General features: G+C 51.1%; 2 long non-coding RNA genes across 4 annotated transcripts; both read right to left on the bottom strand.

Moving 5' to 3' along the window:
• Positions 1–18109: 18109 nt before the first annotated feature.
• LOC147575821 (uncharacterized) lies at positions 18110–23809 on the bottom strand. Of its 2 annotated transcripts, XR_015241975.1 has the most exons (5): positions 23292–23809; positions 22949–23083; positions 22601–22786; positions 19184–19275; positions 18110–18888 (listed from the first exon to the last, which is right to left on the bottom strand). It is a non-coding gene; the product is annotated as an uncharacterized LOC147575821 (long non-coding RNA). The 2 variants fall into 2 exon arrangements; XR_015241974.1 differs by lacking the exon at positions 23292–23809 and having other exon boundaries at positions 22949–23127.
• Positions 23810–34296: 10487 nt separating this feature from the next.
• LOC147575820 (uncharacterized) lies at positions 34297–53133 on the bottom strand. 2 transcript variants are annotated; one of them, XR_015241594.1, is made up of 4 exons: positions 52947–53133; positions 51357–51516; positions 35599–35892; positions 34297–34798 (listed from the first exon to the last, which is right to left on the bottom strand). It is a non-coding gene; the product is annotated as an uncharacterized LOC147575820 (long non-coding RNA). The 2 variants fall into 2 exon arrangements; XR_015241595.1 differs by lacking the exons at positions 51357–51516; positions 52947–53133 and adding an exon at positions 42774–43085.
• Positions 53134–53360: the final 227 nt, after the last annotated feature.

Genomic DNA, 53360 nt, shown 5'->3' with positions numbered 1-53360 from the left:
GACTGATCCAGAGGTTGACACTGCCCAAATGGGACAAGTCAGACTGTCCTGAGAACTTGAAATGAGCAGTCCAGGAGTCATTACCCCTGGATTGTTAAGGGCAGTTTTCTGGATGGACCACTGCATGAGCCCTGGCTGTTGACCTCCCCACAGCGGCCCTGACTTCTCTCTTCCCCAACTTTGCCTTTTGATCCTTGAGACACCCCCCCAGGAACCTTCTAATGCATTTCACTTTTGTGGAAGTGGCCAGGGGTGGTTTGGGATGGTTGCGACCCAAAGAATGGTAACAAATATATTAATAACCTGGGGGGAAATGACAATGTGCAGTTGTATGAAAAATGCAGAACGCAAGCTGTCTCAGCCTTGGCTGCGTGATTAAACACCCCAAAACTTAGTGGTTTAACATTACAAAAAGATTGCTGGTTTCTCACAACTCTGTGGGCTAGCCAGGCAGTTCTGGTTTCGCCTTGCTGGTCTAGACTCACCGTACAGTGGCCTTTAGCCGGAGGGAGAGTTGAGCTCATGAGGGCCTCACATGCCTGCTGGTGGGGCTGGCTGTGCACTGGCCTCGTTTGGTCCCCTCCCTGTGGCCTCATCCTCAGGAGGCTAGACTGGCTTTTCCACTCGCCCCGGTCTTCTGAGAGGGTAATGGCAAGCTGGAAGGCCTGGGAAGGTCATATACATCTCTTCTCCTGCATCTAATACTCAAATAAACCACAAGTCCAGCCCAGATTCAGAGAGAAATAAACTTCACCCCTGCAGGAAAAGGACAGCAGCTAACTTCCCTGAGTGCTTTGTGGTCCTACTTTACAAGGTAATGTACTGGGTTTTTTTGTTTTTTGTTGTTTGTATAGCTGAAAAATAGAACTAGGAATGATTTGTTTTATTTTTTTTTAAGTGTATTATCTGAGAGTGAGAGCACGCCCAAGTGAGGGAGAGGCAGAGAGAGAGGGAGAGAGAGAGTCCTATGCCTTGTCAGCATGCAGCCCAACGCACGGGGTCTGATCACATGGTTCGTGAAATCGAGAGCTGGACGCTTAACTGAGCCACACAGTTGCCCCGATTTGTTTTGCTTTTACCTGTTGTGCACACTTAAGCGTGCTACTTTGATTCTAATTTTTTAAAGTGTTATTATTCATCAGGGCTCGTCCACTTGGAGGTGATAAAAACCAATTCAGCCGGCTTAAACAGAAAGGACATTTATTTACTGACTCTGGCCGAGCTAAACCCAGAGTCCCAGTTGATTTCACTGGGATTCTATTTCTTTCTGTCTTTGAGCTCTGCTTTCCTCCTGGGGCTGGCCTTCCCCCCCCCACCCCCCCCCCCAATGTAAATGGACTTCTTCCACATAGCTGAGGAAGAACCCCTTGTAGCCTTATGTTGTCTTAGCTGAGGACCACCAGCATAAGAGAACAAAGATTCTCTGGTCACATGCTTAGCCGTTGGCAGGTGTAGGAAGTGACATGATCGGCCAAGCCTGGGAAACGTGCCCATCTCTGTCGATGGGGATAGGGTGGCAGGCTGAGATTGACAGCCCAGGGAATAAGGATGGAGTGACTCCTCAGAAGGAGGAGTGATAGGCACACAAAATTGTGTGTGCCCACGTGGAGGTTTGTCTTTGTGTCTAAGAAGAACAAGATGAGAATGTTCTAATTTGACAGCACGTGTAAGAGGATAAAAACGTGGGATATAGTTGATCTTAAGTATGTTGATCTTAAGCTGTTAAGAATTTGAATACAATCGGGGCGCCTGGGTGGCTCAGTCGGTTGAGCATCTGACCTCGGCTCAGGTCACGATCTCACAGTTTGTGAGTTCGAGCCCCGCGTCGGGCTCTGTGCTGATGGCTTGGAGCCTGGAGCCTGCTTCAGATTCTGTCTCCCTCTCTCTCTCTCTCTCTCTCCCTCCACCACTCACACTCTGTCTCTCTCTCTCAAAAATAAACATTAAACAAATTAAAAAAAAAAAAAAAAGAATAGTCTGTTCATACAGCACGGAAAGCTGCCGATGTGGATGAGAGTGTCCGTCGTATTTGCAGGTGGGGTTAGGACCCGTAAACAGTGGTTACAAGATACAACTGTGGCAAACTTGTGGACTTGGAGCTGCTTTTTGTTTTTTTAATACTTATGTATCGTTGAGAGAGAGACACAGTGCGCAAGCAGGGGAGGGGCAGAGAGAGAGGGAGCCGCAGAATCCGAAGCAGGCTCCAGGCTCTGAGCTGGCAGAGAGCCCGATGCGGGGCTTGAACTCGTGAGCCATGAGATCGTGACCTGAGCCGAAGTTGGACGCATAACCGCCTGAGCCACCCAGGTGCCCCTGGGAACTGGTTTCTTAAGCAAGAGGGAAATTTTAGGAATGGCCTAAGAAGCTCACAGAAGACACAGAGAAGGTGGAAAACAGGCAGGCCTCAAGGAGACCTCTGAGGCCAGGCTGCAGGGGCCTGGATGGACAAGAGGGGGAAGATCTGCCCCCTTGACTTTGGCAGAGGGAGGCTTCAGTGAGAGGCAGCCCTGGGAGAGCCTCTCCACCAGGGTGACTGGGGAGCCAATAGAAAGCAATGCTGATTCCTGGGAGACTATAGGAAAATAATAGCTATTTGCTACATAGGCGTACAGATTCGTTATTAAGACCTGCTAGTCCGACTTCAACTCAGGTCACGATCTCGCGGTCCGTGAGTTCGAGCCCCGCGTCGGGCTCTGGGCTGATGGCTCGGAGCCTGGAGCCTGTTTCCGATTCTGTGTCTCCCTCTCTCTCTGCCCCTCCCCCGTTCATGCTCTGTCTCTCTCTGTCTCAAAAATAAATAAACGTTAAAAAAAAAAAAAAAGAAGACCTGCTAGTGACTCAGTCTGGTCACAAAAATGCATGGCTGATTCTCTGGGCTCCCTGCTTCCCAGAGCCCTCCCCTCCGCCCCCTCTCCAAGCACGAACATACTCAGAAGTCGCCCGTCCACCCTGCCCTTTTTATAACTCCACCTCCCAATGGAGAAGCTACAAACGCTAGATATTCTCCCAGACCCTCTCCTGCGGCTGGAGTGCAGTTATGAGACCCTAAACTCTGTTCGTCAGATACTCCTGTCCCGAGGCTTGCCATCAGGGTTTCCTGTTGCATCGGAAGCAGGGACCAGGAGGCTCTCTGGCCGCGGTGTCAGTTTCAAGGCTGAGTTCCTGGGGCAGCAGTGGCCACAGCGCTCGGAGAAACCCCAGGGACCAGAGCCAGCCGAGTCAGGGATGGGGGCCGCACACCCAGGGCTCCAGGGCAGTGGCGGTCTCCGTGGCTATTCTTCCTCTGAGAGCTCCACACCTGTGTTTTCCAGCCTGTCCAGAGCTTCTGGAAGCCACCCAGGCAAAGTTTTTAAATATATGTCTGCTCTTCTAAAATGAGCAGAGCGGATTTGTCTGCCGAGCAATTAGGCGCTTTGTTCAACACACCGGAGGGTCCTGACTCCTCCTCTCGGATGGGTTTCCCAGTTTCCTTGCCAGCTTCCTATTTCTCCGTCTCCTTTTTTAAGCCACGGATTCCCCCCATTCTTTCCCCTCCGCTCTCCTCATGCCCCCCCCCCTCCCGCCACACAAGGGATCGCATAGCAGCGGTGACCCCTCTGCATCACGGCATCAATGCCCCGGTGCCCCGCCCCCACTCCGGGGGCCACACCGCCTTCCAGGTCACCGTCCGTCTTCCCCTCGCGCCCAGCTGGCTACCACTTCGAGCTCAGGGTTCGTCTTATCTACCACCGTCCTCGCCCCGCCCATCCCTTCTTCTGGAGTCCCAGTTCCTGCTAACGGCATGTCCGTTCTCCCAGTCCCGGTCAAAATGTCATCTTTGTGACCGGGCGCCCCACGCGCAATCACTCGCTGGTGTGATCACGTCTGTCAGGCCGTATTTCCTGTGCCCGTCCTCTCCCCCCCCACCTTATCAGCCCAGTTGGGGGCACGCTCACAAGCACCAACTCCCCTTGGCAGCCCTGCAGAGAGCAAGGACCTGATCAGATCCCGGGTCTATACGGTCAGGGGCAGGCCTAGCTGAGCTGCTACACCCACAAGGCCTCCCCCGATCCTCAGCTGAAGGGGAAGCTGGGCCCGTGGCGTGGGAAAGAGCTGTCAGAGCTGTGGGCTCATCCAGACTCTAAATAAGAGAGTCTAGAAAAATAACATCAAAAAAAAAAAAAAATCCCCCAGGACACCTCAGGACTGTTTAGCTGCCTTCCTTCCCTCCTTGTCTACAACGAACGTAGCCAGGAATTGTCATACACAAAAGCACACACAGAGAATTCCTTTCACAGGAACAAGATCTAGGCCAAGCATTTGTTTGCCTGGATTGTTCCTGGTCGGCATAACCTTCTCTCTCAAGGCCCTACCAGCCACGGGAAGAATGAAAAGATGAAACACAGTGTGTAGCTTGAATTCCTACCGAGAAGCCTGCAGCCCCGTTAACAGGCAGAGGGTGGCCGTGCAGAGAACGCCAGCCATTTGCACGATCTCTCTGCAGAAGAGAAGTTAGACTCCTTCCTGGCCAGCGGCTTCGGGAGTCCCACGAAGGGGATGGGAAACCACCCAGAGTCCTTCACTTACCGAGAACAGGCCTAGAGCTTCTGCTCCAGGACCCACTGACCACAGACCCTGAGCTTGACCACTAGTTGAGCTCCTCTGAGCAGCTCCTCAGCCCTGGGGCGGGCTGTCAGGTGAGAGACCCCTGTCTCCAGGGCTGAGGTGATTCCAGCCCCGAATCACCTCCCAATACCAACTGGAAGGGCGGGAAGTAAGGAGCATAAGTGGGCAGGGGGGTGGGGGGCATTGGTTTCAACATACAAATTTGAGAGGGACACAAACATTCATGCCGTGGCCACCCCTATGTCCTCTGCCCTTCCTCCACCTCTGCTGCCTTTCACCGACTGTTCTAGTTCGTTCGCTGAACAGCCCTACAAGCTCTTCCTCCCTCTTCTCCCTCCCTCTCCCCGCCTCCTTCTCTCTCTCTTTGCTTGACTTCTAGCACAGAGCCTCTGGCCCCCTCCGGAGCAATCCCCTGTCCCTGATCTTCCTACGCTTGGTCCCATCTAGCAAAGAAACAAAAATACCCCCAATTACCTTGACTACTAGATAATAAGCCATCAAATCCAGAAACACAGTGTGATTACCATGGCAATTTGTCAGAACACAGTCTCATCTGGCTGCACTGGTAACGCCTGCTTTGAAAGAGTGCTCCACGATGTTGAACGCTGAGCCCCAGGTTGCCTATTTGTGTGTGTTTCTGAAGAAATCTTGGCCCTACCTGCATATACTCTGTCAGCCCACCCCCGTGTAGACCAGGATGCCTTTTTTTTTTCCCCCTGCGGCTTCATAATGTTCATGGAAGGATGGACATTCTACTGTCCACTTAGGTAAGCAGCATAGAAAATCTATATTCCAGGTCCCCCACCCCGCCCCAGAGAATAGAGCCCCCAACTCTATTAGGCTTGGGAACAAGAACGTATTTTTCATGGAGGATTGCCTAATGGGTATGCACTCACTTCATCGCTCTAAGTGATTATTTCCCCCCTCTAAATCTTTTCCTTGTTTTCTAGCCAACCCATGGGACAAGTGTGCTTCAAGAGCATTTCTCTGGTGTCTCACAGAGGCGTTATATGCGGTGTTAGAGCACTGGCTTCGCGGGTGGATTCTCCAAGAAACAGCCAGATGCGGCTTTCTTTTAAATCCATGCAAGGGAGTCGAAATGCCCTGTCTGCCCCTTTACCCATGATCCCCTTGTGAAATCTCACAGGAGAAATCTGTCTGGGTCCTCTGTTGACACATTGACTTATTTTTCACCATTTGGGCACTGAAACTTCTGTGGTTTTGCTTGGCTTCGAGTGTGTCAAGTTCAGAGACAGGGGCAAACGTGTGGCCCACTCTCGTGCACCAACCTCCCATCACTTTGTTCTGTTTTAATTTCCTTTGGGTCGCCTCTTTTACTGATCTTATCCTATCGCGTGGTGTATTTTGGATGCTCACTTAAACCCATTATGAATCCTTTCTTCATGTATGAGTCCTTTTTGGTTTGAAAATCATTAATTCTTCCGAACTGATGTAACATGTAAACTTTTTTTTTTTTAATTCAGTGAGACTCGCAGGGGTATGTAACATAAACCTCACAGATCTTACGTAGGAAGGCAAGATATATTAAATATCTCAATGGGAAACCGATACCTAAATACACTTGAGCCCTTTTTGAATTGAGGGTGGGCATCACAATCCCCAAGTAGATGGATAAAAATAAGAATGAATAGCTTGTGTTTCCACTCTTTACATGGCAGCCGTTATTATGTCACGGTGTTTGAGTGAGGGAAGGGCGAAGAGGGCCAATACAGACTTGCCGTGCACACAGCCACCCCTCCACCCAGGTGGCACTCCGCCAACCGTAGATGTCACAGCGTGATGTGATGTCACTAGAGTCCTTTTCCAATGCAACATTTGGAATAGTCCGCTTTGGATTATTGTTGTTGGACAAAAGAAGCGATTTGGGAAATCTTTTCACAGTGGGCATCTTTGTATGGAAGAAAACGGGTTGGCAACACGAGGGACCCCACCATCCGAGGCCTTGACATCCACTGCCGAACTGCAGTCGAATTCGGTTTCATGCATGTCATGGAGAGCCTGCTGTGTGTCCAGCACTGTGCTTGGGGGAGGAAACCTAAAAGACCCAGGTCTGGAAATGTGAAAGACTCAGGACTCAACTTCCAGGCCCACTAGCATTCAGTGGTTTCCAGTTGGGGGGGGGGGGTCGCATACTCTTCTGGGAATATAAATAAAGCTATAGGCTCTTTCCCCAGAAAAAAATAGATGTACACACAAGACATTTGCCTGCCTGTCATCCTGTCCCCGTGCCAGCTAATGGATCCCAGGGAAAGAAGCCCCATCTCGTATTCGTGAGGCAAACTATACGCTCAGGTATCTAACAAATGCCTACTAATACCAGGCTTTCTGCTCACATTATCGCAATTAATTCTCAAAACAACTCTGTCAACTAGACTTATTACATCCACTTTAGAGATGGTAAAACTGAGGACTAGCCCTAATAAAAAAAACTTGACCAACATTACGTGGGTAGTAAGTAGCCGATGAAACTAGAACCCAAGCACGCCCCCAACTCCAGAGTTAACGTGCATGTTACTAGAAGGGATGATTAAGACAAAAGGAATTTGGCTGAGGAGCAGTTGGCCAGGTACCCTGAGGCAGAGAATAAAGAGGGTGGGGACAATGTGGTACGGAGAGTAAGTGTACCGGGCACTGGGGCCAGATTGCCTGAGTTTGAATCTTGGCTTCGCCCCTATGTGACCTTGGTCAAGTACCTTAACCTCCTTGTGCTTCAGTGTCCATAGGCACAAAATAGATGCGGTAGCAAGGTCTTGTGAGGATTGGATACAATTACAGTGTGTGAAGTAATGGAATTGGCATGTGCATTTAATAAGCAACCAGGAGACGGGAGCTCTTTTTTATCAGAAAGCAGCAGCCCAGGATGACCGTGTGCCTAGTAACTTAGGATAGTGACGGCTGGAAAAAAAAAAAAAAAAAAAATCAGACTGGCAAGAGTTGAATGAGCTTCAGAAATGAAGTTTCAATGAGGAGATGAGATAAAAGCCAAATCTTAGAATTGTCAAGTCACTTTTGTGCATCTGAAACTAATATAACATTGTATGTCACCTATACTTAAATAATATATATATATATATATATATTTTTTTTTTTTTTTTTAATAAATAGTGTGTGGGGTGCCTGGGTGGCTCAGTCAGTGAAGCGTCGAACTCTTGATTTCAGCTCACGTCACGATCTCACGGTTTGTGAGTTCGAGCCCCACGTCAGGCTCCAAGCTGACGGCGTGGAGCCTGCTTGGGATTCTCTGTCTCAAAATAAATAAATAACCTTAAAAAATAAATAAATAGTATGTGAGTCGTGAGGCAATGAGTGTAGCCCATGTAAGCTGCTCATTTTCAAAGCCTGAGAGAGAACAGCCTTCACCATCGTGCAGATCTCTCCCCTGAGAGTTTAAATGAACCCCTGAAACACGTTCTTTCTGAATTTGTAAGAGAGTCACATTGACCGCTTTGGGGGAATTCTGTCTGAGTCGGCTCAGGGGGGGGTTAGGGCTTCAACATAAGAATTTGGAGGGAACACGGTTCAGTCCACAGCATAGACTTGGCCGGTTCTGGAGATCCACTGTGATGGCAAAGTCCACTCAACTTTCAGAGCCGATTAAACTTTATTGCCCAAAAACGTGACTCAGGAGACTCAGAGAGTTGCCCATTTTCTGAGCCTGGAGAGGAGAAAGCGCGTATGTGAAAGGGACTTGAGTGAACTACAAGTCAACTACTGATTGTGTGGCTGCTGACATCGCAACACATCTCGTCATGCCTTCTTTTCAGAACCCTGGGAGTTGGCAACCATGACGAAAATGGCTGGTCAGAAGCCAGGCTAAAGCTTCAGCCCTATGTGGTGAAGGGGCGATAACACCTCCATTGCCTCATCTAGCCTGGGCTGCTGGGGCACATAAACATGTCTGCCGATAGATGAGACAGGGCTCAGAAGGGCAGGGTAAACTTTGTGGACAATTAGCACAGGATTTTCCAAGCACCATGGTGGATGTTCAAAATGCATTTGCTTTTTGATGATGCAGTGGACTCTGTTGAGTCTCAGACAGGAAACGAGATATTCTAGGGCCACCTGGATGGCTCAGGGGGTTAAGCGTCTGACTCTTAGTTTCGGCTCAGCTCATGATCTCACAGTTTGTGAGTTCGGACCCCACGCCAGGTGCCAAGCTGACAGTGAGGAGCCTGCTTGAGATTCTCAATCTCTCTCTCTCTCTCTCTCTTTCTCTCTGCCCCAATCCGCCTCAAAATAAATAAATAAACTTAAAAAAAAAAAGTCAAGATAGTTTGTAAACATTGGCCTTCACAAACTTCTCTAAAAGAAAACTTTCCCACAGGCATAGTAAGGACTTAACCTGGCCCAGAAGGAGGCCTGGCCTTCGCTCTCAGCCGCTGGTGGGTAATCTCCAAGCTCTTGGAATGTCCTGACCGCTGAGTGTCTTTGTTTGCTTGGGCGTCTTGGACCCCAATGTCTAACAATGTCTAACAATGTGATTTGTGAGGGGTGCTTTTAAGTCCTGCAATATCAGCTCAACTTCCAAAAGATCTGGAAACTGAGACCAGCTACATACACAGCTGACAAAGGAGCCCCCATAGAGACTGAGGCGTGGGTGAACTTCCTTGGTTGACAATATTCCACAAATAACATCACCCATCATTGCTGGGAGCAGTTAGCATTGCCCGTGACACCATGAGGAGGGAACAACCAGAAGCCCTGCTTCTGGAACCTTCCCGGACTGCCCCACGCAACGCTTCCTTTTGCCGTTATATTGCAACCATTGGCTTTCAGTGAGTTCTGTGAGTTCTTCTAAGGAATTATCAAACCTGGGGCGTCCCAAACTTGGAGCTGGTGTCCAGAGCGACTGTGATCTTGTGAACTGGGCATGCTACCTTCTCAATATTAGAGATTAATAAGCACAAGTACGCAGTGGAGCAAAGGACTCTTGGTGGAAAAGTGTAGATAGTAGAGAAAAAGTGTTTGAACCTTCTGATCATTGCTACAAAGTTAAATTCGAATCCCTGTTGGCAGGAGTGGGTGGAAGTAGATGCAACACATCTCCTTTCATGGATCTCCTGACGTTGCTTAAATATTGGTTACTCCACATTCCTCTAGTCTTTAAAACCCAGAATACGTTTATAAGGTCATTTAGTGAAGGTGGCTCAGTCAGTTAAGTGTCGGACTTCGGCTCAGGTCATGATCTCCTGGTTCACAGGTTCAAGCCCCGCGTCGGGCTCTGTGCTGACCGCTCAGAGCCTGCAGCCTGATCCAGATCCCGTCTCCCTCTCTGCCCCTCCCCCACTCACACTCCGTGTTTCTCTCTCGCTCGCTCTCAATAATGGGTAAACATTTTTTAAAAATTTTAAAATAGCAATGAAAGTCCGGCACAAGGGGACTGCAGGGACATCAGTAGCCAGCACTGCACTTCCGTCCTTGCCATGATGTCGAAATACACGACTTTATAATAAGCACCTCTCTCTGCAGTCAGTGATGGCTGGTTGGCAACTCTTCTTGAGCTCTTTCCTTTTCCCGTACAGATCCTTTGACTTCTTAAAATGGAAAGATGCATACATAATATAGTGGTTCTAGTGTAGGACCGTGGTGGCTCGATTCATTAAGCATTTATTGGCGGCCTGGGAGGCAGTTTTCATCCCCGGATGAAGAAGAACTTTCTTACAAATTGAATTGGGCCCGAAATGTGACCGGCTGCTTAGGTGTGGACCACAGAAAACCCTTGCTGGGGATTCGGTTGTTTAGTGGAAGACTGATTTAGATCAGTGAGGTCACTTACCAGTTAGTATGTAGGGCCCTGCAGTTGGACAGAGCTGGGCTGAACACCCAGCTTCCCCACCTACTTCCAGCGTGCCCCTGGGCGAGGCGTCTGCCTCTCTGAGCCTAAGCTGCCAAACCCTGAGAGATGGGAATGATAACACTCGTGTCACAGAGACGTTGTGGAGGATTCAGTGAGACGCACACTGAGGGCTTCACAAGCACTCCGTAAATGCTAGAAGCTTTGACATTTTACGCCTTAAAGAAAACACATGGAAATCTTTTGCTAAAGAAAGTCTGACCGGGGCGCCTGGGTGGCGCAGTCGGTTAAGCGTCCAACTTCAGCCAGGTCATGATCTCGCGGTCCGTGGGTTCGAGCCCCGCGTCAGGCTCTGGGCTGATGGCTCGGAGCCTGGAGCCTGTTTCCGATTCTGTGTCTCCCTCTCTCTCTGCCCCTCCCCCGTTCATGCTCTGTCTCTCTCTGTCCCAAAAATAAATAAAAGTTGAAAAAAAAATTAAAAAAAAAAAAAAAAAAAAAAAGTCTGACCAAGGGAGCTTAAACGGGTGAAACAGATAGAAATATAGTTTCCTTTAAAAAAATTTTTTTAATGTTTACTTATTTTGAGAGAGAGAGTCGCAGGGCAGGTGGGGGAGGGGCAGAGAGAAAGGGAGGCACAGAATCCGAAGCAGGCTCCGGGCTCCGAGCTGTCAGCACAGAGCCCGACGCGGGGCTCGAACTCGTGAACCTCGAGATCATGACCTGAGCTGAGGTCGGATGCTCAACCGATTGAGCCACCCAGGTACCCCTAGGGTTTTGTTTTAGATGGAATCCTAGGTATCAATCCTCGCCCTCTAGAAAAATAAGAATATTTGCTAAAGTTTTTACTCACCGTTCATCTCATCTGCAGAAGGGTAGTAGTTCCTGTGAGCATTTCCTACCTGGTCAGGCCAGCTTCTACAGCAGACAGATTCCAAAATCTCCATATTCGAAAACAATAGAAGCCTGTTTCTCACTCAAAGAGGGGGCTGTCCTCCCAGCAGTGACTCAGGGACCCTGGATCTCCCCATCTTGTGACACAGCCGCCCCAAGGCCATCCCAACACACAGCTTCCAGGTCACAAGGAGAAGGAGAAGGGAGGGGACCAGTTGGAGAAAAAACGCCCTGTGTGTTTCTCTTTCACTCTCACGTGACCACCACACTCAGAACTCTACTGACACCAACATGCATAGGTTTTTACACACCAAGCAATTCTGTGACGCCAGCTGGGTGTCCTACAATTCAGTTCTGATATTATCTACCTGGAGTCAGCCTCAGATCCCACAGGTTAAGGGCTCAGTCCCGTAAATGGCCCCCACTTCAGAGGCCAGTCGCAGGTCACCACCTGTCCCCAAGTTACCTACAACTTCTGTGCCACCTGGCTGCAAATCAGAGGTTCCTGTGACCCCTCTCCTTGGATTTGATCATTTGCAGGATAGAATGGCTCACAGAACTCAGCGCGACACGTACTCACATTTGATGGTCTGTTACAAAGGGTATGATAAAGGATATCATGAGCAGCCAGATGAACAGACACATAAGGCAATATCCAGAAGGGTCTGGAGTCCAGGATCTTCTGTCCCCATGGAGCTGGAGTGTGCCTCTGCTGGCATATAGATGCGTTTATCAACCTAGAAACTCTCCGAACCCCGTAGGTTTGGGATTTTTGTAGAGACTTTTTCATGTAGGCAAGACGGATGATTAACTCAACCTCCAGCCTCTCTCCCCTTCCCAGAGGACGGCAGGCAGGGCCGAACGTTGCAAGGTTCTAATCGTGGTCTTAGATTGGTCTTGCGGGTCACCAGCCTCCATCCTGAAGCTCTCCAGCAGCCCACTCAGAGTCACCTCATTAGAACAACAGACACTCCAGGGGCACCTGGGTGTCTCAGTAAGTGAAGCGTCCTCCTCTTGATTTCGGCCCAGGTCATGATTCCAGGGTCGTGGGACTGAGCCCTCCATTGGGCTCCACACTGAGTGTGGAGCCTGCTTGAGATATTCTCTCTCTCTTTGTCTCTTTCTCTCTGCCCCTCTCCCCCAGGCTCTCTCTCTCTAAAAAAAAAAAAAGAACAGACACATGTATCATCCAAGAAATTCCAAGGGATGTAAGAGCCCTGTGTCAGAAACCAAGGTCAAAGAGGGGCACCTGGGTGGCTCAATCAGGTAAGCATCCGACTTCGGGCTCAGGTCATGATCGTGAGTTCGAGCCCCGCGTCGGGCTCTGTGCTGACAGATCAGAGCCTGGAGCCTGCTTCGGATTCTGTGTCTCTCTCTCTCTCTCCCCGTCCCTCCCCCACTCACGCTCTCTCAAAAAATGAATACGGCCCGAGCCTCCGATGTGGGGTCAGCACCGGTGTAGGAACAGATGTTACAACATGAACAAAGCCTGCCCTCCACGCGGACAAAGGGAACCCACAAGTGGCCGAGTTGACAGAATGATTCCTGGTGTGGGAGAAAATATAAAGTGGGAGGAAGGCTTCTCTGAAGAGGGGCATTTGAGAAGAAACCGGAGCTGGACGAACATTTCGAGGACACAGGGTCAAGGCAGGGATGACAGTGAAAGCCTGAAGGAGCACAGGCCACTAGTGGCTGGGGAAGTGCCGGGAGGGGCTGTGGGAACAGCTCTGAAGGGCCCCCTGCTTCCTTCCCAGCAGCCCGTGACTATGAGAACGGGGACCAAGCACGACCGTCCGATGCATCACTCTCCCTGCACTTCGTTCGGGAGTTCTTACCTTCCAAGGTTGCAGCTGTGACAGCAATTTCAACGTAAATCACTTTTTTTAAAGTTTATTTGTGTATTTTTAAGAGAGCGAGGGAGCGAACAGGGGAGGGGCAGAGAGAGAGAGGGAGAAGGAGAAGCCCAAGCAGGCTCTGCACTGTCAGCACAGAGCCCGACACGGGGCTCGAACTCAGGAACCAAACTGTGAGATGGTGACCTGAGCCGAAATCAGACGCTTGACCCACTGAGCCACCCAGGCCGCCCCTAATGAATGCTTAATTAATAATAAACTATCCCGAGTTTTCTTAGTTTACCTGTCCTTATGATTCTAGTATTATCTTCGGGAACCTGGAAGTGTGTCGATCAATCTTGGATTACCTCCCAGCCCTTCAAGTGTTTAGGAGACAGTCCCGTCCTATCAGTAAGTCATTGACGACATTAGAAGTGGCCTGAAGGGTCACCTAATCAAGCCCTTCATTTGGATAAGGAGGAAACTGAACCTCAGAGGCCAAGCCCTGACTCTCAACCAAGTGTCCCCCTCCCTCCAGCCTGCTCCCCCTCCCCCTCTCCACAGGCCTCACCTTCTCCAGTATAAAAGCAACTCTTCCCTGGGGAGAAGACGAGTGTCTCTTCTCCACTGCTCCTTACTTTTCCCAATTTTTATAACACGGGTTTGTTTTTCTGCAGTAAAAAACTAAAACACAGGGGTGCCTGGGTGGCGCAGTCGGTTAAGCAGCCGACTTCAGCCAGGTCATGATCTCGCGGTCTGTGAGTTCGAGCCCCACGTCAGGCTCTGGGCTGATGGCTCAGAGCCTGGAGCCTGTCTCCGATTCTGTGTCTCCCTCTCTCTCTGCCCCTCCCCCGTTCATGCTCTGTCTCTCTCTGTCCCAAAAATAAATAAAAAACGTTGAAAAAAAAATTAAAAAAAAAAAAAAAAACTAAAACACATATTTTAAAAATGAAAAAGTTTCCTTTGTTGGGGAGCCTGGGTGGCTCAGTCAGTTAAGCGTCCGACTTCAGTGCGGATCATGATCTCACGGTTCATGAGTTCGAGCCCCGTGTCGGGCTCTGGGCTGATGGTGGGGAGCCTGCTTAGGGTTCTCTCTTTCCCTCTCCCCCTGCCCCTCTCCAGCCTGTGTGCACACAAGCACACACTCTCATGCTCTCTCTCTCTCAAAATAATAAATAAACTCTGAAAAAAGTTTCCTTCACTCTCCTTGGTATGGCATTCCACACGCCTCCTTATTCTGGTCACCCAGCTCAACGTTCCAGAATTCATCACTGTTCCCGATCTTAAAATGCAGAGCCCAGACTTGAACTGAGATGCGGACTAACAGAAACTAGGTGAAAACTGATTTTCATGTACTATGGCTTGAACATGATCTTGACACGGATGCTTCAGGAAGGTGGTGCGGGATTGTGTATCTCTTTTAATCACGCCGCAATGTGTTCTATTTAACTCCCCAGTGATTCTTCTCATGAATTGCCAACGTGTTTCTCTCGCATTTAAAAATCTAAATCCAACCTTGGCATTCATCCTGGTTGGCATTGATGCCCACCAGGCATTGATCTGAGCCCGCCATTTCAGGCTGTCAAGCTTGGAGGTCAAGTTTGGTTGTCTGCCGACTAGTTGCCCTGTCGCTTTCGAAGTGCCTACGAATTTAGCAAGCAGGTTTTCCATTTCCAAACATTGAGAAGCTAGAACAGAATACTCCACCCTCTACGATATCAATCCAGTTTCCAAACATCATTGTTCAAGCAACCCATCTCTCACCTGTCCAAGCGTGTCACTACCCAACCCACATTTCTCCATTTCATGCATAGGGTTTTATGTCGGATGCCATATGAAACAGACCAAACACCCTTGCGGGATCCCTCGGAGGTATTGACTGAGCACCACAATCTGAACAAGCAATAGCATCACTTTGGCATGACTTACCTGCTCTTTCTGAACGAGTGCAGACTCCCAGAAATCTCCTTTTGCTTTTCCTCATAGTCGAAATCATATATTCAACCATGAATCTCAGGAGTTTTCTGGAAAGCAATGTCACACAGACCTACAGTTTCTCGGGATCTACTATATTTTCCTTTAAAAAAAAAAAAATGAGGGGCGCCTGGGTGGCTCAGTCGGTTGAGCGTCCGGCTTCGGCTCAGCTCATGATCTCACGGTTCATGGGTTCGAGCCCCGCGTCGGGCTCTGTGCTGACAGCTCGGAGCCTGGAGCCTGCTCCGGATTCTGTGTCTCCCTCTCTCTCTGCCCCTCCCCTACTCATGCTCTGTCTCTCAAAAATGAATAAACATTAAAAAAAAAATTTTTTTTTTAAATGACATGCCAGCCTGGTTCCAATCTTGTTTAATATTCCTATTATCTAGATCTAAGGTATCATCTGTGATTCTTTTAAAATCACCAAAAAGGGTTCTAGGGGTGCTCAGTCGATTGAGCGTTCGACTTTGGCTCAGGCCATGATCTCACATTTCGTGAGTCCGAGCCCCGTGTCAGGCTCTGTGTTGTCAGTGCAGAACCCACATGGGACCCTCTGTCCCCTCTCTCTCTGCCCCTCCCCTGCTAGCGCTCTCTCTCTCTCTTTCTCTCTCTCTCAAAAATAAATAAACATTTCAAAAATTTTAAATCACCACAAAGGGTTCCAAATTATATCCGGGGGCATCTTTAGAATGCAGTTATAGACTACCTGGGTCTGAAGTCTGAAACTCATAAAGCATCTTGCTCTGCCCTGGATTATGCTTTTGCCTAAAAGGACAATGCAGAGGACGGTGAGGCAAAGAGAAACTCCGGTTTTCATTATAATACACGAGCGCTTCTCTGGGGGCATCACTCGACAAAGAAAACCGAGTGCTAGCGTCTTCTCCAACCCTCGTGCGTGTTATAGGTCCAGACATTTCCAAACCGACCAGCTGGGGTCCTCAGGGACTGAACTTTCCCATGGAGCCCTGGATCCCTCAAGGGATCAGGTGGCGTTTCCCGGGCAGCGGGCCACCACGAGCTAGAAGGTAAATGATATCATGGCCAGATTCGGACCGGGGTATCTGTTTCCTCCTCCCAAAACTTCAAGTTCTGTGTGATCCGCTTGCCAAGCCAGGCATCATCCTGTGTCACGTTTATAAATAGCTCCAAACATCTCCAGAGGGACTCAGGGGCCCCCCGGACATACAGGGGTCAGCGGAGACGAGAAAGAGGAGAAACGTTTTAAGCTCTTCAGCGATTGCTTTGCACGAATGCTTTGCATTGAACCAAGCCCATGACAGAAACAGATCTGTGTATGTGGCGGGTAGGGGCTCGGGCCTCGGGCTCAGCACCTTCTCACTGACGGGGCTGATGGTCCAGATTTGGCTTCTCCAGAGAAACAGAAGAGGACTTGGCTGCGGAATTTATTTGAAGGGTGGCCAGCAGGATTAATCCTAACTGCGAAAATCCTTACCCAGTGGTATTCTGCGTAATCCCAGGTAGCGTGTAAAGCGGTGGTCTGAAAAGACCCAGCATGCACTTCGGAGATCTAGGGGATCAAAGAGACCGATTGGCCAACCGTCCACTAAGCACCCTGCATGCCTGGGCTTGTGCGCTAAGCAGGAGGCTGTTCGAAGAATTGATTTAACCCACGTGACACCACTACTCTGGTGGCCTTATTGTGATACTATTTATCACTGGCTATGTCCCCAGAGGTGGGGGGTGGAGGGCAAGACCCAACTGACATGGGCAACAGAGTCAGCTTCTAGCCCCATCCCTCAGCTCTGTAAGAAGTGAGAGCGGGGCTGGGCCACAGCAATGGGGGGGCAGGGGTGGGGGGGAAGCAGGGCTCCGCCAGGCGTTTGCTGTCTACAAGGCCACCTATGTCCTGAAACAGTGTGCCCTGCGTCTGTCCCTGCCTGAGTCGTGCGGGAGCCGTGTTGGGTGAGCGCAAGGCTGGGAGAAGGTTTCTGGTCCCCGGAGAAATGTAATGAGCCAGATCCTTCTCGGGACGAGTAGGCACTTGCTGCAGAAAGGATGTTGATTTCTAAATGAGTGCCCGAAATTGCTTTCCTGCCAGCAGCGCAGACAACCGGGTGATAGAACAAAGCCTCCTGCTCGAGAAGTGGCCAGCCATATGCGAAGCAAATTGCATGGCTTCTGTCTCTTAGGTGACCCCAATTTCCACCCACCCACCCGCTCCTCAACTACAATGTAAATCATGATCTCCATCCACTTGATGACCTTGGTTCCCAAACCCACTCCAGGAATCCAAGAAAAATACCTTCCCTGTGTCTATCCTTCCCCACAAGGGTCTGGCTTCCACTCAGAGCTCAGGAATCTGAGCCTTCAGACTTCAGCAAGTCCTTTGAACAAACGTGCCGATTCCCCCATTTCCCCTTCCAACTGCCCCACTGGGAAAGTAGTAACGAAGGCCCTGCTCTCATCGGCCAAGTTTTCAGGTGTGTGAGGACCCATCCCGGACAGAGACCCCAGAGCCGTGACTCCAAGGACCTCGTATGAACAGGGTTCAACCTTCTAAGGGACCCAGAGTTTTTCTGACTCAGAGGCCAGCTCCAGGGTCCCTGCTCATTTGGTGCCCTGGAAGACTTAGGAATCTAGCTTGGGACAAAATGCTGTGGGTCCTGCAGGTTTGAGGCTCTGAACGAGAACCTGAGCTCCTCAGGGGCTGGCTTCATATCTGATGATGCTAATGCCCGTCCCGACCTGCGTGTGGTTCTTCCTCTCACCGCCAATAAGCGATTCTCAGACACCAGCTGGGTGTACTACAATTCGACTCAATTCTGACGCCCTCTACCTGGGGTAGATGGTGTCAGATCCCACAGGGTAAGGGCTCAGTCCCACAGAACTGCCCCCCACTTCAGATGCCTGTCGCAAGCCCAGGCTGTTACCTGTGCCTCTGACCAACTAGCTATAGATCAGAGGTTCCGGTGACCCCGTCCTTGGGTTTGATCAATTTGCTAGAGCCTCTCACAGAATTCAGAGAAAAACATCTCATGTACTAGATCACCGATTCATTATACAAGGAACAGTCAGATGGAAGAAACACGTAAGGCAAGGTATGGGGAAAGGGTGAGGAGGTCCCGTGCCCTCTCTGAGGATACCACTCTCCCCAAATTCCCATGTGTTCACCAACCAGGAAGCTCTCCAAACTCTGCCTTTTGGTTTTGTTTTTTTAATTTGAGAGAGACAGAGAGAGAGGCAGCGCCAGTGGGGGAGGGACAGAGAGAGAGGGAGACGCAGAATCCGAAGCAGGCTCCAGGCTCCGAGCTGTCAGCACAGAGCCCGATGTGGGCCTCGAACTCATGAACCATGAGACCATGACCTGAGCTGAAGTCAGACGCTCAACCGACTGAGCCACCCAGGCGCCCCTCTAGCAATGTTTTTAGAAAGTCCTTGGTTTGGGCAAAATTTACAAGAGTAAGTAATTTAACTGCAACCTTCCTTCCAGTGCACTTCCTTCATATGGAATGGGGCTGGCTGCGGGTAATTTGGGGACCTGGCAGGTAGGACGCTGAGATAGGGAGACATGAGTTTGGGTTTGGTGGAGTTCCTTTCTGTGGTCACAGGCCCTCCGCGGGGACCGATGATGCGGTGACACTCTGCGAACCTGGCCCACAAAGGGCCACCTGCCACCCCACCTGCCCCAAACCACAGCTTGAGGCCAGCATCAACCTGCTGTGGCATTGAGGACCGTGTCAGTCGATGGGGCGAGGAGGCTTCGTAGACTAAGTTTTGAAACATAATTAGGAAAACATTCGTTGTAGAAAACTGCAAAATACAGGGGAAGGGGGAAATCGCATTAAAAGAAAATCCTCGTAATCTCCCCCATTTGGTTGTGTGCCCTTCTAACACTTATTTAAGTGTATGCCCATTTTAAACAATAAAATTGGGACCCTGCCGATTTTGTGGTTTAATATCCTGGTTTTATGTGAGATGCCTCGTGGGCATTTCCCTCGATCGGTTCAAGATGCTTCAGTACATACGTCTAGTGGTTGCTCAGTGGTCTATGCTACACCACGCAGCGTAGCTTATCAAACTGGGCTAGCCTCGACCCATGACTTACCTCTTCCAATTTAGGCTTATCATAAATAGCACTACGGTGTCCTTGTGCATCCATTCCTGCAGGCTCGTTCATTATTCCCTTAAGATAGATTCCTGGAAGCAAAATCACAGACAGGGCACTGTTATGGCTTTGGGGTTTAATTGTCTAAATTGCTCTCGGAAAAGTTTCCCCGTTTCCCTCCCCCCCCCCCGCCCCCCACCGGGACGCTGGGAGGCTGCCCACACCGCTAGTCTTCTCAGTCCAGAGTTGCGTGTTAGCTTCTTAAATATCGCCAATTTGATACGCGACGAGCGCCAACTCTCAGTGCCTACATGGCCGTGACTTTGATCACGAACAGTGTTAAACATTTTTCACGTGTTTTGGTTTGTGTGTTTATTTCATGTCCTTTGTGCTTCTACAGAATATGTATCTTAAATCGTGATTTGTTTCGGGGGGCCACCTGGGTGGCTTAGTTGACTGAGCATCTGACACTTGATTTAGGCTCAGGTCATGATCCCAGGGTCATGGGATCAAGCCCCGCGTCGGACTCTGTGCTGAGTGTGGAGCCTGCTTGGGATTCTCTGTTTCTCTCTCTCTCTCTCTCTCTCTCTCTGCCTCTCTCCCCCACTCATGCACTCTCTCTCTCTCTCTAAAATAAAACAATATGTATCATTATGATTTGTTTGTACATGTCCGTTGCCTGCTTTCCTATTGGGATTTTTTAAGGTCAGTTTTTTTTCTGTTTTCTTTAGTCATGACTATACTAACCATTTCTCTGACCGCGGGGAGTATCTTCCCTGTCAATTGTTTGCAAATGAACTGAGGGCTGGGTGCCACCACTGCTAACATTTCCATCTTCGTGGTGGATGGACGGCCGCTTTGTCCTCACTGAACAGATCTATCCGGGGCACCAATATCTTTTTTTCAAACGGGGTTTGAAGGGCAGTAAGAGAAAAACTGACCCGTGACGGGCACTTCAGTCCGCCAAAACCTCTACTAGTTCAAGCGCAGGACTGATTCACCAACACGGCCCTTCTTTCCAAGGCGGTCAGCCGTGCATGCTTTCTCCAGGATCTCCTCTTCACGGCCGCCTCGGGGACCTCACTCAAGGCTCCCCTGCTGACGACCCGATGGGGGGCTCCTGCGAGAGGAAAAGCCAGCCTCCTTGGCAGGACTCAGAAAGCCTTTCCTGATCTGGCCCCTGCCTGCCTCTCTGGCCTCATCTTCCCCTAGCCCCCGCTCAGCCTAAGTGCCCCGGTGCCGTGCTGCTTACGGGTGGAAAGACCTTCCGCCTTAGCACATCAAACTGTCCACCTTCCAGAACTGATTCTGGGCAACTGCCGCTTCCAGCAGCCCCCTCCCCCTGCACCGCAGCACACAACCCCACCACCCTTGCCGCACTCGTCACAGCGGATCTAGGAGCTTGCTCAGCTGTCTGTGTCGGCCCATACTCTGTGACCTCTGCTGGCTCTTCTCTCTTTAGTGCCCACTCAACATTTAGCAGGTGTGCCCCACATATTCCCGGGACGAAGGAGGAGAGGGAGAAGGCGGGGGCGGGGCACCCAGTGTGGATCCTGCTGGGGGCTGGGACAGGGGCAGCGTGTGCCGGGTTGGCCTACATTTCTCGGCAGTGCTTTATGGGGGACCCGCAGGGCTGGCCCAGCCCCCAAGGCTGCATCTCCTGTCGGCACCCGGACTCCTGCCTGCCGGCTGTGCACGGTTCCCGTGGGTCCCCTGGCCTCCTTGCCTGCCCAGGTGGCTGCTGCTCTGGGCCGAGTGCTGGAGGTACAGGGGAGGCTCCATGAAACAAAGCAGGGTGAGGGTCCTTCCCCATCCTGCCCCGGGTTCCGATGCTCTCCTGAGTCATTTTTCCTTCAGGCCACAGTTCCCCCCTAGGGCCTCTTTATACCAAGATCTGACCTTATTGGCTAATTACGGTAGCCATCCCATGAAGCGGATCTATTCTGGGGAGTCAGGAGGCCAAAACTTGGGGGCACAGAAGGAGCACACCATCGCACACGGCAGCGGCACAAGCCCATGGGCCATTTCAACCTCGGCTCTGCCATGAGTGACCGTGTTTGTCGTCCCTACAGCAGCTGCTCACCGGCGTCCGTCTGCACCGGAGTCGTCTGGGGCTTTTACTGAACTGCGGGTGCCGGGGGGTCCTCCCCTAGATTCTGCCCAGGTGCTCCCAGGAACTCCGATGCAGACGGCCTGAGGACCACACATGGGGAGACACCGCCTTCCCTCCGTGGAACAGGCCGGCGGCCTCGCATCACCAGGGACCTGGTTACAAGCCAGAATCTCTGACCATCTCAGATCTACTGAATTCGAATCGGCATCTTGGTTAAAAACAAATGCTTATTTATTTATTCAATTTTTTTTTTGAGAGAGAGAGAATCAGAGCGCAAGTGGGGGAGGAGCAGAGAGAGAGAGGGAGACACAGAATCGGAAGCAGGCTCCAGGCTCCGAGCTGTCAGCACAGAGCCCGACGCGGGGCTCGAACTCACGGACCGCGAGATCATGACCTGAGCCGAAGTCAGCCGCTTAACCGACCGAGCCACCCAGGCGCCCCGGAAAGTGTTTATTTTTGAGAGAGAGCAGGCAAGCAGGGGAGGGGCAGAGAGAGGGGAACAGAGGATCCAAGTCAGGCGTACAAATGTGTTTATTTCCAGAGTAGAATTCTCAGTCGAGGAAACGGGGTATACTCCGTCTACCAGAGACAAGGATTCCTGACTCACGCGGGCGAGGAAGGAACAGGTACCGTCTCTGGAATATCGAACACTTTTCCTCAAGCGCGAGCTCAAAGACCAAAGGCCGTGGCTCCGTCATCGGTGATATTCTCACGTAGCATAAAAAAGAAAACACAGGCTGGGGCGCCTGGGTGGTTCAGTCCGTTAAGCGTCTGACTTCGGCTCAGGTCATGATCCCACGGTTTGTGAGTTCGAGCCCCGCGTCAGGCTCCGTGCTGACAGCCTGGAGCCTGCTTTGGATTCTGTGTCTCCCTCTCTCTCTACCCCTCCCCCGCTCTCTCTCTCTCTCTCAAAAATAAACATTAAAAAAATTAAAAAAAAAAAAAGATTCGCTGACCAAGTCTAATCCCACCTCCCCGCAGCCCTCCCCTGACCTGAGACGCTGAGGTTTCTGATAAGGATTGGGACACAGAGGAAGAAACAGTAGGAGAACATGCTCCAGGGGGAACCCCACTGAGGCTGTGTCTGTGGCCTTAAGGGCCGATCTGACAGGTGGCCCAACAGACCTCTGGCTCTACAATTTTGGGGGGGCTCAGTCTGCTGGCGACCTGGGCCATATTTGTAGCCGGACCTATGATGTCACTCCCATCGCATCCAAAACGCGCCAGATTAGGACAGGTCTGTTGGGGAGCGGGACCTGGAAACACGCTTCACCCCACTCTCGTCTGTGCCCTGAAAACATTACCCGTAAGCGAGCTGGGAGTCAGGGGAGTGTTTCATGCCGTCCTGTGGGGGTGAGCATCGACCAGCGGGTTCCTCCCAGGAGCCACGCGGCCAGGGATGGGGAAGGGTGTGGTAGACGAGGGCCAAGAGGACCAGGGATTTGTGGCCTGTTTCCCCTTCTCATAAAATAATAGGGTACGTTCTTTTCCTGTAGGAAAACTCAGAGCAAGTTTTTTTGCAAACGAACTCCAGGAGAAAATAGCTGGGCAGAGAAGCAGCTACGCCTTCCTCTTAGGATGATGCGCGAGAAATTGGCCACCCACCCACCCACCCACCCACCCACCAGTCTGCATCTAACAGGAATACTAACCATCCTTTTTCTTCACCACAAAAGCGCAGTGCCCCCAGATGCAATGACGTCATAACTTCCGGGAAGCATCTTTCTTGTTCGGGCTTGAAAACGTGCTTTTCTCCTTTCGTTAGATTTTCTGCGAGGAATTCTGACCTGCACAAGAGACAGATGCGGCAGCAACAAAGCAGGGGGGGAGAAGGCGGGGGCGGAGGGGGGGCTCCTATCACCTCGCTGCCTCCTGGTGGAACAGATGAGACACCACCCTTCCCCCCCCCACCATTCAGCCACACGTGTGCCCCACCCCCCACCCGGTGCATTAAAGGAGGGTCCAGACCAGAGGGCTCAGACAGCCCCAACTCACCCGGGGCCAGATGCCAAGCCCCTGAGTGAGATGAACCCGGATCCGTTTCCCCAGGGAGAGGCAGGCAGGGGGCTGGTTTTGTGTTTGTGGGATCGCAATGCCCCCTTACTCTTCATTTCCTGACCTGTTCCGCCGCCCCATCTGTACATGTGTTGTGCTGGCACACGGAGGGCCCAGCTCTGGCCGCCGGCTGCAGCGCCCCAGGATTCAGGCCGGAGGCCCCAGTGGTGCCCAGGGCGCTGGCTGGTGGGTAGGGCGGCTGCGCTTCTGCTCTTGCCTCCTGGCCCTTTAGACACCACTTTGGGGACAGGGACCAGGGACGGTGGTGCTGCAGGGAAGGGGCCAGGGAGGGACCAGGAGCCAGGCTTGCCGGGGAGTGGGGGTGGGGGGTGGGTGATCACTGTTGGCAAAGGAGGCTGAGGGTAGTGGCTGTCTCTCTGGGTGATGCTCTCTCTGGTGGGGCTGCTCTGTCCCTTCAGATCCCACCAGGGTCCTGCCTCTGGTCTGGCAGGCTCTCCCCTCCCCCCACCCCGCCCCAGCAAGGGAGCCTCACCTCATCCCTCACTCCACCCCATTCCTTCTGCTGGGACATGAAGACACGAGGTGATATGACCGGCAGTTAGCACCCTGTCCCCTGGCAGGGGGCAGGGGAGAGGCCGGGGCACCTCTGAGACCGCCTCCCCCGGTGTGTCAGGGCCGGGCTGATCCCCAGCGCCCCCGGGCCTGACTTCAGCCTTTCCGTCCCACTCAAGAGAGGTCACTGGCATCCAAGTCATTATCCCTAGGAGAGGGATAATCCTGCCTCCATACACTCCATCATTTATGACTTGGGAGTGTCACTCCCAGGACAACAAGTCACAGGTGGGGGCCTCCCCGGGAGAGGTTGCGATGGGCAGGGGGCCGAGCCACCCTGGCCCTCCCCCTGCACCCAGCGGTAGCAAAGTACTGGTGGGCAAGGGCTGCAGGGGTGACGCTGAGGCGGCTGGGAGGGAGGAGCAGGGAGAGGTGGGGGAGGGGCCCGGGGAGCAAGAGGATACAAATCCAAATCTGAGTTTTTCCTCATGCAGGGCTCAGAAATGCGCATCTGCAGAACTGGGACAGGTCACCTGGGGATTAAGGAACGGGATGAAGCGTCAGTTACGTCAGTCAGTTACGACCTCCTCCCCCAGCACTGCCTGGGTGACGTGTGACTGAGGCCTGGGATTGCCCAGCGTGCTGATCTCTGCCAGGAGCCATCGGTGGTGGGCGGCAGTGGGGGCTGGAGGGCCGCGAACCCCGGGCACCTGAGAGCCCCGGCAAGCTTCTGCCCGCCTCTGGGCTTGACGGGTCCTCCTGTGTCTACAGAGGGCTTCGGGGCTCAGCGCTCCCTGAGACCCTTCTAGCTTTAAGAGTCTGTGACTCTGGGGCGCCTGGGTGGCGCAGTCGGTTAAGCGTCCGACTTCAGCCAGGCCACGATCTTGCGGTCCGTGAGTTCGAGCCCCGTGTCGGGCTCTGGGCTGATGGAGGTAGGGCTAGCAGAAAAAAAAAAAAAAAAAAAACTTTTATTCTCATTGTTTTTTAAATGTTTTATTTATTTTTGAGAGAGCGTGAGCAGGAGAGGGGCAGAGAGGGGGCGGGGACAGAGGATCTGAAGTGGGCTCTGTGCCGACAGCAGGGAGCCCGATGCGGGCTCGAACTGACAAACCTTGAGATCATGCCCTGAGCTGAAGTCGGACAGACGCTCCACTGACAGCCACTCAGGGGCCCTGCAAAAAATAAATAAATAAATAAAAATATTTTTTTTTAATTCTATCTCTGCAAAGCCAAATCAGATCCGAAGGAGGAGAGGAAATGATTGCCTCATCAGAGGGAGCACAGGAAGGAGAGGATAAGGGCTCGCCAGGGAGGACACTTCCAGGACCTGTCCCGCCAGTACCTGGCTCCTAATAGTTGCTCAATAAATGTTTGCTGAATCGGATAGACATAAATAAAGCATCCCTAAAGAACTGTGCCTGTCATCCGCCCCCCAAACCATTCTCCTTTCTTACACCTTTATGGAATGCCCGCATTTTAGTTGAGCACAGGGCCGCTCAGAATAAAAATGACTTTTCTGGGTTACCCTTGAAGCGATGTATTTTGGCCAAGTTTTGACCAATGAAGCACTAAATAGCAGCTTCCAGGAGCTTTCCGTAAGACAGCTAGTCACGTCCTTTGCCTCCCTCCTTCCTGCTAGCTGGAATGTGTGTGTGATGACCGGACTTGTGCAGCCACATTGAACCACATTTCCATCATTGATGACGCAAATTAAAACCACGCGAAGCAAGAGAGATGGCCCTGGGTGTCTGAGAACTTTGTGGAGTAGAGCCACAATTCCAGTCCTGGATGGTCTATCCTCAGGCTTTTAGAGGAAAGAGAAAGACATTTTATCTTATTTAAGCCACTGCTATTTTGTGTCTCTTACTCACAACTGAACCTGATCCAAACTGGGGCACTATGCTTTGGCTGTCTAGAAGTCCTCAATAGTGCTTATTGAATGAATAAATGCCATGCTCATTATCGAAAAATAACAAAATCAAGAAAATATAGACAAACCAGAGAAAATTTGAGACTCATGTTAATAATCAGTAATAGCCAGCAACGCCTGGGTGGGTTGGTTGGTTAAGCGTCTGACTTCAGTTCAGGTCACAATCTCTCAGTTCGTGAGTTCGAGCCCCACATCAGGCTGTCTGCTGTCAGCAAAGAGCCCGCTTGGGATCCTCTGTCCCCCTCACTGTCCCTCCCCCCCACCCCCATGCTCTCTCTCTCTCTCAAAAATAAATAAACATTAAAAAAAGGTAATAATAACTGGGTATTAGCTGGGAGTGAAACAACCGCTGAGATACTAAATACCAAAATACCCCACAGAGAGAGAGCGTTTTCCTAGAACTTGGCAGCTAGCTCAGCTGTGCAAAACTGAAACCGTATTTTCTATAACCATGCTATACTTTTTCTTGAGTCCCTGTTTTCTCCCAAGAGCAAAAAGAATCTTGCCATTTCCGGGGGCGTCTGGGTGGCGCAGTCGGTTAAGCGTCCGACTTCAGCCAGGTCACGATCTCGCGGTCCGTGGGTTCGAGCCCCGCGTCGGGCTCTGGGCTGATGGCTCAGAGCCTGGAGCCTGTTTCCGATTCTGTGTCTCCCTCTCTCTCTACCCCTCCCCCGTTCATGCTCTGTCTCTCTCTGTCCCAAAAGTAAATAAACGTTGAAAAAAAAAATTAAAAAAAAAAAAAAAAAAAAAGAATCTTGCCATTTCCAGGTAAATTTCGTTAATGACTGTGAAGTCAGTCGAGGATTTAAAATCGGATGTTTCTGCCCTCCTCTCCCCTGGGGATGTGGCAAGGCCCTGGGGGGACTCAGGTGAGTGCTGATGAGGAGGTGCTGAGCTCAGTCCACCTGTGCCCACGTGGCCCTTCTGGGGGGACCTCATTCCCACAACTGTGCGTCCTTTCCAGCTCTGCGAGGAGCCACGACCTCCTCCCCAGGACCCCCAGCTCTCTCAGCACTTGTGGGGACCTCCCGGGGTCTCAGGAGCTTTCCCGGATCCAGCCTGACCACCTCACCCCCCTGAAGACCGCACTTAGATCCTGCTCCACGCTCTGGTTCGTGCTGGCCACGTCCCAGGGCTCGGGGGTCATTATCAACCTATCGAGGGGTCATGATCATGGCTCATTCAGCCTGGGTGTGCCTGCCACAGAGTTTCTCCTCTGAAACTGATGACATAGGTGGCCTCCCCACTACCCTACCATCCTAAACTTGGAAAACCTCTTTGCCTGCAGCCCCAAAGAGCTTGCCTGTCCTCATTCTGTGGTGAAGAAAATAAGCTATAGGTAAGCGTTCTCCCAAATGTCACTTGCAAGCGTCTTCCTGTCATTTATAGGCGAACTTCAAACAGCTCTTCAGTTCTTAGACCTTTCATCTCCCTTAAAGCCCGGCTCTTGCCAATTGAGATCCTCGGTTTTCAAGACATTACTCCTCTCTGATCCTCACAAGCCTATTTTCTTTAGTGTCAAGGCTAAGAATTTGATTGTTTTCTGACTCTGAACTTGGCCTCTAATGTTGGAAAGAAGGGCCATGGGATACAAAGGAATACCAAGAATAAACATGAGCAGCCTTTTAAAGGGGCACCTGGGTGGCCCAGTCGGTTAAGCATCTGACTTTGGCTCAGGTCAGGCCCTCACGGTGCATGAGTTCGAGCCCCACCTATAGAGCCTGGAGCCCTCTCCCGATTCTTGTCTCTCTCTGCTCCTCCCCCACTCACCCTCTGTCTCTCTCCCTCAAAAATAAACGTTAAAAAAAATTATTTTTAAATGAGCAGCTAATATTTCCAAAATGTTTTCCTACCGCATTAAGATAAATGAACTTTTCGTGTCTCAGAGAGCGCTCAGGGATGAAACAAAAAACAAACAAACAAACAAACAAACAAAAAGAATCACAAAGAAACCAGCCTCTCCTGAGGCTCTAAATTCCATGGCACCGCTCTCACCTCTGAGCTGTGGTCTTTAAGCCTATTTCAGCCAGTGTTCTATTGCCGCTGAAAGCCTCCTCTCAAATTATGCATTTGTCTTTGGGGACTTTGCTCAGTCCAGGACGCAACGTCCTCTTTAAGAGGGCTACCGGAGACAACTGCCTTTGGCCTCGCTTTACTGAATAATCGCACTTCTCTTTCTCACTGGATACCACGGACACTTTGAGTCACCGCTGCAGAACCTGCCAGGGATTTGTTGTACTCGGGTGTGATAAGATACACAGACGTGGAAATATCTGTCACGAAGGAAGCAGTCTTTATACCCATGGATTCCCTAGAAATGAGGGAACACCAGGTCAGTGAGGCGGTGGACGGAGCGCAGGTGACATTTCGTCGCCCGGAGCCTTCCCGGTGGCTTCCACTGAGGCAGGGTAAGCAGGTTTGGGATTGGCTAGTTTGAATAAGCTCGGCGGGTTTGGGGGCCTGGGGCAGGCAGGGCCTTCACTAGGTCATCAAGGCCCCAAGATGTGAAAACATCAGGATGAAGACGCGAGAGTCCTATACCTGCTCGCAGCTCCCTCTTCGCATAAGCTGTTGGTGAGCTCAGAATTACACTTCTGGGGGCGCCTGGGTGGCTCAGTCGGTTGAGCGTCCGACTTTGGCTCAGGTCACCATCTCACGCTCTGTGAGTTCGAGCCCCGCGTCGGGCTCTGTGCTGACTGCTCAGAGCCCGGAGCCTGTTTCAGATTCTGTGTCTCCCTCTCTCTGTCCCTCCCCCGTTCATGCTCGGTCTCTCTCTGTCTCAAAAATAAATAAACATTAAAAAAAAAAAAAAAAAAAAGAATTACACTTCCGGTTCATCTGAACCTGCCTGGCTAACTAATCTCACTCCTAGGTTTACCTTAGCTTCCCGACCCTCGATGCCCCAATTTCTTCACTCATTTCCATTTCATCTTTCAGAATCTTGCTCATCTTTCAGAATCTTGCGGAAGCTATCATAAAGGCATAAATCCCTTTTAGAACAAGACACTGTCGGCATAAATAAGTGAAGGAACCCCTGACGCTTCCTGCAAGGACTTGCACATCATGAATGCCGGCATATGGTCATTTTGTGAGAGGCCATCACGATCGCTGCACAGCGTGTCCCGTGGCTCGGGAAAGGGGCCCCGGAGCTAGAGCAGAGACGCTGGCCCATCTTCCCGCCAAGGAGACAGGCTAGGGTGCCTCAGTGCCGGCCAACTACCCATCTCGAGAAGCGGGACCAAGATCCGGACTGAGGAAGCCTAAAGCCACAATCTGTGCCTTTGACCCCCCGGGCAACTGCCTCAGGACGAGACTCTTGGCCCGGCCTCTTTTGGTTGAAAGCGACAGAAACCCAACTCGAAGCGGTTCAAGCCAAACAAACACCAGTGGGGAGGCATCTGTAGACCCCAGCAGGGAGGACGCACTGAGGTGTAGGAGCCCGGTCCCCAGATGCAGTCTGAGCATCGCCACCTGACTCTCCCTCCCCCAGCCCCCACCCCAGGGCCACAGCTTCCTGGATCCCCCCCCCCCACACCTGTTCGGCATCCCCAGGCCCAGAAGAAGCGAGCCTCCCTCTCTGAACACCACAGACCGGTCTAGGCAAGGACTCTCACTAGACGGGTTTGGATCACCGGCTCATCCAGGACCAGCCGTTGTTTCCAACTTGGCTCAAGCTGGCTCATGTGCCCGGTCCCTGTTTTGGGTGGGGGGGGGGGGAGGGAGGGGGACGGGTGACACACAGCAGTGTGAGTGACAGCGCAAGGAGGAAAGCAGGAGTCTAATCGATAGACCAAAACACAGGTGGTTACCAGGTTACCAGAAAGCGTCCACACCACTAACCGAGCAGCAGCTGCTTCACAGGAAAGACACCTCGGTCCGCACCTTCCCAAGCTGTGAGCAGCTCTTCTCCTTCCCCCGAGCCGAACGGGGCACATGTGGGCGATTTCAGCACTCGGGTTCTCACGCTGGAGGTGACAGAGGGACGCGGCGTGTGCTCTGCTAGTAAATCCTTCCATTGGGAAAAGGCTCTTTCAATTAAGGCAAAGACATGCCAGACGACCATGGGTGCTGAGGCAGGGCCCTTAGGAACCCGGGGCTTTGACAATGAACCAGAGACACACTGATGTGATGGCTTCCCACCGGAGCTAAGACGCCTCCCTGGACGGCTTCCTGGGTTTCCCATGCAGACTGTGCCAAATGTGGTCCCAGTATCAGGCCAGGCGTCTCAATATTTTCTCCCAAATACACGGTTGCCCTACAAGTGGCCCCGAGTGACGGGTAGTGTGACGGTCACCAAAGTCCCCCGGGACTCGCACAACACCTCCTTGCCTACCTACGGTCCCAGGGGTAGGCGCTTCCTTGAGATTAAGCTCTACCTCGTGAAATACACAGGGACCAAGTGAGGCAGACCCACAATGCTCCCATCCTTCCAATGAGGCCATATCTGTCCCTCGGACCTGGGCAGACAAGGACCTTGACACCAGTTCACGGGGAAGGAGAGTTCAGCCCAGGGATGCAGCCGTGGCAAAGCAGGCACCCGGGCCCTGGGGCCCCTCAGATGTTCTGTGTGGCTCCGCAAAGAGGGACACGTTATCTGGCTTCTTGAAAACCGCATTTGATCTTAGCCGAAAGGCCGAGAAGCGATGGCTTCTTGAAACTGAAATCAGACTCACGAACGGTATCTGTCAAGGGAAGGTTTAGAAACGAAAAGGGTTCCAAACGCAAAAAAAGAGGTTTTTAAAAATATATTTATTTGTTTATTTTGAGAGAGAGAGAGGAGGAGGAGAGGGAGGGAGAGAGAGAGAGAATCTGCACTGTCAGCGCAGAGCCTGACGTAGGGCTCGATCTCACAAACCGTGGGATCGTGACCTGAGCCGAAACGAAGGCTTGGACGCTCAACCGACTGAGCTACCCAGGTGCCCCCCCAAAAAGAAGTTTATTTATGCAAAAGGGACAAGGGAGTCAGACTTCAGCAACACTATCTCATCCAACAATAGAAAAACAAACAACAAGCAAGTATCTAACATTAAAGACGCTACAAGATGACCATGTTTATGTCTGTGTTTTCACGGTGGAAAAACTAACTGTTTCTGTTTAGTTGTTAGTTTAGTTTAGTTTAGTCTGTTTAGTTAACTGTTTCTGCCCAGAGTCTAGACTTACAAGAAACGCTCAAGATTTGGTTCTTTGGGGGCCAAAACTCGACAGAGTATCTGTATTATTTTTATTTTGCGTGAGGGTACAGAGTGTTTTTCCTCCCTGGCTGTGGAAAACGATCCGCACACACATTGATAACGGAGGCTGAGCCAAGTGCCGGAGTCCACGGGATGAATCATTTGTTTACATTCCGGTCCATCTCTCAACCAGGCCCCTCAAAGACATGATCAAAATCAGTACCACTCCTAAGGGAGCACTCTTCTCCTCTACTCCAATCAGGAGGGCCATAGGGCCATAAGGAAAAGTGGCTTCCACAAAAATGACACACGTAATCTTCCCCTAAAAAGATGAAATAGTGCTGAAGCTGGCTTAATTCTATTTCTTTCAGCTTTTTTCTTATTCTCTGAACATCCTCTGAGATACATGAAGCATTACATCTGTTGAACTGGGTTTTTTCTTTTTAATGTTTATTCATTTTTGAGAGAGAGAGAGACAGAGCATGAGCAGGGGAGGGGCAGAGAGAGAGAGGGAGACACAGAATCCGAAGCGGGCTCCAGGCTCCGAGCCGTCAGCACAGAGCCCGACGCGGGGCTGGCACTCACAGACCGTGAGATCATGACCCGAGCTGAAGTTGGACGCTTAACCGACTGAGTCACCCACACACCCCTACATACGTTGATCTTCACGAAGGAGAAGAATGACTATCTTGAAATACTATTCTTGGTACTTCCTTCCCGCCCTATGACTCTTTAATCAATAAGAGGCTGAGTTTTGCTGCATCAGGAGAGGCTGAACTGAGAGAGAATATTCTTGCCTTTGACTTCTAAACTGGGGTCTTGGAACCCATGCCGGAGACACAGTACCAAAAGTCAAGGGTTTTATTTGCAAATATCTCACTTGCTGAATAAGAACAAGAAAGACACTGGAGTCTCGTGAAGGACTCGGAGTAAAAGCTTGCACCCGCACACACACACAAGACACACGCACACGTGCACAGGCATTCACACACACGAACACACACTTGGAAGAGTCTGTTTTCCCACCACTCCAAGAAGACAGAACTTCCTGTTGGGAACGTGAGCCTGTTTTGCCAACAACACCCAATTTCTCTCTCTCTCTCTCTCTCTCTCTCTCTCTTTGTTCATGTAACATCTTTTTTTTTTAAGTTTTTATTTTAATTCCATTTAGTTAACAATACAGTGTTATATGAGGTTCAGGTGTACAACACAGTGATTCAGAAATTCCATACATCACCCTGTGCTCATCACGACAAGTGCACTCCTTTTTTTTCTTTAATTTTTTTAAACGTTTATTTATTTTTGAGACAGAGAGAGACAGAGCATGAACAGGGGAGGGGCAAAGAGAGAGGGAGACACAGAATCTGAAACAGGCTCCAGGCTCCGAGCTGTCAGCACAGAGCCCGACGCGGGGCTCGAACTCACGGACCGTGAGATCATGAACTGAGTCGAAGTCGGATGCTTAACCGGCTGAGCCACCCAGGCGCCCCACGACAAGTGCACTCCTTAATCCCCATCCCCTATTCCGCTCATCCCCCTCCCACCTCCCCTCTGCAACCACCAGTTTGTTCTCCATAGCTAAGAGAACTGTTTCTTGGTTTGTCTCTCTCTTTTTCCCCTTGGCTCACTTGTTTTATTTCTTAAGTTCCACCTATGAATGAAATCATATGGTGTTTGACTTTCTCTGACTGACTTATTTCACTTAGCATTATACTCTCTAGTTCCATCCATGTTGTTGCAAATGGCAAGGTTTCGTTCTTCTGATGGCTGAGTAATATTCCAGTGTGTGTGTGTGTGTGTGTGTGTGTGTGTGTGTGCCATTTCTTCTTTATCCATTCATCAGTCAATGGACACTTGGGCTACTTTCATAGTTTGGCTATTGTAGATAATGCCGCAATCAACATCAGGGTGCACGTATCCCTTTGAATTAGTGTTTTTGTATACTGGGTATACCCAGCTAGATAGTGGGGTAGTTCTATTTTTAATTTTTTTGAGGAACCTCCATACTGTTTTCCATAGCGGCTGCACTAATTTGCTTTCCCAACGACAATCCAGGAGCTTTCCTTTTTTTTTTTTTACCACATCCTGTCCAACACCTGTTTTTTCTTGTGTTGTTGACTGTAGCCATTCTGACAGGTGTGAGGTGATATCTCACTGGAGTTTTGATTTGCATTTCTCTGATGAGCATCTTTTCATGTGTCTGTTGGCCATCTGGCTGTCTTCTTTGGAAAAAATGTCTATTCGTGTCTTCTGCCCATTTTTAATTGGATTATTTGTTTTTTGGGTGCCGAGTTCTGTAAGTTCTTTATAAATTTTGGATACTAACCCTTTATCAGGCAAGTCATTAGCAAATATCTTCTCCCATTCCGTGGGCTGCCTTTTAGTTTTGTTGATTGTTTCCTTCACTGTGCAGAAGCTTTTTATTGGGATGAGGTCCCGATGGCTTATTTGTGCTTTCATTTCCCTTGCCTCGGGAGACATGTATCTAGAAAAAAACTGCCCTGGCCAATATCAAAGAAGTTACTGTCTGTTCTCTCTGCTAGGATTTTTATGGTTTCAGGTCTCACATTTAGGCCTTTGATCCATTTTGAATTTATTTTTGTGCATGATGTAAGAAAGGGATCCAGTTTCTTTCTTTTGCATGTTGCTGTCCAGTTTTCCCAACACTGTTTGTGGAACAGACTGTCCTTTTCCCATTGGCCACTCTTTCCTGCTTTGTCAAAGATTAACTGGCCATAGAGTTGTGGCTTTACTTCTGGGTTTTCTATTCCGTTCTATTGATCTATGGGTCTATTTTTGTGCCAGTACCATACTGCTTTGACTCCTACAGCTTTGTAACATAACTTGAAGTCTGGAATCGTGATGCATCCAGCTTTGCTTTTCTTTTTGGGGGCACCCGGGTGACTTGGTTAAGCATCCGACTCTTGATGTCACTGTCATGAGATAGAGGTCATGATTTCACTGTTCGTGAGATCGAGCCCTGTGTTGGGATCTCCACTGACAGTGAGGAGCCTGCTTAGGATTCCCTCTCTCCCTCTCTCTCTGTCTTTCCCTACCTCTGGCTCCCTCTCTCTCAAAATAAATAAGTAACCTTAAAAAAAAATGCATCAAGTTCCAGCCCCGCGTCCGAATTTGGCTCAGGTCGCGATCTCTATCTGTGAGTTTGAGCCCCACACCAGGCTCCGTGCTGACAGCTCAGAGCCCGGAGCCTGCTTCGGATTCTGGGTCTTCCTCTCTCTCTGCCCCTCCCCCGCTCACGCTGTCTCTCTCCGTCTCTCAAAAATAAATACACATTAAAAAAAAAAAAAGAATTGTGATAGATGAAAAAAAGCAGTGTTTGTATTTCTTTGTTTACTAGTGACATTGAACTTTACTTTTGTTGGAGTGTGTGTAGAATATGCTTACTTGCTAAATTTGTCCTCTTGGGACTAACCCTTTGCCCGTTTGTTGAACAGCACACCCACTTTTCCTGCGAGCTTGCGAGAACCGTCTCCATGCCCATTTCTGGGCTGGTCTCTCTGCTGCAATCACGTTTCACGGCCCCTCATTGCAGGGCGGCTCCTTTCTGAACCGCAAAGTTGAAGTGGATTTGCAGTTATTTGCACATTATCAGTTAGCGTAGGTGCGTGCCGTCGCCCTTGGCTGGCGTCGAGTTTCGGGTTTCACGCTGGCAGAAGCCCTTGTCACCAGGGATGAGACACTTGCTTCCCTCAAGTGTCTTTCCGTGACCGGGGCCGAGAGAGAGCACTCGATGGGTTTCCGCAGCTCTTAGGGCACCCTTGCTGGTTGGGCGAGAAGGGAGAAGGGGCCGCAGAGCTCCGAGTGACGTGAACCTAGACGGGAGGACAGAAGCAGTGAGATTTGGGCAAGTAGTGGGATTTCTCTGGGCCTCTGTGACCTCACCTAAAAAGTGAGGGGATGATACGAAGGGGGAACGCTGTGCCTTTACAGAGGTTAGCTGGGCGGAGAGAGTGGGGGTGGGGTCTATCACTAACATTTCACTCCACTTTATCAGCTACCCATTCCGCTACCCGCCCTTCAGTCCATCTGAGTTTTTTTTTTAATTAATTTTTTTTTTATTTGAGAGAGAGAGACAGCACACAAGCGCATGAGCAGGGGGGAGGTGCAGAGGGAGACTGAGAGAACCTTAAGCAGTCTCCACACTCCGCGTGAAGCCCAATGAGGGGTTCGATCCCGTGACCCTGGGATCATGACCTGATCTGAAACCAGGAGTCGGACACTCAACTGAGTGAGCCACCCAGGTGCCCCCGATCCATCTGAGTTTTGATACATTTTTTTTTTAACGTTTATTTCCTATTTTTGAGACAAAGACAGAGCACGAATGGGGGAGGGGCAGAGAGATGCAGACACAGAGTCCGAAACAGGGTCCAGGCTCTGAGCTGTCAGCACAGGGCCAGACACGGGGCTCGAACTCATGGACCGCGAGATCATGACCTGAGCCGAAGTCAGCCGCTCCACCCACTCAGCCACCCAGGTGCCCTGCCTATCTCATTTCTAAAGAGAAAAGTGATCGTAACCCCGGTGTGAGAGGGGCCCACACATCTCCACCTGCCCCTTCTGTTCACTTTTTTATTCTTTTCTTCCCTTCTGCATCTAGGGGTTGGCCGCTTACCTGTCTTGAGTCCTCATTTCCTTCCCGTCCCAGGAGACTCCGCAGCCTAATTTGAAACCTCTACTTTGACGCCACAGCCAAAGGGAATTCGTCCACGTTTGGGGACATGCCAGGTGCACATTAGGCCAGTTTGGAGAATTATGTGGCCGGGGAGTTAATTCTACAGGAATTAGCACAAGCATTATTTCCCATTAGAAGGCTTGGTCTAGAAAACATTCAGCTGGAGACGACACGTCCCTTTAGTGAAAGTGCAACCTTCCCACAGTCTTGCCATTTTCGCAGCAAAAAATGCCACTGGAAAAAAAAGGAAAAGGAGCTGGTACGAAAATAGGACAGGAGTGGCAGGTGTTCTGGCCTACCTTCATCCCATTCAGTCCCCCCCCCCCCCCCCCATCGCTGAAGTCATGACTGGGAACATCTGTTCCCACATCTGACAGCATGTGGGGCAGGACAACATTTTGGAACAGTCAGCAACTGAGAGCAGTCCGTCCAATTAACAGAAAAAATTACAGGGGCGCCTGGGGGGCTCAGTCGGTTAAGCCTCCAACTCTTGATTTCGGCTCAGGTCACGATCTCGTGGTTCATGAGTTCAAGCCCCGCGTTGGGCTCTGCGCTGACCGAATGGAGCCCGCTTGGGATTCTCTCTCTCTCTCTCTCTCCCTCCCTCCCTCTCTGCTCGTCCCCTGTTTGCACGCTATCTCTCTCAAAAAAAATTATACTTAAAGAGAAAATAATGAAAATAAATAAATAAATAAATAAATAAATAAATAGATGGATGCACCGTTGGGGTATTAGCATAACAGACCTTAAAATTTCAGAGATTGCCCACACCCACACAATCTGATTCATGTATTCATCAATTCACTATTTATTGAGCATCTAAGTTTTACTTTATTTTAGTTGTTTGATTCATTTGATTTGATTTGATTTGATTCGATTTGATTCGATTTCATAGAGAGAGAGGAGCGCGCGTGGGAGAGAGAAGCAGAAGGAGACAGAGAGAGTCTTACGCAGGCTCCGCGCTCTGGGATCGTGACCTGAGCGGAAATCACGAGTTGGACGCTCGACCAACTGGGCCACCCAGGTGGCTGGCATCTACTGAGTTTTAGCCACCGGGGATACACGGGGAAAGAAGACAGACATGGCTCCTCCCCCCCCGCCCCCAGAGCTTCCGTTTTAGCAAAGGAAACAGACCAAACTGGAAGAAAGGTAGGAAATATAATAAGCATTATCATCCTGGGAAGGCTTCCGTAGTAACCTTGTCTTTTATTTTCTGTGCTCTGATGCTGTCACACCTGGGGCCTTGCTGACCTGGAGGGACTGCCCCTTCCAGGGTCACACAACCCCTGCACACAGTAAACAACTTGCCCCAAGGGGGTGCTTTTCCGATGTGAACCTACTGACCCAGAGCCCACACCTCTGACCTCCTCCTCTATGGGGCTGTCACACTCAGGATCCCTGTCACCTGCTCTACTCCCTGGCAAGACAGCCAGGGACGCCCCCGCCCCAGAGTCCACAGACACCATTCAAATCAGCCACTTTCCTTCCCACAGAAACCGTAATAATGGCTTGTGCCCACATTTTCCCCTTTGCTCCCTCTGTGTCCTGTCAAAACCTGGTGCTTCCTGAGTGGCCCTGCCGAGCTTGGGGCGTCTATTTCTGGGAAACTGCCAGAATAAAACCCTTTTTTTCTCCACAGTCATCCCCATGTCTGCGTGCCTTACCACACCTGATTAACGCAAAGCCTCGGCCCCTTGAGACAGCCTCTCTGCAAGGTGGTGCTTCAGCCGCTCTCCCAAGGATGGGAAGGAGCCAACATTCCCAGTCCTTGGGGAAGTTGGGTCCATAGAAAATAGAGACAGCAAGAGCCGAGGCCTCAAGGTGGGAAAGAGATGGGCTTATGTGAGGACCAGAAGTGACCCAGTGGCAGGAACATGGTGGGGGGGACCCGGAAGTGACCCAGTGGCAGGAACATGGTGGTGGTGGGGGAGACCCGGAAGTGACCCAGTGGCAGGAACATGGTGGGGGGGGGCCGGAAGTGACCCAGTGGGAGAAAAACGGGGGGGGGGGGCAGAAGTGACCCAGTGGCAGGAACATGGTGGCGGGGTGGGGGGGGGGGGACCCGGAAGTGACCCAGTGGGAGAAAAACGGGGGGGGATCCAGAAGTGACCCAGTGGCTGGAACATGGTGGGGGGGACCCGGAAGTGACCCAATGGCAGGAAAATGGGGGGGGGCTGGAAGTGACCCAGTGGCAGGAACATGGTGGGGTAGGGAGGTTCCATCCAGCAAGGTGCATCCCCCACATGTGCTTCCTGTACTGAGATACGGAAGCCTGTGCTACCCCGAGCTCCTTCTTAGAGTCTGTGATGACAGGAGCACAGTACAAATCCAAACAGAATGTCCTCCTGGGGCTATAGAGATCGCCACGAATTCCTCCCACACCACGGTGACGGGAGGGCTCTCTGTGCACGAACTCATGCTCACAAACAACCTGGCACAGGACTAGATTCTCTTAGAACTTCCACGAAAATTCCTTTAGAGGATATTTTACAGCAGTTAGTATGGTGTTAATAACCAAGGGCAGAAGGAATCTTTCCAATATTAAACACTCATGTCCATTCTCCTGGCCATCTGTTTTCTTGTAAAATAGTCCCTCAGTAGTATTACCCGTTGCATTCTGCTTTAAGATTTGGCAGTTGAGTCGACTTTCGGAATTTAGATTTGACTTCTGAGGTCTCTGGTGTGAGCAACGGAACTTTCTTAAGACCAAATGGGCTACTGGTCACAACATTTCCAGCAATTCAGATGCCTCCAGAGTCCTCTTTCAGCCTTTAGATCCCCCAAGAATAATGACTATCCTAATTTTTCTTTTTTTTTCTCATTTTTCTTATTGAGATGAAATGAACATAACATAAATCAACCATCTTGTTGTATTATTTTTTAAATTTAAATTCAAGTTTAACATACGACCTACAGTGTAGTCTTGGCTTCAGGAGTAGAACCCAGTGATACATCTCTTACATAGGACACCCAGTGCTCATCCTGAAAAGTACCCTCCTTAATGCCCATCACCCATTTAACCCATCCCCCCACCCACCTCCCCTCCAGCAACGCTCAGTTTGTTCTATTTAAGAGTCTCTTATGGATTGCCCCCCTCTCTATTTTTATCTTAGTTTTCCTTCCCTTCCCCTATGTTCACCTGTTGTATTTCTCAAATTCCACATTCTTTCTCAAGAATTCTCAAATTCTTTCTCTGACTAATTTCTCTTAGCATAAAGCCCTCCATCCACATTGTTGCAAATGGCAAGATTTCATTCTTTTTCATCCCCTAGTAGTATTCCATTGCGTGTATATACCACATCTTCTTTACCCATTCATCAGTCAATGGACATTTGGGCTCTTTCCACATGTTGGCTATTGTTGATAGTGCTGCTGTGAACATTGGGGTGTATGTGCCCCTTCAAATCAGCATTTTTGCGCCCTTTGGATAAATACCTAGTAGTGCAATTGCTGGGTCACAGGGTGGTGCTGGTTTTAATTTTTGAGGAACCTCCATAAAAATCGACCTTTTTTAAAACAATTTTTAATGTTTATTTTTGAGGGAGAGAGACAGATCATGAGTGAGGGAGGGGCAGAGAGAGAGGGAGGCACAGAATCCGAAGCAGGCTCCAGGCTCTGAGCTGTCAGCGCGGAGCCTGATGTGGGGCTCGAACTCAAGAACCGTGAGATCATGACCTGAGCCGAAGTCGGACGCTTAACTGACTGAGCCAGCCAGGCGCCCCCAGATCAACCGTTTTAGTGAACAATTCAGTGGCATTTAGTACACCCACAATGCTGTGCGGTCACCACCTCTATCTAGTTCCAAAACATTATCGTTACTCCAAAACCCCATACCTACTCCCCATTACTCTCCATTATTCCCCATTACTCCTCTCCCCACCCCACCCCCACCCCCCAGCTCCTGGACTCCACCTACTTTCTGTTTTTATGGATTTATTCATCCTGGATATTTTTATATAAATGGGATCATACAATATGTGACCTTTTGGGTCTGGCTTCTTTCGCTTAGAATAAGGTTTTCAAAGTTCAGGTACATTAGCGCATGTGTCCGTGCTACAGTCTTTTTTGTGGCCGAATAATATTCCACGTGTATGGATGGACTACATTTTGTTTATCCATTCATCTGTTAATAGCCAGTTGGGTTATTTTCACTCTTTGGCTGTTATGAATGGTGCTGCTATGACCATTCATGCGCACGTATTTGCTTAAGCAGCCTGTCCTCAAGTCGTTTGGATGTAAATCAAGAAGCAGAATTTCTGGGTCACCGGACAATGCTATGTTTAACTTTCTGGTGAGCTGCAAAACCGTTTTCCAAAGTGGCTACCCCATTTTACATTCCCACCGGCCACGCATGAGTTCCCATTTCCCCACGTCTGTGCCAATACTTGATATTGTCTGTCTTTATTCACATACCTAGTGGGTATGCAGTGGTATCTCATTGTGGTTTTGGTTTACATTTCCATAATGACAAACGATGTTGAGCGTCAAGTGCTTACTGGCCGTTGGATTTTGTGTTGTTTTGTTTTCGGGAGAAAAAATCCATTCAAATCCTTTCCCCGTTTTTAATGAGGGGATTTATTTTTTATTGTTGAATTTGAAGTTATTTATCTATTCTGGATACAAGTCCCTGCAGTGCAAGCCCTACCTGTTTGTTTGCTTTTTCCCTTTTTTGTAATTCAAGTGCTTGACTTTAGCTTTCATGGCTTAAGTATCCATTTCAAAGATGACTCTCTTCAATAAACATATTGCCAGCCTGATTAGATGATTAGGTTAAAAGCCAGGTCACCTCCCTTCACTGAGGCTCCATTGTTTCAGAGATCTTGGTTAATTTTGGTAACTGGCCATTTGAGTCACTTGTCTCTTCCCTTCCTGTACCTTACATGTCCACTCTTATGGTTTAAACTTACCAACAAACGGTGAGCCTGTGAAATCCTAGGCCCCCACCCTTGATCCCAATAAAAGCAGAACTCCTGATTTGTGCACTCTCTCCCAACAACCTTTCTATGTGGCCCCAGGTATGCTGTGTAATTTCCAGGTGTTGGAAGTAATAAACTTCTATTTTTTCATCGCTTCCTGCTGGTTGTTGCTGAAGCACATCTTGCAATATTATGAACCATAAAAGCCAGTCCAACCACAACACTGGTTATTGGTAAGCTGAGGCCAAAACTGTCCCTTATCAGATATATAATTGTAAATACTTTCTTCCGTCCTGTGGGTTGTCTTTTTACTTTGTTGATGGTGTCATTTGAGGCACACATTTTTAAATTTTGGACTTCCAGTTCAAGATGACAACTCACTTCCTCTCATGAACACACTGCATCTACAGCTGTGAATGGAACAATGCCCTCTGGTAGGGTGGGGACTAGCTGAGTGACCCTTACACAGCAGGTGGATGAGAAAAATCCACAAAGAAACTGGTAGTAGAGTTAATTTTTGTGTATGGTGTGAGGTAGGGGTCCAAATTCATTCTTTCATACATGGATACCCAGTTGTCCCAGAACCATTGTTGAAAAGCCTGTTCTTTCCCCCATTGAATTGCCTTGGCCCTTTTATTGAAAATCAACTGACCATTAGCCAAAGACTACAGATGACACAAGCTAATCCAACCACAGTTCTAGGCCCCAGAGTGAGGCAAATGATACACCTGACGTGGGTTTAGGACACACACCTGCTTCAAAGGGATGCTGTGAGGCCTTCCACCATGGAGGGCACCATTCTAAGACCCTTACAAACATCATCTCATGTCAGTCTCATGGGAATCCCCTGAGGGCAAATACAGTTATTCTCTCCTATGGTGGAGGAAACTGAGCCACAGAGGCTAAGCAATGTGGGCAAAGCCATTCAGCTGGTAAAGGGAGAGGGTAAAAGGGGGAAGCTAGGAGTCACATCCAGGGCTACCAACCACTATACCAGGCAGGAGGCATAGCACAGCCCCTGCCGTGTCTCAAGCTCTCAGAAAAGACCAAAAGAGTAGCGATTATTTATAAAATGAAAATAATAGCATCTACATTACAGGTTTTCGATGATGTGTGCAAGTGCTGTTTTACAGACTCTAAAGTGCCATTTTCCCAGTGTAGGCAACATGTAGCTTTAGGCATTTCCACTGGTCACATTTCTGACATAACGCCACTTTTTTTTTTAATGTTTATTTATTTTTGAGAGAGAGAGAAAGCGAACACACGTGGGGGAGGGGCAGAGAGAGAGAGACACAGTGTCCGAAGCAGGCTCCAGGCTCTGAGCTGTCAGCACAGAGCCTTACACGGGGCTCGAACTCACAAACTGTGAGATCATGACCTGAGCCAAAATCAGACGCTTTACCGACCGAGGCACCCAGGTGCCCGCCCCAGACTTCTTTTTGTGGACGTTCTGCTGGCCGAGGAGCCTCATCTAAAGGGGTGTATTTCTGCTCCAATCTTAAACCAGCAATGATGCACAGAGAATAACGTAGGCTTGTTGTTTTGAAAGCTTCTTCAGTCTCATGGAAAGTTTGGTTCGTCTATTTCTGGAGAGGTTTCGAATACATGGAACCCACACCCTCACAGACACGCGCACACACAGACCCACATGCCCCGGTCGGGGAAGCCTTCCCCTTGAGACACTTTATTATTTAGAAAGGAAAAGCAACGTGTGAAAATAAATCTTCAGGTTGCAGAGAATTTATCTGCCGACTACTGTTCTCATCCTGATATTCAGGAAATAAAGATGCCCTAAATAGCAAAGGCAGATAATTACTGCCTTCCAAAAAGAAGTTGGCAAGAACTTCAAAGAAAGGAAAGCAAGTTCGCTTCCGTCAAGTACGGTTGCAGGTGATAAATTTGCTGTGGACGTGGAGGTGGTGGAAACCCAGCGTAAGCATCAATGTCAATTACCCTCAGCTGTTCCAGACTCCCGGGTCACCTGTACGCAATGCAGGTGTTTGTGATGCCGATCCTAAGGCAAATTTGCCTCCTTTACCACAGGGACCCTTGCTTTTGTGGCAAGTTGGCCTGTGCCAGGAAGAGGGAAGTCAGCCCCAGAAAGGATCACTTTTCTTGACGCTTGTAGTTTCCTATTGTGGCTGTCTAACGTTGTAGTGAGTCACCCCAAACTTGGTGGCTTGAACAATATGAACTTACCGCCTTGCATTTCTGGAGGTCAGAAGTCTAAAGTGGATCTCAAATCAAGGGGTTGCGGGTCTGTGTTCCTTCTGGAGGCTGTAAGGGAAGATTCCATTTCCTCAGAGGCGTCTTTCCTTGGCTCTTGGTCCCCTTCTGGCCCTGTGGCACTCCCGTCTCTGCCCCCAACCATCACGTCTCCTTCTCTCACTCAGAACCCCTGCCTCCCTCCTGTAAGGACTCTTGTGACTATTTTGGATAATCCAGGATAACCTCCCCATCTCAAGATCCTTACCTTGCTCACATCTGCGAAGGCTCATTTGGCCATAGAAGCTAACGGGGGTACAGGTCCTGGGGTTGCAAGATCTTTGGGGGCTGTTATTCTGTCCATCACCCCATGATAGGCTCTTGTGCTTCCAAGGGAACAGGTAAGGAGCCCAGTTTGCTACAAGTTGAGGCAAGAACAGATGGGCACAAAGTTGTAGTTGCGTTCCCAAGGGAGCAGGCATCCTGGAAGATGACCCAAGGGCACGTGGGAGAGCAGCCAGAGCAGGTGGCCTTGGCCTTGGCCTTCTCTTTTATTTATTTTTTAAAGAAATATTTAATTTTAGTGTATTTTTTAAGGTTTATTTATTTGAGAGACACTTGAAAGAGAGAGAGCATGCACAGGAGCTGGGGAGGGATGGAGAGATTACAGAGAGAGAATCTCAAGCAGGCTCTGAGCTGTCAACGCAGAGTCTGATGTAAGGCTCGATCCCATGAACCGTGAGATCCCGACCTGAGCTGAAATCAAGAATTGGACGCTCAACCAACTAAGCCACCCAGGTGCCCTTAAAGTAGTTTTTGATTTACAGAGAAGTTGTGAAGATAGTATAGAAGGTTCCCATATACTTCATACCCAATACCCCTGTTATTAGCATCTTAAATTAGTGTGGTACATTTGTTACAGTCAATGAACTAACACTGATACATTATTATTAACTAAAGTTCATTCTTTATTTAGATTTCCCTAGTTTTTTGTTTTGTTTAAAATTTTTTCTAACGTTTATTCATTTTTGAGAGAGACAGAGCATGAGTGGGGGAGGGGCAGAGAGAGAGGGAGACACAGAATCCGAAGGAGGCTCCAGGCTCCGAGCCGTCAGCACAGAGCCCGACGCGGGGCTCGAACCCACAAACCCTGAGATCATGACCTGAGCCGAAGTCAGACGCTTAATCCATGGAGCCACCCAGGCGCCCCTGGATTTCCTTAGTTTTTATCCAGTGTCCCTGTTCTGTTCCAGGATCCCGTATTTCCTTTAATTCTCGGGTCTTGGGACGCCTGGGTGGCTCAGTCGGTTAAGCGTCCGACTTCGGCCCGGGTCACGATCTCGCGGTCCCTGAGTTCGAGCCCCGCGTCAGGCTCTGGGCTGATGGCTCAGAGCCTGGAGCCTGCTTCCGATTCTGTGTCTCCCTCTCTCTCTGCCCCTCCCCCGTTCATGCTCTGTCTCTCTCTGTCTCAAAAATAAATAAACGTTAAAAAAAAAAATTAATTCTCGGGTCTTCTTGGGTTCCTCTTATTTGTGACATTTTCTCAGACTTCCCTGTTTTTGATAACCTTGACAGTCTTGGGAAGTGTTGGTCAGGTATTTCATAGACTGCCCTCCGGTTGGGATTTCGTCTGATGTCTTTCTCGTAATTATACGGGGGTCGTGCATTTTTTGGAGGAAGAGCACAGATGGAAGGGTCCATTTTCATCACACCAAGGTTACGCACATCAGCATATTATCTTGGTCACTTGGCTGTTCGTCAGGTAATGTACTACAGCTGGAGACACGAACTTGTTTCACGCACGAACGCATTAGGCAACGCGTTTAATATACGTGTTGCCTAATACAGCGATATTTACAGTTGTGTGTATACACAGGGTGTAGAGTGCATAGTTTTTTGCTCTGCCAGCTGAGAGGCCCTCTAAGCAATGATACCCACGTAGCAATAAGCACAGCCAGCCCCAGAACTCTGCGTCCTAAGACCATTCTCCGATAAAAGGAACCCGAACTCCCTGGAGAGATGGCTGAGTCTAGGACTAGGACAGAAGATACACAAGGGCAGCCTGGAGTATCTCGTCGTGCCAGCAGGTAACGGACTGATCAAAAAATCCCAGTGAGGGCATAGATCAAACTGACACGGGAGCCAGTAGCCAAAACGGGGAGAATCTGGCCTTGTCTTTTAAATAGCGGGGAGGGCTGCTACCAGGAACCGAATGGTATTTCACAACCAGCCAAGGCTACACAGACATCACCACGTCAGTCCTCACAATATCCTTGCAAATATTTTTCTGTTTATGGACAAGGAAGCGGGGGCTGGGGATGGTGAAGTGAACCCCCCGCCCCAAGATCACACATCTGGGAAGCGACGTCTAAGATTCATGGCTTCCAGATTCAGGGTCTGCTCCCAAATGTCACTCACTGCCTGCTCCCACAGCCTCCGGAGAGCCCACAGAGGTCTCATAGGCCAGGACTCCTACCTCTGGTGGGGTTTCTTGCGCATCTCACCTTCTCCAGGGGACAGTGGGCTTGTCGGGGCAAAACAGATGTCTCCCTTTCGCTTGCTCTCTCCCCCAAGCCTGGTGAGGCCTTCTCTAAGAGGTTTAAAGCAGAAGGCAGACTTATCATGCCTTTCTCTGTTTTACAAGTCACATCTCTAAAGACTCTCTGCACTTCAGGGGGTGCCCAGGTGGCTCAGTTGGTTAAGCGTCTGACTTCGGCTCAGGTCATGATCTCACGGTTCATGAGTTCGAGCCCCACGTCGGGCGTATGCTGACAGCTCAGAGCCTGGAGCCTGCTTTGGATTCTGTGTCTCCCTGTCTCACTCTCTCTCTCTCTCTCTCTCTGCCCTTCCCCACTCGTGCTCTGTCTGTCTGTCTCTCTCTCTCAAAAATAAACATTAAAAAAAAAAAAGATGCTTGGTGCTTCAAGCCAAGATTCCTTTCCCTTTAATTTAGAAGCTTCCAGAACCTATGAGCCCTGCATGTCCCTCAGATAGGTCCTCTGTCCTGAATTAAAGAGGGAGACAAGAAGCTGGAGCCCTTCGTGCCCCTGCAGAGGAGGGGGAGCTGGTAAGGGGAGCGGGGCTTCTGCAGCCAGCTGTGCCCCACCACCTGCCACAAAGTCCCTTTAAACAGGTCACGGTGGGGGTGGGGGGGCCTAGGTGGCTCAGTCCTGATGTTGGCTCAGGTCATGATCTCATGGTCTGTGGGTTCGAGCCCCCCATCAGGCTCTGCACTGACAGCACAGAGCCTGCTTAGGATTCCCTCCCTCCCTCTTTCTCTCTGCCCCTTCCTCTACACCCCCACCCAAAAATAAATGAATAAACATCAAAAAAAAAAAAAAAAAAAGTAAACAGGTCATGGTGGCTGGCAGCCAATCACCGCCATCTGTCCCAAAGTTGAAGGCAGAGCTCAGCATAAACGTAAAGCCTGGGCCACCTTCAGACTGGGGAACCAGAAAGCCAACCTTGCCTGGTCTGGACTGGCTTTTGCCTAAAGGAGGGAAGACCAGGTTTCTTGTGATCCTTGTGGTGCTTCCCCACCCAGGCAAGGGGGTCTGTGGGCTCTAATGACCTGCCCAGGGTATCCGGAAGTTTCAGAGCAAGGATAGCTTGTCTGCTGAAGGTGCCGGAATCTAAGATTGTCAAGTCCCTTCCAGGCACAGTAGGGGGGAAAGACATGCCCAGAGGACCCACACCCAGCTGCTTGGACAGCACTGTCTTCCTACCCTTAATAGAGCTGGCTCTGGAAGGAGGGAACGTTTCACTTTCTTTATGTGAGGATGTGTCATTTCAGTCTATCTCCATCTGTCTCTATCCGATGGCAGACAACTGGCTGAAAAGTGAACAAAGCAATTAAATGTTCTCTCTGTCAGCTAGATGTCAGCTGGGCTTGTGTGGTCTCCTAAGATTGAAATAAGATAGGCTTGGGGCGCCTGCGTGGCTCAGTCGGTTGAGCGTCCGGCTTCGGCTCAGGTCATGATCTCAGTCTGTGGGTTCGAGCCCCGCGTGGGGCTGTGCTGACCGCTCGGAGCCTGGAGCCGGCTTCAGATTCTGTGTCTTCCTCTCTCTCTGCCCCTCCCCTGCTCATGCTCTGTCTGTCTCTGTCCCAAAAATAAATAAAATCATTAAAAAAAAAAAAAAACACAGAAAGAAGGAAGATAGACTTGAAGCTTCATTCCATCCCGCGCAAAATCCAATATCCTCCCTCCACAGCTCAGGAATAGAGACTCTTGTTTTCATGTCCATACTTTTCTCTGAGCTAGCCAGAGTCATTCAAATCATGCATCATTTAAAACTCCGTTAGAGTCAGAGATACGAGTAAGAAGCCACGTTTAACCTAACACATATGTCACATAGATGCAAACGCATACGTGGAAACAGTTACAGATGTACGTATACGTGGGCTAACGTACACACACATCATTATTCCCGAGCGCTGCCTACCCAGAGGGCCTAGAAGCGAGAACAAACACCCCAGGAACAACGAGCACCCCAGCACCAGATCTTGGTTTCTAAAGATCCAGGAAAAGGCACCACGGCTCCTTGGCGAAGTGGTTGATTCTAGAGCCGGTGGGGCGGGGGGGGGGGGGGGGTGGAATACACCACGTGGCTGGAGCAGATCACAGTAGGAGCAAGTAAGCAAGTGCTTGATGAACAGCAGTTTGTGATGCCAGAGGAACAGGGGAGCCAACCCGAAAGAGCACCTGACGGCCAAGGCCGGAATGATTTGACAGCGAAATAAATAACGTGACATTGGATTATAGCCCAAAGCATAAAATATAGATGTCTCCACGCAGATGTAGATTACGACTGAATTCGTGAATAAGGAGTGAAGAGGGGCAGCCCCTCCTTACGAAAGATTCCAAGCAATATATGGGGAGACTCTCCACTCCGGGCTGTGGGTGGAGCTTCATCCCCTCCTCTAAGCTCTAAGCCTGGGTTCCGGAAAACACCGTAGGGAAAGTACAAAACAGCCACTTCGGGTGGAGAAAGCTGGCAGACACCCCCTTGGCCACACGAGGAGGGTAAATGCCACCAGGGAGGACGTGTGGATCTCACGCGTCCCTCTCTAGGATGGGATGGAAAGGGCACTTGGCCTCTTTCATATTCTTTCCCCATAATGCGTGTCTGATCATGAGAAAAACACGAGAGAAACCCAAATTGAGAGCTCCCCTATGGTGGCCCCTGGGTGGCTCAGTCGGTTACGCGTCCGACTTCGGCTCAGGTCATGATCTCGCGGTTTGGGAGTTCGAGCCCCGCGACGGGCTCTGTGCTGATGGCTCGGAGCCTGGAGCCTGCTTCCTAGTCTGTGTCTCCTTCTCTCTCTGCCCTTCCCCTGCTCATGCTGTCTCTCCAAAATAAATAAACATTAAAAATTTTTTTCTAAAAAAGAAAAGAAAACATGATAATTAGATGCACCAGGGCTCCCTGGGTGGGGTCCTGGAGCAGAAAGGATATTCATGGGGAAACTGCTAAAACCCAAATAAAATTCTGGAGTTCAGTTAATAGTAACGCACTTTGTGGGCCTTTCCTAAAGATTTGGAGACATGGAGCTTTTTCCCGGCTCCAAGCTGAGCGTCAGGGGGCTCATCTCCCCCGTGCAGAGCTCCTGCCACTGCCCCCTCTCCTATTCTCCCCTTCCCTCCCACCCTAGTTCCTGGGCATAGCTCAGGCAGAGGAATTTAACCCACCACCCCCGCCCTCGTCTATGTGAGGGGAGTTTTCACAATTGGCCTTTTTTCCCCACAGTGCGCAGACTGGCCCGAGACTGGAGTTCTCAGTTGGCAGGGGAACAGCCCCGCACACAAGAAAAGCCCTGCATTAACTCATTTAGAGGTGGGGCAGTGCCAGCCAGGGAGGGCACCAGAGCTTCTAGAGGGGAGGCGGGCCGAGGATCTGCCAGGACTACCACGGGCCAAGATGGCATTGGGGAGCCCTATGTGTCCCAGAGCAGTAACTGTAGGCTGGCTTCAGAGCTTCAGGACAGAAAGGGACCCTGGAGGTGACTATTTTGTCCCTTGTTTTACAGATGCGGAAGATAAAGCCCAAGGTGGGAGCACTGAGTCATAGAGGAATTGTCCCAGAGTGAAGTTGGGGGAACCAGGATAGCTCAGCCTGGAAGGAAGGAAGGAAGGAAGGAAGGAAGGAAGGAAGGAAGGAAGGAGGGAAGGAAGGAGGGAGGGAGGAAGGGAGGGAAGAAGGAAGGAAGACAGAAAATCAAAGTGCCCTGCCCATGAGGCCCGACCTTGGCCGTGAGCCCCTGGAGAGGCAGAGGGCAGGCTTCTCTCCTGCTAAACGCAGCCAGTGAAAGGGGAGCATATCCTCTCCTCCTGTCACCTAAAGATGCCGGTCACTTCTGGTGGCAGAGGTCCACAGCCTGTCTGCTGCCACCAGCCATTGTCAAATAGTCCGGGGGCTGGGGCAGGAAGCAAAACTGTGTGCATCCCTCCATCCCAAAGCTTGGCAGCTCAGGGACCCCCGAGTGGGGGGCCGGGTGGGCTCTGTGCCCTGGGAGGGGCCTCCTCCCGCACCCTCCAGGGCAGTACGGCCCCCATTTCCCAAATTAACTCTCCTTGTAGAGCCATGGCATTAACCGCCCTAGTAAACATGCCCATATGTTCCCAGAGAGAGAAAGCAATTAAGCCCAGATCAGCCACAAACTAGGTCAATTTATATTACAGAAACAAGCCCCGGGGTGGGTAGGGGCACAAGGGGGCAGTGGGGCCAGGCAGGCCCACGTGTGAGCTCGGGGGCAGGTGGGGGCACACAGCAAGGGAACGAGGAAAGGCACGTTCTTCATTTTCCCCGGAGGCGGCCCCGGGGACCCCCAACCAAGCTCAGGTTCAGGGATAAACTCCTTCCGGGACCGGATCGCGCCCACCCCCACTGAGGCTCACCCATGGCCGCCGGAGTCCCTGGGACCTAATAATACACGCAAATCAGAAGGCAGGCTGCAGGCCCTGGCCATGCAAGGAGAGGAAGAAAGCTGATACCTGGCCCAGCCTGTCCCCACTGGCCTTGCCCTAAAGCAGCAGGGTGTCCGGCCCCAGAGCCAGAGGCCCCCTGCCTGGGTGTGCCAGAAGCGCCCTATATTGAGACGATGAGCGCGCCAGGGGGAATGGCAGGCATGTGGCCCGTGGCAGGCATGTGGGGTGAGCTGTCACAGCGAGCCCAGCCCAGGAAGGCTGCCCGCTCCCCACACCCTCCTTCCTGCCCCCAGGCTCCCGAGCCAGCTCCCAAGCTCCCAGAGGATAACAAACCGTGCGACATGGAAAATCAGACTGCGGAGGGAGCGGAGGCCACCAGGAAGACTGAAAAATTAAAACCCTGCCTAAGGAAGGTGGGCTGAACACTGACTCTGATTGAAGGGATCTAAAAGAGAATGTGTCCTCTTGTCTCTTTCACCAGGAAGCGGCCTGACAGCTCCCCGTTTCCAGGGTTACCCTAGACTCCTCCACAATCTCTGCCACAGCTTCTGGCGGGGGGGGGGGGGGGGGGGGGGGGCAGTCCCGTGGCTCAGGGGAAGTGACGGGCCAGTGATGGAGGAAGAACAGCCTGGGACTGTGTGATCGACTCTCGGCCTTGTCTTTCAAACCTGCAGAATGGGACTACGGCTAGCTTTCCTCCTGGGCAGGGTGCTCCTTGGCCACAAGAGAGGGTCCCCCCCTCTAGTCCACGATGGGTGAGACTCTGTAAGGCCTGCTGCTCGTCCTGCAGCCCCTCACTGAGCCAGCCCTGGAGGGAGGAACCACGTGGGCCCTGGGGCCCCATTCTGAGGGGGAGAGTGTCTCAGCCATTCCAGCCAGGCCGCGATGCCCCCTGGGGCCTGCACACTGCCATCTGCCTGGGGCCGCGAACTACACAGGAAAGGGAAACCGACCAGACACAGGATGGGAAGGGTAGGGGGGTGGCGGTTCTTGCATGTGGGAGCCAGGCACCTGAGGCTGTGTCTGGGAGAATGGGGCCCTGGGCTCCTGCCACAGTGCTCAGATAGGTAGGGGAAGGGGGAGGGGAGGGCAGGGCAGGAGAGGACAGCGTGTGCATGGAGCCTGACTGGCAGCATCTGGATGCTCTGGACTGTTCCCCAGGGCCTACCAGGGCCACTTGGCTTTAAGGTTTGAGTTCAGGGCTGCCTGCATGGCTCAGTCGACTTCGGCTCAGGTCATGATCTCACAGTTTGTGTGTTAGAGCCCCGCATCAGGCTCTGTGCTGACCGTTTGCTCAGAGCCTGGAGCCGGCTTCAGATTCTGTGTCTCCTTCTCTCTCTGCCCCTCCCCCGCTCACGCTTTGTCTCACTCTGTTTCTCAAAATTAAATAAATGTAAAAAAAAATTAAATAAAATAAAGTTTGAGTTTAAATCTGTGCCTAGTTGGACAAGAAGAAAGGGGGAGAAAACAGGCTCCTTGTCAGTGTCCCTGGGCTTCCTTCTAGGGTCAGGCAGTGTATGAAGGAGAGGGCAGCTGCCTGTTCTGGGGGGTCCCCTGAAAGGAGAAGACTGTGCCAGCGGCCAGGCACCTGCTCCTACAGGCATGACTCTCGGGGCACCTGATGCTGCACTGGGTCCGGGGCTCAGCCTACCTGGCCCGCAGCCTCAGGGCACAGGCAGGTCCTGGGCACCTGGGTCACCAGGATCTTGCTCTGAACGTGGGGATCCTTGCCATGGAGAGACCAGAAGTGCTCACGCCTCTTCTCCACCAGGCCCAGGAGCCGGGAAAGAACCGTGGGACCGGCGTCGATCCTGGGGACACGACACACGGACACACGTGAGTTCTAACTGTGCATTCGGTGCAAAGCATGGCAAAAAGGACGCACGGGTCCCAGCTCCCCCAGCTCTTCCTGGCAAGAGCGAGCTCTAACTCTCCTCTGCCCAGCACCTCTAAAGCACCAGGATTGACGTCACCAAGATTCACCCCACGATCTGACTCAAGCAGGTGAACTTCAGAAGGCAGGGCTCAAACAGACGTCTCTGATCAGGATGCGTCACATAACCGAACGTCAGAGGAGGAATGTCATCCCGGAGAGTCTCCAAATGGAAGAAAATCCAGAGAGGCTCAAAGACACATTGGCAGAGCGCCTCTTGCCCTTGACCCCTGCTCAGAAAGGCTGGTGTAACCATCACAGATCCCAGAGAAAGCAGCACTCATTCTCTAGCAGGCGCGGGGGAGCAGAGCTCTTCTGCGGACACCGCCAGAGGAAGCCCCGGGCCCAGCAGCCCCCTGGGCGCACCCGACTCGGACACGGGGTGTCCCTGCAATCCTCCAACCCCACGAGGCTGAGCGCACTACCCCCCCCCCCCCCCCCCCGCCATTTCACAGCCGAGGGAACTGAGGCTCGGGGCCGTTGAATTACTTGCACAAGGTGACCAGGCTTGCGGGCCGGTGGCCCCCTCCCCCATGTGACCGCCAGCCCCAGTCTCTCGCATTTGTCTGTGACCATCTGCGGTGCGCTCCCGCTGGCTTGTTGGGTGGGAGGGCACAGCCTTCCCGCTGGCTGCGGACGGGGCCTATTGTGCTGGGTGTCACCGGCAGGTGCGATGGGCGCACCTTCCCCAGCCCCTCCCGCAGCTGCCACCACCCTCTGGGGCCAGAGCCCCGGCTGCTGGGATCCTGGGATCATTCGTGTGGCCGCTGCCCAAGGCCTCGCAGGTCTCCCCTCCCCTGTGCGGCAGCAGCTTAAAGCGCCTGGTTGTTAAAAAGGCGAAGATCTCCTAATAAGAGAGAGGGATCGCTTTATAATTCCTATTTAGACTTCTACATTATTCCCTCGGTCCTCATTCTCTGCCATCAGATTCCCCTCCTCCAGTTGGGAGGCTTATTTAACGAGTCAGATATGAGCAGGCGCTGATATAAAAATAGAGGCAGGCGGTGGGAGCTGGCACCGTGACTCACCGGGTGGCAGGCGGTGGCGCTGGGCAGACAGCTGCGGCCCTCCTCCCCTCCCCTCCTCCTCCTCCTCCTCCTCGGCCCCATCCCTTTTCCCCCTTTCCCTTCTCCCCTTCCTCCCTTTCCTCCTTCCCCCCCACCTCGCCTTTCCCTATCTTGCTCCGCCCCCTCCCTCCCCCTCTCCCCTCTCCCCTCTCCCCTCCCCAGGGCACAAAGCACCGTCCTCAGAGCAGACACTGGATAGAGCGGTGCTATTTGAGGCAGGATCCCCCCAAGGCTCATTTACCATTTAAGATTCCTCTGCATTAGTGCCTGAGGAGGAAACGCCAAAATAGCACGAACTCTCGTTCTCCTGTGCTCTTTCCGGATTTTCTACGGAGAACATTCCAGTTCTAATGACCCTCTGTGCCAGCTCCAAAGTGGGGATAGACTGGGAGGAAGTGAAAAGGCTGCAGCCCAGGGGCACCCCACCTCAGGACCCAGGCCCCGCCCCCACCTCAGAACCCAGGCCCCGCCCCCACCTCAGGAACCGGGCCCCACCCCCACCTCAGGACCCAGGCCCTCCTCCCACCTCAGGACCCAGGCCCCGCCCCCACCGCAGGAGCCAGGCCCCACCCCCACCGCAGGAGCCAGGCCCCGCCCCCACCTCAGGAGCCGGGCCCCACCCCCACCTCAGGACCCAGGCCCCGCCCCCACCTCA

This window comes from Puma concolor, chromosome D2, assembly GCF_028749965.1.
Source record: "Puma concolor isolate L17-30 chromosome D2, mPumCon1.1.hap2, whole genome shotgun sequence".
Classification (NCBI taxonomy): Eukaryota; Metazoa; Chordata; class Mammalia; order Carnivora; family Felidae; genus Puma; species Puma concolor.
This window is presented reverse-complemented; position numbering and strand designations above follow the sequence as displayed.